At 44.2% G+C, this 69,694-nt stretch overlaps 8 protein-coding genes across 8 annotated transcripts; all 8 read right to left on the bottom strand.

Annotated features, from left to right (window-relative positions):
- Positions 1-1,514: 1,514 nt before the first annotated feature.
- On the bottom strand, positions 1,515-3,633 carry LOC140538800 (testis-specific serine/threonine-protein kinase 6-like). The gene is made up of 6 exons (XM_072661312.1): positions 2,825-3,633; positions 2,624-2,735; positions 2,338-2,423; positions 1,987-2,178; positions 1,691-1,832; positions 1,515-1,571 (listed from the first exon to the last, which is right to left on the bottom strand). The coding sequence occupies exons 1-6, from the start codon at positions 3,631-3,633 to the stop codon at positions 1,515-1,517; spliced, it is 1,398 nt and encodes a 465-aa protein (XP_072517413.1).
- An 8,174-nt stretch (positions 3,634-11,807) lies between these two features.
- LOC140538801 (testis-specific serine/threonine-protein kinase 6-like) lies at positions 11,808-13,934 on the bottom strand. Its single transcript, XM_072661313.1, has 6 exons — positions 13,126-13,934; positions 12,925-13,036; positions 12,633-12,718; positions 12,169-12,473; positions 11,984-12,075; positions 11,808-11,864 (listed from the first exon to the last, which is right to left on the bottom strand). Exons 1-6 carry the CDS (start codon positions 13,932-13,934, stop codon positions 11,808-11,810), a joined length of 1,461 nt encoding a protein of 486 aa, XP_072517414.1.
- Positions 13,935-22,370: 8,436 nt separating this feature from the next.
- On the bottom strand, positions 22,371-24,494 carry LOC140538803 (testis-specific serine/threonine-protein kinase 6-like). The gene is made up of 6 exons (XM_072661314.1): positions 23,686-24,494; positions 23,485-23,596; positions 23,193-23,278; positions 22,729-23,033; positions 22,544-22,635; positions 22,371-22,427 (listed from the first exon to the last, which is right to left on the bottom strand). Exons 1-6 carry the CDS (start codon positions 24,492-24,494, stop codon positions 22,371-22,373), a joined length of 1,461 nt encoding a protein of 486 aa, XP_072517415.1.
- Positions 24,495-29,139: 4,645 nt separating this feature from the next.
- On the bottom strand, positions 29,140-31,257 carry LOC140538804 (testis-specific serine/threonine-protein kinase 6-like). Its single transcript, XM_072661315.1, has 6 exons — positions 30,449-31,257; positions 30,248-30,359; positions 29,956-30,041; positions 29,492-29,796; positions 29,307-29,398; positions 29,140-29,187 (listed from the first exon to the last, which is right to left on the bottom strand). The coding sequence occupies exons 1-6, from the start codon at positions 31,255-31,257 to the stop codon at positions 29,140-29,142; spliced, it is 1,452 nt and encodes a 483-aa protein (XP_072517416.1).
- Positions 31,258-36,971: 5,714 nt separating this feature from the next.
- LOC140538805 (testis-specific serine/threonine-protein kinase 6-like) lies at positions 36,972-39,092 on the bottom strand. The gene is made up of 6 exons (XM_072661316.1): positions 38,284-39,092; positions 38,084-38,195; positions 37,792-37,877; positions 37,441-37,632; positions 37,145-37,286; positions 36,972-37,028 (listed from the first exon to the last, which is right to left on the bottom strand). Exons 1-6 carry the CDS (start codon positions 39,090-39,092, stop codon positions 36,972-36,974), a joined length of 1,398 nt encoding a protein of 465 aa, XP_072517417.1.
- Positions 39,093-44,790: 5,698 nt separating this feature from the next.
- LOC140538806 (testis-specific serine/threonine-protein kinase 6-like) lies at positions 44,791-46,904 on the bottom strand. Its single transcript, XM_072661317.1, has 6 exons — positions 46,096-46,904; positions 45,896-46,007; positions 45,604-45,689; positions 45,140-45,444; positions 44,955-45,046; positions 44,791-44,838 (listed from the first exon to the last, which is right to left on the bottom strand). The coding sequence occupies exons 1-6, from the start codon at positions 46,902-46,904 to the stop codon at positions 44,791-44,793; spliced, it is 1,452 nt and encodes a 483-aa protein (XP_072517418.1).
- Positions 46,905-55,859: 8,955 nt separating this feature from the next.
- LOC140538807 (testis-specific serine/threonine-protein kinase 6-like) lies at positions 55,860-57,981 on the bottom strand. The gene is made up of 6 exons (XM_072661318.1): positions 57,173-57,981; positions 56,972-57,083; positions 56,680-56,765; positions 56,329-56,520; positions 56,033-56,174; positions 55,860-55,916 (listed from the first exon to the last, which is right to left on the bottom strand). Exons 1-6 carry the CDS (start codon positions 57,979-57,981, stop codon positions 55,860-55,862), a joined length of 1,398 nt encoding a protein of 465 aa, XP_072517419.1.
- Positions 57,982-65,200: 7,219 nt separating this feature from the next.
- Positions 65,201-67,321, bottom strand: LOC140538808 (testis-specific serine/threonine-protein kinase 6-like). The gene is made up of 6 exons (XM_072661319.1): positions 66,513-67,321; positions 66,313-66,424; positions 66,021-66,106; positions 65,670-65,861; positions 65,374-65,515; positions 65,201-65,257 (listed from the first exon to the last, which is right to left on the bottom strand). The coding sequence occupies exons 1-6, from the start codon at positions 67,319-67,321 to the stop codon at positions 65,201-65,203; spliced, it is 1,398 nt and encodes a 465-aa protein (XP_072517420.1).
- Positions 67,322-69,694: the final 2,373 nt, after the last annotated feature.

Raw genomic sequence — 69,694 nt, forward strand, 5'->3', positions numbered from 1 at the left:
ACTACCATGGCCTCAGACTTGGAGGTGCTGATTCTCATACTGACCGCTTCACACAGCTGCAAACCCTTCAAGTGTGTGGTGGAGTCCCCCGACACGTAGAGGCCACAAGGGCGACGTCTGCAAACAGCAGAGCTGGTCCACCTTTTCACAGCCAGAACAGAATCCACACTGATCCTCCTGCATCTGAGGTTTAACTGTCGGACGGATTCTCCTTTCCGGTACCCTGACATGAACTTTCCCAGGGAGGCTGAGAAGTGTGAAGCCTTTAAAGTCTGCACACACTCTCTGGCCCCCTTTCTTGAAAATGGGGACCACCACCACCCTGAGGCATGTTCCTTGGGATTAGAAGATCCTCCAGATTTTCCTTCCAGTGCTCAACAACGTCCACAGCTGAGTTCAGAGGTTCACCGCCCTTACTGAGCACAGTTTCCACAGTGTCCCTCACTCCTCATCTGTGTTGTCGGAGCATTTTCCAGAAAATCCTTGACAGTCATTCTCCACGGCCTCTCCGAACTCCTCTCATACTCTGGATTTCGCTTCTGCCACTGCCAAAGCTGCTACCTATTTTGCCTGCTGGTACCCATTAGCAGAAGTGGGAGTACCCCGACCCAACCGCGCTCAGAAAGTCTCTTTCTTCCACCTGATGGCCTCCCTCACCGCAGGTGGACACCAAAAGCTTCTTTGGCGTCCACTGTAATGGGCACCAGCAAGCTTCTGGACACAGCTATGCACAGCAGCTTCCTCGATGGAGGTCTTAAACCAGGTCTACTCCCATTCTATGTTTCCAACCTCCTCCGGAACATGTGAGAAGCTCTTCTGGAGATGGGAGTGGAACGTATTGTGGATGAAGTCCTCTGCCAGCCTTTCCTAGCAGACCCTCACTACTTGTTTAGGCCTACCAGGTCTGTGTGGCTGTTTACCCCACCACCCGATCCAACTCACCACCGGATGGAGATCAGGTCACAGCTCTGCACTTCTCTTTACCCGAGTGTCCGAAACACATGACCTCAGATCAAATGACCCAAGCCCAAGCTGCTCTGGTACCAAGTACAGGTGAGCAACCTTGTGTCTGAACATGGTGTTTGTTACGGACAAACCATGACCAGCACAGAAGTCCAATAACAACTCACTGCTCGGGTTCAGATCAGACAGGCCGTTCCCCTGATCCCTCCTCTCCAGGTTTTCCAGTTATTGCCCATATTAGCGCTGAATTCTCCCAGCAGAACAACAGAGTCACTGCATTGCACTCTCTCTAGAATCTCACCCGCAGGAATCATCCCAAAGCATCTTTACAGAAATCCGGGTCTGAGCCTCTTTTGAGCAAGCCAATGGCGACAGTGGCAAGGAAAAACTCCCTCATGCTAAGAGGAAGAAACCTTGAGAGGAACCAAGACTCAAAAGAGGAACCCATCCTCCTCTGGTCAACACCGGATAGACTGATAGATAACGGGAAAGCAGTAGAATCAATGATCAGATAGAGAGAAAGTGGGATGTTGTCGTTACCAGGAGCCACATTAGACGACTTCGATGGATGAGCCCTTCTTGGTCGTCTTCTTCGTCTTCTTCAGGATCTGTTTGTGGGACAATAAGAGAAAGTCTGAGCAACTGAACCATTTCTCAATCATCTGAAGTGATTTTGCAGTTTATAGATCTGGGGCTGTCCCAGTCCCTCAACACTCCACTCCCATACCTTAAACTGGAGGAGCCTCTGTCTCTTGGGTCCCTTCTTCACTATTGGCTGCGGGAGCAGGACTTCTGGGGTCGCATTGTCACGCCTTTGCTCCGCACGAGCAAGCAGGAGCTTCAGCAGAGGCAGCAGGATGACGGACACCCTACTGGGAAGGAGAGGAGGAGCGACGCACCACAGACTTACCTCTGAAAAACCTCCTCATCCTCTCTCGAAGTGAGCGGGAGGCTTTTACAATTGGTGCCACTAGGCAAGCTTTAGCTGCAGCGCAAAACGAGCTACAGCCGAAGCAGCCGCACTCCTCCCCCACGACCTCCACGCTTCGGCAAGCTCCACTGCTGCCGTGTTCTGGCTCAGGCTGAACCTCTCGACACGTGACAAACTCCAGCCCATCTCCTGAGCTCAAACAGGAAGAAGTCTGAAACACTTCCTGTGTCTGCTGAAGTGAGTCCTGGTCTTCAACTGGTACCACAAGGAATCTGCCTATACGTCTGGAGATGATACAGAAGCAGGAATGAGGTTAATGGATTGATGGTGAACTTAAGCCTTAATCGGGCCGATTCCGGTCCGCAGGCCGTGTGTTTGACACCTCTGTATTGGACTGAACAGTACTACCAAACTTCAGGGTGAACTGTAATCCTGAATCTTACCTTGCTGCAGAGGGACGAGCTGTGGAAGTCTCTACACTGCTGGAGGAGTGTGTCGCTGCTCTGCTCGGACCGGCCTCTTCTGGATCCTGTGGTGGAGAGGAAAGGGTCGTTATAGAATTTACACACAAAGCTGACGCTTTCTGGAATGGTGGCCAACACAGATTTGGTATCTGCTTTGGTATATTTCCCACCAAACCTCACTCTAAATGACTCTGTTTCCACTGTTTGATTATGTGGGAATCTGAAGGAACTGTTGTAATGTTGTGAGGTGTGTTCTATGACTTACGGTGTTCCTCTTCTGTAGCTCAGAGACACAGGGAGAGCTTCTCACAGACAGAGACCTGCTCGAGGATTGAACCCCAGACTGCACCTCCAGACTGCTGGAGCTGTGCGGCAACCTGAAATGGAAAAATCAGAGGTAAATCTCCTGTAGGAACATATAAACCTGCAACTTGATGCTGGAGCTCCAGCACAGAGGTTTACTTACGGCTCCTGGCTGGTCTGCAGCCAGGGGTGCTGGGCCACCTTAGTCGCCGAAGGCCGGACGAGAGGATTGTAGCGCAGCATGTACGAGATGAAGGCGCGACAGGGCTCCTCCACATTACTGGGATACTCCAGGGGTCTGAGCTGGCGGAGTGGGAGTCTTTTCCTGTTGCCGGCTTTGAAGGGTAGTCTCCCGGTGACCATGTGGTAGAAGATCACGCCCAGACTCCAGACATCAGACCTCATGGGATCATGTGGTACACGCAGAAGCACCTCCGGTGCAGCATAAAGTGGAGTGCACACGTATGTCCGACACAGTTTGGGGAAGCCTTCGTAAAATCGCCCAATGCCAAAGTCGGTGAGCTTCACTTGGTTGTCAGCCGTCAGCAGAACATTCATACACTTCAGGTCTCGATGAGCGATGTTCTGCTGGTGCAGGTAGACCACGGCACAGACGAGCTGAGAGAACCACGTCCTGGCCTGGTCCATGGGGATGAAGGAGAGCTCCCGGACCTTTCGAAAGAGATTCGTCGTGGCAGCCTCCATCACGACGTAGGCATGTCCGCTGGGCATCTGAAAGATTTCGTGGACCTGAACTATGTGAGGGTGCCTCACTCTTCTCAGGATGGCGAGTTCCAGGGGCAGATATTCACGAGAGAATTTAGAATTTTTTCTTCGGGGCTTCATTATTTTAATGGCCACCTGTTCGGAGTGTCTTTCTGACGTGGCCAGTTTCACCATGCCGAAAGTCCCTTCACCGAGGCTGCCCACCAACTCGTAGCCCAAGCTTCTCAGAGGACCGTCGGTTTTCATGTTGTTTCCCTGTGTATGGAAGGTGGAGCAGAACGTTAGAGGGTTCAGTAGGTGAACGGTTCATTTTGAGGGTTTAAGAGTGTTTCTGACTCTCTTAAGCTTTATATTCTGCACACCTCACCAGAACCTCACCGGTAAACAGCACTTCAGATGCTGAAATGATCAGAACATCTGCTTTTGATCTTTTGCAGCTTCAGTTGGAAAAACCAAGGCTATGACTGACCAATTTCCCCCCAGTTTAACTAAGCCAACTAACCCACCCGCTCACCAGGACTCCCCCCATCACTTGCAGTGCTCCCGGGCAAGCACATGCCTCCTCTGATACATGTGAAGTCAGCCACCGCCTCTTTCTGAACTGTGGCCAATGCAGCATCACTAGGCAGCCAAAGTGCTCGGAGGAAAGCCCTGGATCCCCAGCTCTGATACATCAGCTAACAGACGCCTGTGCTGACCAGCATCACAATGTAGGTGATGAGGGGGAGAGCGCCATCTACCCACCCGGAGAGTGAAAGAGAGCATGGCCAATTGTGCTCACCCAGGCTCCGGCTGCTGATGGCGAAGCAGCCGTAGGCGTCACAGTGAGTGATCAGTATTAAGCCCATCAAATCTAAACTATCTAACAAACTAATCTATTAAAATATTAACATTATCTAGAACGTTCCAATTTGCTGGTTCTAGTGTTGTGGAGAACTTTGTTCTTTAATTCAGATTTGTTTGTGATCTGTAATCAATAATTGGTACTCACCTTATCCTGTTTGGGAGGGAAGCAGCTCTAGAACCCGTTTATCAGGTTCTAATGTAAGTGGCCCTAGAACCGAGCCAAATGACATCAGCGTCGATGTGACTGTAGCAATCAACTGTCTCGTGATCTGCTGAATCCTAACTGAGCCAGTGAGGGAGAACATGCCTTATATATAGAGGCCGCTGTGATGTCACAATTGCAGTGATGTCATAATGGAGGGGTGGAGTCAGGCCACAGGCCAGTGTTCCTTCATTGACTGTATAGGACTGTATGTACACACAGTGCTGTGAAAGGGGATTCACCCCTTTAGTAACTCAGCCAACACATGAACCACATTGCAGTGATGATAGGACTGAGTTGATTGAATACAGCCAGGCCTGTTGAGTGTGAACCTCATTCATACTGAGGTTCAGCATCAGATCCGTCTTAGCCAACACACTCACGTGGGGCTCACGTAGGTGGAATTGTGGGCTAGGTGGGTTCCAGGTGGGCATGGGCTCTGAGTGCATGACCCAGTTGCATGAAAATCCTCTATGCCTCCTTTCTTTTTCCTTTAGCAGTATTTTTGTTTCCTTTTTTAATTTTTATTATTTTTTTAATCCGCTTTTGATATTTTTTTAAATGTATTTATTCATTTAATTAGCTTTTTAAGGCTAACAGGTTAGCTACAGGAGCTAAGCCAGCAGCAGTACAGCTGTTCACTCACAGGAACGCATGGGGAACTGATACGGCTGATATTTGAGCACTGCTGAATCCTTTCAGGTTCTCCAGTTTTTATGGTACTTTTTTGTCGGGTGAGAGATATTTCTGTTAGAGATCAGAAGAGCAGACTGAAGCTTAAAAATACAGATCTGAACCTTCTGAGGTTGACGAGCTCTCTTCATACTGAAATAGTTGCAAAAGCATTTACATGCAGCCGGACGGACATAACCCCTGTAATAGCCCTTCTCTCTGAACGCCATCACAGTGTGCAGTACCAGCATGTGTCTGAGGGGGGCAGCAAAGGAAAGTGAGAAAGGCACAACAGGCCAGACTTTCACTACCCCTCAAAGGTTTGTTTGGTGTTCATGTTTGACGTTATTACTCATATAACTGCATATAGAGTCAGATTTGATCAATTGTAAAGGCTACTGAAATATTCATTATAGATACAGAATCATTTATAAAAGCTACTAAAATATGTTTTATAGATACTAAATCATTTATAGAAGTTAAAATATGTATTAAAGATACAGGATCATTTAAAACAGCTACTAAAATATTTATTATAGATACTGAATTATTTATAAAAGCTACTAAAATATTTATTATAGATACTGAATCATTTATAAAGGCTACTGAAATATTTATTATAGATACTGAATCATTTATAAAAGTTACTAAAACATTTATAGATACTGAATTATTTATAAAAGCTGGTAAAATATCTATAGATACTGAATTGTTTATAAAAGCTACTAAAATATTTATTTTAGATGCTGAATTACACTGCTCAAAAAATAAAGGGAACACTTAAACAACACAATATAACTCCAAGTAAATCAAACTTCTGTGAAATCAAACTGTGCACTTAGGAAGCAACACTGATTGACAATCAATTTCACATGCTGTTGTGCAAATGGAATAGACAACAGGTGGAAATTATTGGCAATTAGCAAGACACACTCAATAAAGGAGTGGTTCTGCAGGTGGGGACCACAGACCACTTCTCAGTACCTATGCCTCCTGGCTGATGTTTTGATCACTGTTGAATGTTGGTGGTGCTTTCACACTCGTGGTAGCATGAGACGGACTCTACAACCCACACAAGTGGCTCAGGTAGTGCAGCTCATCCAGGATGGCACATCAATGCGAGCTGTGGCAAGAAGGTTTGCTGTGTCTGTCAGCGTAGTGTCCAGAGGCTGGAGGCGCTACCAGGAGACAGGCCAGTACACCAGGAGACGTGGAGGAGGCCGTAGGAGGGCAGCAACCCAACAGCAGGACCGCTACCTCCGCCTATGTGCAAGGAGGAACAGGAGGAGCACTGCCAGAGCCCTGCAAAATGACCTCCAGCAGGCCACAAATGGGCATGTGTCTGCACAAACGGTTAGAAACCGACTCCATGAGGATAGTATGAGGGCCTGATGTCCACAGATGGGGGTTGTGCTCACAGCCTATCGCCGTGCAGGACGCTTGGCATTTGCCAGAGAACACCAGGATTGGCAAATTCGCCACTGGCGCCCTGTGCTCTTCACAGATGAAAGCAGGTTCACACTGAGCACATGTGACAGACGTGACAGAGTCTGGAGACGCAGTGGAGAGCGATCTGCTGCCTGCAACATCCTTCAGCATGACCAGTTTGGCAGTGGGTCAGTAATGGTGTGGGGTGGCATTTCTTTGTGTGCTCGCCAGAGGTAGCCTGACTGCCATTAGATACCGAGATAAGATCCTCAGACCCCTTGTGAGACCATATGCTGGTGCGGTTGGCCCTGGGTTCCTCCTAATGCAGGACAATGCTAGACCTCATGTGGCTGGGGTGTGTCAGCAGTTCCTGCAAGATGAAGGCTTTAAAGCTGTGGACTGACCCGCCCGTTCCCCAGAACTGAATACGATTGAGCACATCTGGGACATCATGTCTCGCTCCATCCACCAACGTCACGTTGCACCACAGACTGTCCAGGAGTTGGCGGATGCTTTAGTCCAGGTCTGGGAGGAGATCCTCATCAGGAGCATGCCCAGGCGTTGTAGGGAGATCATACAGGCACGTGGAGGCCACACACAATACTGAGCCTTATTCTGACTTGTTTTAAGGACATTACCTCAAAGTTGGATCAGCCTGTCGTGTGTTTTTCCACTTTAATCTTGTGACTCCAAATCCAGGCCTCCATTGGTTAATAAATTTGATTTCCTTTGATGATTTTTGTGTGATTTTGTTGTCAGCACATTCAACTTTGTACAGAACAAAGTATTCAATGAGAATATTTCATTCATTCAGATCTAGGATGTAATATTTAAGTGTTTGAGCAGTGTAAAAACTGTTTGGTCTCAAGTTCAAAATATTGTTATATAGGTCAAATATATAGAGTTAAATAGCTCACAAATCCTTCAAGTACACTGAAGTTTTATTATTTTTCTACCATTGAAACTGAGTTGACTTACTGATGTGCACTGGGTTTATTTGTTATTTCTGAACTTGTGCATTTTTCCCATAACTAAGTAACTTATTTTTTTAGAGAGCCTCATTAAACAAAAAAAATCTGTTTATAACTATAATTTATACCCTCTACTTAATCATTGTTTATGTTTTTATTTTCTTTTCTATTAGCCACCCACATCTATTCTCACACACACACACACACACACACACAAAGAAAGTCACATCATTTCTGTGAATAAATATATGATTGTATCTTTAACCCTGTACTCCCTGGTCTAATGCATCTCTGTCCAAGCTCTCCTTAGCGTACCTAGAGAGACATCGACACTGGTCCAAACCCCTGAAGAATCCCAACCTATGGTTGACCTTTCCCTCAATAGCGGTTCCTATTGTGGTGTAACAAATTTTGTGTAGACTGTGAGTTAGCTAACGGAGCTACCGTGTTACGTATACGTGTTCTACAATAGCAGGTACGGAATCATGTAGTAGTAGGTACTGACTCATTGATAGTGGTTCTGAATTATTTGTTGTAGATACTGAATTATTTATAGTAAACATTGAGTCATTTATTGTGGATAGTGAATGATTTATAGTAGATTCTCAATCAGTGTACATACTGAATCATTTATAATGGCCACTGAAATATTTGTTATACATGCTGAATTATGTATAAAGGCTACTAAAATATTTATAATAGATAATGAATAATTTATAAAAGTAATAATACTAAAAGTATTATTATAGATACTGAATCATTAATAAAAGCTACTAAAATGTTTATAGATACTGAATCAATAATAAAAACTACTAAAATATTTATTATAGAAACTGAATCATTAATAAAAGCTTCTAAAATGTTTATAGATACTGAATCATTAATAAAAGCTACTAAAATATTTATTATAGATACTGAATCACTCATAAAAACTGCTAAAATTTTAATTATAGATACTGAATTATTTATAAAAACTGCTAGAATATTTATTATAGATACTGAATTATTTATAATGGCTACTGAAACATTACAGTTCATTCTGAATTCTTTATATTAGATTCCTAATCATCTATTGGATAATGATTTATGAGCATAATTGGATAGTGAATGGATTATAGTAAATTCTTAATTATTTAGTGTAGATACTGAGTCATTTACAACAGATACAGAACACTCGTGTGTGTATATACTGAATCACAATAGCTACTGAAATATCTGTTGTTGATTATTTATACTAGATTCTGAATCATGTATACAAAAATACTGAATCACTTACAGTGGATATTGAATACTTTATCGTAGACACTGAATTATTCATAGTTAATTTAGTGTATATACTGAGTCATTTAGAATACCTACTAAAATATTTAATGTAGATACTGAATCATTCACAGTAGCCACTGAAACAATTGTAGTAGATTCTGAATCATCAGAAGTAGGTATTGAATTCTTTATGGTGTATAGTGAATCATTACTTGTAAATACTGAATCATTTATAGTCTGCTGAGTAATTGTTAGTGGATACTGAATCATTTACTATAGATACTGAATTCTTCATAGTAGATTTGGAGCCATTTATTGCTGAAGGTAAAGTGAATGATTTACAGTAGATTCTGAATCACTTAGTGTTTATTACAAATCATTTATGATGGCACCTGAAAGAGCTAGTGAACCTACTGAATCACTTACAATAGCTACTGAAACATTGAGTGAACATTCTGAAATATTCATAGTAGGTACTAAATCATTTGTAGTAGGTACTGACTCATTCATTGTAGATACCTAATCACTAATAGTAGGTTCTGTAGGCGCAATAATAATTGAATATATGACCTAATCCAGAAACCTGAGTAAATCAGATTAAATCTGACCTGCTCCAGATACCCGGCCCAGTAAAGATTAACATTGTGAATATAATAATTGATTAAATCTCACTCCATAAAGATTCGATCATATCATTAAATGATATGTGAATAACTTCAAATATGAATACCCAGAGAAAGTAGCATTGTAGCATTATGTTCACAAGAGTTAGCTTAGCATCATGCTCTCAACTACAGGTTAGGCTAATAAACACTGTAAACCAGTAGGCTAAGCTACATGCTAGTTTATTAATAGTACACAGTAACCATTAGTAAACATCATAGAGCTGGATAATAAATAAAGTAATGAGGCTGTAATACAGATAAAAGAGGTAAATACTATAATTGGAATAATACTACCTGTTGGTCTGTCTACTTTGAGGAGTAGAGTACATGACTCAGGAGTGCTCAAACCTCAGCTAATCGTCTTTTAGAAGTCGATCCCCACATTTAAAAGTTCTAGTGTTCGAGGTGGTGAATCTAAACTTAACACTATAAAACTCTCCTCATGAAAGTTTTCTTCTTAGAACCTTAATTTTCCAGAAATCCCAAAGAAATGCTGAATATTTTCTGTGGTAAAATGATGAAACGTCTCAGGCTGGTGAAGCTGCTCAGCAAAGCTTTATTTCTTAACAGTGTCATTTCAGAAATGTCTCTAAGGGCTAAACTGACATTCAGAACATAACTAAAAATCTATACCCCCTTCCTAAAGCTCCTCCCAGATAACACAGTTCCTCATTCTACCATGAAGAGCAATCCCAAACTTCCTGACCACAGGTGAGGGTGGGGACGTAGATCAACTGCAGCCGCCTAACCTACCACTGATCTCACAATCCCTTCTCCCATCACTCGCCAACAAGTCCCTGAGAGTCCTCCACCTGGGCTAGGTCCACGCTCTCTACCTGGAGGGAGCACGCCATCCTTTTGCAGGATACTACCATGGCCTCAGACTTGGAGGTGCTGATTCTCATACTGACCGCTTCACACTCAGCTGCAAACCCTTCAAGTGTGTGGTGGAGACCCCCGACACGTAGAGGCCACAAGGGCGACGTCTGCAAACAGCAGAGCTGGTCCACCTTTTCACAGCCAGAACAGAACCCACACTGATCCTCCTGCATCTGAGGTTTAACTGTCGGACGGATTCTCCTTTCCGGTACCCTGACATGAACTTTCCCAGGGAGGCTGAGAAGTGTGGAGCCTTTAAAGTCTGCACACACTCTCTGGTCCCCTTTCTTGAAAATGGGGACCACCACCACCCTGAGGCATGTTCCTATTGATTAGAAGATCCTCCAGACTTTCCTTCCAGTGCTCAACAACGTCCACAGCTGAGTTCAGAGGTTCACCACCCTTACTGAGCACAGTTTCCACAGTGTCCCTCACTCCTCATCTGTGTTGTCGGAGCATTTTCCAGAAAATCCTTGACAGTCATTCTCCACGGCCTCTCCGAACTCCTCTCATACTCTGGATTTCGCTTCTGCCACTGCCAAAGCTGCTACTTATTTTGCCTGCTGGTACCCATTAGCAGAAGTGGGAGCACCCCGACCCAACCGAGCTCAGAAAGTCTCTTTCTTCCACCTGATGGCCTCCCTCACCGCAGGTGGACACCAAAAGGTTCTTTGGCGTCCACTGTAATGGGCACCAGCAAGCTTCTGGACACAGCTATGCACAGCCGCTTCCTCGATGGAGGTCTTAAACCAGGTCTACTCCCATTCCATGTTTCCAACCTCCTCCAGAACATGTGAGAAGCTCTTCTGGAGATGGGAGTGGAACATATTGTGGATGAAGCCCTCTGGCAGCCTTTCCTAGCAGACCCTCACTACTTGTTTAGGCCTACCAGGTCTGTGTGGCTGTTTACCCCACCACCCGATCCAACTCACCACCGGATGGAGATCAGGTCACAGCTTGGCACTTCTCTTTACCCGAGTGTCCGAAACACATGAAATGACCCAAGCCCAAGCTGCTCTGGTACCAAGTACAGGTGAGCAACCTTGTGTCTGAACATGGTGTTTGTAACGGACAAACCATGACCAGCACAGAAGTCCAATAACAACTCACTGCTCGGATTCAGATCAGACAGGCCGTTCCCCTGATCCCTCCTCTCCAGGTTTTCCAGTTATTGCCCATATTAGCGCTGAATTCTCCCAGCAGAACAACAGAGTCACTGCATTGCACTCTCTCTAGAATCTCACCCGCAGGTATCGTCCCAAAGCAGCTTTACAGAAATCCGGGTCTGAGCCTCTTTTGAGCAAGCCAATGGCGACAGTGGCAAGGAAAAACTCCCTCATGCTAAGAGGAAGAAACCTTGAGAGGAACCAAGACTCAAAAGAGGAACCCATCCTCCTCTGGTCGACACCGGATAGACTGATAGATAACGGGAAAGCAGTAGAATCAGTGATCAGATAGAGAGAAAGTGGGATGTTGTCGTTACCAGGAGCCGTATTAGACAACTTCGATGGATGAGCCCTTCTTGGTCGTCTTCTTCGTCTTCTTCAGGATCTGTTTGTGGGACAATAAGAGAAAGTCTGAGCAACTGAACCATTTCTCAATCATCTGAAGTGACTTTGCAGTTTATAGATCTGGGGCTGTCCCAGTCCCTCAACACTCCACTCCCATACCTTAAACTGGAGGAGCCTCTGTCTCTTGGGTCCCTTCTTCACTATTGGCTGCGGGAGCAGGACTTCTGGAGTCGCATTGTCACGCCTTTGCTCTGAACACGAGCAAGCAGGAGCTTCAGCAGAGGCAGCAGGATGATGGACACCCTACTGGGAAGGAGAGGAGGAGCGACGCACCACAGACTTACCTCTGAAAAACCTCCTCATCCTCTCTCGAAGTGAGCGGGAGGCTTTTACAATTGGTGCCACTAGGCAAGCTTTAGCTGCAGCGCAAAACGAGCTACAGCCAAAGCAGCCGCACTCCTCCCCCACGACCTCCACGCTTCGGCAAGCTCCACTGCTGCCGTGTTCTGGCTCAGGCTGAACCTCTCGACATGTGACAAACTCCAGCCCATCTCCTGAGCTCAAACAGGAAGAAGTCTGAAACACTTCCTGTGTCTGCTGAAGTGAGTCCTGGTCTTCAACCGCTACCACAAGGAACCTGCCTATACGTCTGGAGATGATACAGAAGCAGGAATGAGGTTAATGGATTGATGGTGAACTTAAGCCTTAATCGGGCCGATTCCGGTCCGCGGGCCGTATGTTTGACACCTCTGTATTGGACTGAACAGTACTACCAAACTTCAGGGTGAACTGTAATCCTGAACCTTACCTTGCTGAAGAGGGACGAGCTGTGGAAGTCTCTACACTGCTGGAGGAGTGAGTCGCTGCTCTGCTCGGACCGGCCTCTTCTGGATCCTGTGGTGGAGAGGAAAGGGTCATTATAGAATTTACACACAAAGCTGACGCTTTCTGGAATGGTGGCCAACACAGATTTGGTATCTGCTTTGGTATATTTCCCACCAAACCTCACTCTAAATGACTCTGTTTCCATGGTAACTGTTTGATTATGTGGGAATCTGAAGGAACTGTTGTAATGTTGTGAGGTGTGTTCTATGACTTACGGTGTTCCTCTTCTGTAGCTCAGAGACACAGGGAGAGCTTCTCACAGACAGAGACCTGCTCGAGGATTGAACCCCAGACTGCACCTCCAGACTGCTGGAGCTGTGCGGCAACCTGAAATGGAAAAATCAGAGGTAAATCTCCTGTAGGAACATATAAATCTGCAACTTGATGCTGGAGCTCCAGCACAGAGGTTTACTTACGGCTCCTGGCTGGTCTGCAGCCAAGGGTGCTGGGCCACCTTAGTCGCCGAAGGCCGGACGAGAGGATTGTAGCGCAGCATGTACGAGATGAAGGCGCGACAGGGCTCCTCCACATTACTGGGATACTCCAGGGGTCTGAGCTGGCGGAGTGGGAGTCTTTTCCTGTTGCCGGCTTTGAAGGGTAGTCTCCCGGTGACCATGTGGTAGAAGATCACGCCCAGACTCCAGACATCAGACCTCATGGGATCATGTGGTACACGCAGAAGCACCTCCGGTGCAGCATAAAGAGGAGTGCACACGTATGTCCGACATAGTTTGGGGAAGCCTTCGTAAAATCGCCCAATGCCAAAGTCGGTGAGCTTTACTTGGTTGTCAGCCGTCAGCAGAACATTCATACACTTCAGGTCTCGATGAGCGATGTTCTGCTGGTGCAGGTAGACCACGGCACAGACGAGCTGAGAGAACCACGTCCTGGCCTGGTCCATGGGGATGAAGGAGAGCTCCCGGACCTTTCGAAAGAGATTCGTCGTGGCAGCCTCCATCACGACGTAGGCATGTCCGCTGGGCATCTGAAAGATTTCGTGGACCTGAACTATGTGAGGGTGCCTCACTCTTCTCAGGATGGCGAGTTCCAGGGGCAGATATTCACGAGAGAATTTGGAATTTTTTCTTCGGGGCTTCATTATTTTAATGGCCACCTGTTCGGAGTGTCTTTCTGACGTGGCCAGTTTCACCATGCCGAAAGTCCCTTCACCGAGGCTGCCCACCAACTCGTAGCCCAAGCTTCTCAGAGGACCGTCGGTTTTCATGTTGTTTCCCTGTGTATGGAAGGTGGAGCAGAACGTTAGAGGGTTCAGTAGGTGAACGGTTCATTTTGAGGGTTTAAGAGTGTTTCTGACTCTTATGCTTTATATTCTGCACACCTCACCAGAACCTCACCGGTAAACAGCACTTCAGATGCTGAAATGATCAGAACATCTGCTTTTGATCTTTTGCAGCTTCAGTTGGAAAACCCAAGGCTATGACTGACCAATTTCCCCCCAGTTTAACTAAGCCAACTAACCCACCCGCTCACCAGGACTCCCCCCATCACTTGCAGTGCTCCCGGGCAAGCACATGCCTCCTCTGATACATGTGAAGTCAGCCACCGCCTCTTTCTGAACTGTGGCCAATGCAGCATCACTAGGCAGCCAAAGTGCTCGGAGGAAAGCCCTGGATCCCCAGCTCTGATACATCAGCTAACAGACGCCTGTGCTGACCAGCATCACAATGTAGGCGATGAGGGGGAGAGCGCCATCTACCCACCCGGAGAGTGAAAGAGAGCATGGCCAATTGTGCTCACTTGGGCTCCGGCTGCTGATGGCGAAGCAGCCATAGGCGTCACAGTGAGTGATCAGTATTAAGCCCATCAAATCTAAACTATCTAACAAACTAATCTATTAAAATATTAACATTATCTAGAACGTTCCAATTTGCTGGTTCTAGTGTTGTGGAGAACTTTGTTCTTTAATTCAGATTTGTTTGTGATCTGTAATCAATAATTGGTACTTACCTTATCCTGTGTGGGAGGGAAGCAGCTCTAGAACCCGTTTATCAGGTTCTAATGTAAGTGGCTCTAGAACCGAGCCAAATGACATCAGCGTCGATGTGACTGTAGCAATCAACTGTCTCGTGACCTGCTGAATCCTAACTGAGCCAGTGAGGGAGAACACGCCTTATATATAGAGGCTGCTGTGATGTCACAATTGCAGTGATGTCACAACTGCTGTGATGTCATAATGGAGGGGTGGAGTCAGGCCACAGGCCAGTGTTCCTTCATTGACTGTATAGGACTGTATGTACACACAGTGCTGTGAAAGGGGATTCACCCCTTTTAGTAACTCAATCAGCACATGAACCACATTGCAGTGATGATAGGACTTGATTGAGTTGATTGAATACAGCCAGGCCTGTTGAGTGTGAACCTCATTCATACTGAGGTTCAGCATCAGATCCGTCCCAGCCAACACACTCACGTGGGGCTCACGTAGGTGGAATTGTGGGCTAAGTGGGTTCCAGGTGGGCACTGGCTCTGAGTGCATGACCCAGTTGCATGAAAATCCTCTATGCCTCCTTTCTTTTTCCTTTTGCAGTATTTTTGTTTCCTTTTTTAATTTTTATTATTTCTTTAATCCGCTTTTGATATTTTTTTAAATGTATTTATTCATTTAATTAGCTTTTTAAGGCTAACAGGTTAGCTACAGGAGCTAAGCCAGCAGCAGTACAGCTGTTTACTCAGGAACGCATGGGGAACTGATACGGCTGATATTTGAGCACTGCTGAATCCTTTCAGGTTCTCCAGTTTTTATGGTACTTTTTTGTCGTGTGAGAGATATTTCTGTTAGAGATCAGAAGAGCAGACTGAAGCTTAAAAATACAGATCTGAACCTTCTGAGGTTGACGAGCTCTCTTCATACTGAAATAGTTGCAAAAGCATTTACATGCAGCCGGACGGACAGAACCCCTGTAATAGCCCTTCTCTCTGAACGCCATCACAGTGTGCAGTACCAGCATGTGTCTGAGGGGGGCAGCAAAGGAAAGTGAGAAAGGCACAACAGGCCAGACTTTCACTACCCCTCAGAGGTTTGTTTGGTGTTCATGTTTGACGTTATTACTCATATAACTGCATATAGACTCAGATTTTATCAATTGTAAAGTCTACTAAAATATTTATTATAGACACTGAATCATTAATAAAGGCTACTAAAATATTTATTATAGACACTGAATCATTAATAAAAGCTACTAAAATATGTATTGTAGACACTGAATCATTTATAGAAGCTAAAATATGTATTAAAGATACAGAATCATTTATAAAAGCTACTGAAATATTTATTATAGATACTGAATCATTTATAAAGGCTACTGAAATATTTATTATAGATACTGAATCATTTATAAAAGTTACTAAAACATTTATAGATACTGAATTATTTATTAAAGCTGGTAAAATATTTATAGATACTGAATCGTTTATAAAAGCTACTAAAATATTTATTATAGATGCTGAATTACACTGCTCAAAACATAAAGGGAACACTTAAACAACACAATATAACTCCAAGTAAATCAAACTTCTGTGAAATCAAACTGTGCACTTAGGAAGCAACACTGATTGACAATCAATTTCACATGCTGTTGTGCAAATGGAATAGACAACAGGTGGAAATTATTGGCAATTAGCAAGACACACTCAATAAAGGAGTGGTTCTGCAGGTGGGGACCACAGACCACTTCTTAGTACCTATGCCTCCTGGCTGATGTTTTGATCACTGTTGAATGTTGGTGGTGCTTTCACACTCGTGGTAGCATGAGACGGACTCTACAACCCACACAAGTGGCTCAGGTAGTGCAGCTCATCCAGGATGGCACATCAATGCGAGCTGTGGCAAGAAGGTTTGCTGTGTCTGTCAGCGTAGTGTCCAGAGGCTGGAGGCGCTACCAGGAGACAGGCCAGTACACCAGGAGACGTGGAGGAGGCCGTAGGAGGGCAGCAACCCAACAGCAGGACCGCTACCTCCGCCTTTGTGCAAGGAGGAACAGGAGGAGCACTGCCAGAGCCCTGCAAAATGACCTCCAGCAGGCCACAAATGGGCATGTGTCAGCACAAACGGTTAGAAACCGACTCCATGAGGATGGTATGAGGGCCTGACGTCCACAGATGGGGGTTGTGCTCACAGCCTATCGCCGTGCAGGATGCTTGGCATTTGCCAGAGAACACCAGGATTGGCAAATTCGCCACTGGCGCCCTGTGCTCTTCACAGATGAAAGCAGGTTCACACTGAGCACATGTGACAGACGTGACAGAGTCTGGAGACGCCGTGGAGAGCGATCTGCTGCCTGCAACATCCTTCAGCATGACCAGTTTGGCAGTGGGTCAGTAATGGTGTGGTTTGGCATTTCTTTGGAGGGCCGCACAGCCCTCCATGTGCTCGCCAGAGGTAGCCTGACTGCCATTAGATACCGAGATAAGATCCTCAGACCCCTTGTGAGACCATATGCTGGTGCGGTTGGCCCTGGGTTCCTCCTAATGCAGGACAATGCTAGACCTCATGTGGCTGGGGTGTGTCAGCAGTTCCTGCAAGATGAAGGCTTTAAAGCTGTGGACTGACCCGCCCGTTCCCCAGAACTGAATACGATTGAGCACATCTGGGACATCATGTCTCGCTCCATCCACCAACGTCACGTTGCACCACAGACTGTCCAGGAGTTGGCGGATGCTTTAGTCCAGGTCTGGGAGGAGATCCTCATCAGGAGCATGCCCAGGCGTTGTAGGGAGATCATACAGGCACGTGGAGGCCACACACAGTGCTGAGCCTCATTCTGACTTGTTTTAAGGACATTACCTCAAAGTTGGATCAGCCTGTCGTGTGTTTTTCCACTTTAATCTTGTGTGTGACTCCAAATCCAGGCCTCCATTGGTTAATAAATTTGATTTCCTTTGATGATTTTTGTGTGATTTTGTTGTCAGCACATTCAACTTTGTACAGAACAAAGTATTCAATGAGAATATTTCATTCATTCAGATCTAGGATGTAATATTTAAGTGTTCCCTTTATTTTTTTGAGCAGTGTAAAAACTGTTTGGTCTCAAGTTCAAAATATTGTTATATAGGTCAAATATATAGAGTTAAATAGCTCACAAATCCTTCAAGTACACTGAAGTTTTATTATTTTTCTACCATTGAAACTGAGTTGACTTACTGATGTGCACTGGGTTTATTTGTTATTTCTGAACTTGTGCATTTTTCCCATAACTAAGTAACTTATTTTTTTAGAGAGCCTCATTAAACAAAAAAAATCTGTTTATAACTATAATTTATACCCTCTACTTAATCATTGTTTATGTTTTTTTTTATTTTCTATTAGCCACCCACATCTATTCACACACACACACACACACACACACACACACAAAGAAAGTCACATCATTTCTGTGAATAAATATATGATTGTATCTTTAACCCTGTACTCCCTGGTCCAATGCATCTCTGTCCAAGCTCTCCTTAGCGTACCTAGAGAGACATCGACACTGGTCTCAATAGCAGTTCCTATTGTGGTGTAACAAATTTTGTGTAGACTGTGAGTTAGCTAACGGAGCTACCGTGTTACGTATACGTGTTCTACAATAGCAGGTAACGAATCATGTAGTAGTAGGTACTGACTCATTGATAGTGGTTCTGAATTATTTGTTGTAGATACTAAATTATTCATAGTAAACATTGAGTCATTTATTGTGGATAGTGAATTATTTATAGTAGATTCTCAATCAGTGTACATACTGAATCATTTATAATGGCCACTGAAATATGTTATACATGCTGAATCATGTATAAAGACTACTAAAATATTTATAATAGATAATAATTTATAAAAGCTACTAAAAGTATTATTATAGATACTGAATCATTAATAAAAGCTACTAAAATGTTTATAGATACTGAATAAATAATAAAAGCTCCTAAAATGTTTATTATAGATACTGAATCATTAATAAAAACTACTAAAATATTTATTATAGATACTGAATCATTAATAAAAACTACTAAAATATTTATTATAGATACTAATTCATTAATAAAAGCTACTAAAATATTTATTGTAGATATTGAATCATTAATAAAAGCTACTAAAATATTTATAGATACTGAATTATTAATAAAAGCTACTAAAATATTTATTATAGCTACTGAATCATTAATTAAAGCTACTGAAATATTTATTATAGATACTGAGTCATTTATAAAAACTACTAAAATATTTATTATAGATACTGAATCAATAAAACCTACAAAAATATTTATTAAAGCTACTGAATCATTAATAAAAGCTACTAAAATATTTATTATAGATACTGAATCGTTTATAAAAACTGCTAAAATATTTATTATAGATACTGAATTACTTATAATGGCTACTGAAACATTTTGAATTCTTTATAGTAGATTCCTAATCATGTATAACAGATACTGAATCAGTCATAGTAGATTCCAACTAATTTATTGGATAATGATTTATAAACAGTTGCATAGTGAATGATTTATAGTAAATTCTTAATTATTTAGTGTAGATACTGAGTCATTTACAACAGATACAGAACACTCATGTGTGTATATACTGAATCACAATAGCTACTGAAATATCTGTTGTTGATTATTTATACTAGATTCTGAATCATGTATACAAAAATACTGAATCACTTACAGTGGATATTGAGTACTTTATCGTAGACACTGAATTATTCATAGTTAATTTAGTGTATATACTGAGTCATTTAGAATACCTACTAAAATATTTCATGTAGATACTGAATCATTCACAATAGCCACTGAAACAATTGTAGTAGATTCTGAATCATCAGAAGTAGGTATTGAATTCTTTATAGTGTATAGTGAATCATTACTTGTAAATACTGAATCATTTATAGTCTGCTGAGTAATTGTTAGTGGATACTGAATCATTTACTATAGATACTGAATTCTTCATAGTAGATTTGGAGCCATTTATTGCTGAAGGTAAAGTGAATGATTTACAGTAGATTCTGAATCACTTAGTGTTTATTACAAATCATTTATGATGGCACCTGAAAGAGCTAGTGAACCTACTGAATCACTTACAATAGCTACTGAAACATTGAGTGAACATTCTGAAATATTCATAGTAGGTACTGAATCATTTGTAGTAGGTACTGACTCATTCATTGTAGATACCTAATCACTAATAGTAGGTTCTGTAGGCTCAATAATAATTGAATATATGACCTAATCCAGAAACCTGAGTAAATCAGATTAAATCTGACCTGCTCCAGATACCCGGCCCAGTAAAGATTAACGGTGTGAATATAATAATTGATTAAATCTCACTCCATAAAGATTCGATCACATCATTAAATGATATGTGAATAACTTCAAATATGAATACCCAGAGAAAGTAGCATTGTAGCATTATGTTCACAAGAGTTAGCTTAGCATCATGCTCTCAACTACAGGTTAGACTAATAAACACTGTAAACCAGTAGGCTAAGCTACTTGCTAGTTTATTAATAGTACACAGTAACCATTAATAAGCATCATAGAGCTGGATAATAAATAAAGTAATGAGGCTCTAATACAGATAAAAGAGGTAAATACTATAATTTGAATAATACTACCTGTTGGTCTGTCTACTTTGAGGAGTAGAGTACATGACTCAGGAGTGCTCAAACCTCAGCTAATCGTCTTTTAGAAGTCGATCCCCACATTTAAAAGTTCTAGTGTTCGAGGTGGTGAATCTAAACTTAACACTATAAAACTCTCCTCATGAAAGTTTTCTTCTTAGAACCTTAATTTTCCAGAAATCCCAAAGAAATGCTGAATATTTTCTGTGGTAAAATGATGAAACGTCTCAGGCTGGTGAAGCTGCTCAGCAAAGCTTTATTTCTTAACAGTGTCATTTCAGAAATGTCTCTAAGGGCTAAACTGACATTCAGAACATAACTAAAAATCTATACCCCCTTCCTAAAGCTCCTCCCAGATAACATAGTTCCTCATTCTACCATGAAGAGCAATCCCAAACTTCCTGACCACAGGTGAGGGTGGGGACGTAGATCAACTGCAGCCGCCTAACCTACCACTGATCTCACAATCCCTTCTCCCATCACTCGCCAACAAGTCCCTGAGAGTCCTCCACCTGGGCTAGGTCCACGCTCTCTACCTGGAGGGAGCACGCCATCCTTTTCCGGGATACTACCATGGCCTCAGACTTGGAGGTGCTGATTCTCATACTGACCGCTTCACACGGTGGAGACCCCCGACACGTAGAGACCACAAGGGCGACGTCTGCAAACAGCAGAGCTGGTCCACCTTTTCACGACCAGAACAGAACCCACACTGATCCTCCTGCATCTGAGGTTTAACTGTCGGACGGATTCTTCTTTCCGGTACCCTGACATGAACTTTCCCAGGGAGGCTGAGAAGTGTGAAGCCTTTAAAGTCTGCACACACTTTCTGGCCCCCTTTCTTGAAAATGGGGACCACCACCACCCTGAGGCATGTTCCTTGGGATTAGAAGATCCTCCAGACTTTCCTTCCAGTGCTCAACAACGTCCACAGCTGAGTTCAGAGGTTCACCACCCTTACTGAGCACAGTTTCCACAGTGTCCCTCACTCCTCATCTGTGTTGTCGGAGCATTTTCCAGAAAATCCTTGACAGTCATTCTCCACGGCCTCTCCGAACTCCTCTCATACTCTGGATTTTGCTTCTGCCACTGCCAAAGCTGCTACCTATTTTGCCTGCTGGTACCCATTAGCAGAAGTGGGAGTACCCCGACCCAACCGAGCTCAGAAAGTCTCTTTCTTCCACCTGATGGCCTCCCTCACCGCAGGTGGACACCAAAAGGTTCTTTGGCGTCCACTGTAATGGGCACCAGCAAGCTTCTGGACACAGCTATGCACAGCCGCTTCCTCGATGGAGGTCTTAAACCAGGTCTACTCCCATTCCATGTTTCCAACCTCCTGCAGAACATGTGAGAAGCTCTTCTGGAGATGGGAGTGGAACGTATTGTGGATGAAGTCCTCTGCCAGCCTTTCCTAGCAGACCCTCACTACTTGTTTAGGCCTACCAGGTCTGTGTGGCTGTTTACCCCACCACCCGATCCAACTCACCACCGGATGGAGATCAGGTCACAGCTTGGCACTTCTCTTTACCCGAGTGTCCGAAACACATGAAATGACCCAAGCCCAAGCTGCTCTGGTACCAAGTACAGGTGAGCAACCTTGTGTCTGAACATGGTGTTTGTAACGGACAAACCATGACCAGCACAGAAGTCCAATAACAACTCACTGCTCGGGTTCAGATCAGACAGGCCGTTCCCCTGATCCCTCCTCTCCAGGTTTTCCAGTTATTGCCCATATTAGCGCTGAATTCTCCCAGCAGAACAACAGAGTCACTGCATTGCACTCTCTCTAGAATCTCACCCGCAGGTATCGTCCCAAAGCAGCTTTACAGAAATCCGGGTCCGAGCCTCTTTTGAGCAAGCCAATGGCGACAGTGGCAAGGAAAAACTCCCTCATGCTAAGAGGAAGAAACCTTGAGAGGAACCAAGACTCAAAAGAGGAACCCATCCTCCTCTGGTCAACACCGGATAGACTGATAGATAACGGGAAAGCAGTAGAGTCAATGATCAGATAGAGAGAAAGTGGGATGTTGTCGTTACCAGGAGCCGTATTAGACGACTTTGATGGATGAGCCCTTCTTGGTCATCTTCTTCGTCTTCTTCAGGATCTGTTTGTGGGACAATAAGAGAAAGTCTGAGCAACTGAACCATTTCTCAATCATCTGAAGTGATTTTGCAGTTTAAAGATCTGGGGCTGTCCCAGTCCCTCAACACTCACACATACCTTAAACTGGAGGAGCCTCTGTCTCTTGGGTCCCTTCTTCACTGTTGGCTGCGGTAGCAGGACTTCTGGAGTCGCACTGTCACGCCTTTGCTCTGAACACGAGCAAGCAGGAGCTTCAGCCGAGGCAGCAGGATGACGGGCACCCTACTGGGAAGGAGAGGAGGAGCGACGCACCACAGACTTACCTCTGAAAAACCTCCTCATCCTCTCTCGAAGTGAGCGGGAGGCTTTTACAATTGGTGCCACTAGGCAAGCTTTAGCTGCAGCGCAAAACGAGCTACAGCCGAAGCAGCCGCACTCCTCCCCCACGACCTCCACGCTTCGGCAAGCTCCACTGCTGCCGTGTTCTGGCTCAGGCTGAACCTCTCGACATGTGACAAACTCCAGCCCATCTCCTGAGCTCAAACAGGAAGAAGTCTGAAACACTTCCTGTGTCTGCTGAAGTGAGTCCTGGTCTTCAACCGCTACCACAAGGAATCTGCCTATACGTCTGGAGATGATACAGAAGCAGGAATGAGGTTAATGGATTGATGATGAACTTAAGCCTTAATCGGGCCGATTCCGGTCCGCGGGCCGTATGTTTGACACCTCTGTATTGGACTGAACAGTACTACCAAACTTCAGGGTGAACTGTAATCCTGAACCTTACCTTGCTGAAGAGGGACGAGCTGTGGAAGTCTCTACACTGCTGGAGGAGTGAGTCGCTGCTCTGCTCGGACCGGCCTCTTCTGGATCCTGTGGTGGAGAGGAAAGGGTCGTTATAGAATTTACACACAAAGCTGACGCTTTCTGGAATGGTGGCCAACACAGATTTTGTATCTGCTTTGGTATATTTCCCACCAAACCTCACTCTGAATGACTCTGTTTCCATGGTAACTGATTGATTATGTGGGAATCTGAAGGAATTGTTGTAATGTTGTGAGGTGTGTTCTATGACTTACGGTGTTCCTCTTCTGTAGCTCGGGGACACAGGGAGAGCTTCTCACAGACAGAGACCTGCTCGAGGATTGAACCCCAGACTGCACCTCCAGACTGCTGGAGCTGTGCGGCAACCTGAAATGGAAAAATCAGAGGTAAATCTCCTGTAGGAACATATAAATCTGCAACTTGATGCTGGAGCTCCAGCACAGAGGTTTACTTACGGCTCCTGGCTGGTCTGCAGCCAAGGGTGCTGGGCCACCTTAGTCGCCGAAGGCCGGACGAGAGCATTGTAGCGCAGCATGTACGAGATGAAGGCGCGACAGGGCTCCTCCACATTACTGGGATACTCCAGGGGTCTGAGCTGGCGGAGTGGGAGTCTTTTCCTGTTGCCGGCTTTGAAGGGTAGTCTCCCGGTGACCATGTGGTAGAAGATCACGCCCAGACTCCAGACATCAGACCTCATGGGATCATGTGGTACACGCAGAAGCACCTCCGGTGCAGCATAAAGAGGAGTGCACACGTATGTCCGACACAGTTTGGGGAAGCCTTCGTAAAATCGCCCAATGCCAAAGTCGGTGAGCTTCACTTGGTTGTCAGCCGTCAGCAGAACATTCATACACTTCAGGTCTCGATGAGCGATGTTCTGCTGGTGCAGGTAGACCACGGCACAGACGAGCTGAGAGAACCACGTCCTGGCCTGGTCCATGGGGATGAAGGAGAGCTCCCGGACCTTTCGAAAGAGATTCGTCGTGGCAGCCTCCATCACGACGTAGGCATGTCCGCTGGGCATCTGAAAGATTTCGTGGACCTGAACTATGTGAGGGTGCCTCACTCTTCTCAGGATGGCGAGTTCCAGGGGCAGATATTCACGAGAGAATTTGGAATTTTTTCTTCGGGGCTTCATTATTTTAATGGCCACCTGTTCGGAGTGTCTTTCTGACGTGGCCAGTTTCACCATGCCGAAAGTCCCTTCACCGAGGCTGCCCACCAACTCGTAGCCCAAGCTTCTCAGAGGACCGTCGGTTTTCATGTTGTTTCCCTGTGTATGGAAGGTGGAGCAGAACGTAAGAGGGTTCAGTAGGTGAACGGTTCATTTTGAGGGTTTAAGAGTGTTTCTGACTCTCTTATGCTTTATATTCTGCACACCTCACCAGAACCTCACCGGTAAACAGCACTTCAGATGCTGAAATGATCAGAACATCTGCTTTTGATCTTTTGCAGCTTCAGTTGGAAAAACCAAGGCTATGACTGACAAATTTCCCTCCAGTTTAACTAAGCCAACTAACCCACCCGCTCACCAGGACTCCCCCCATCACTTGCAGTGCTCCCGGGCAAGCACATGCCTCCTCTGATACATGTGAAGTCAGCCACCGCCTCTTTCTGAACTGTGGCCAATGCAGCATCACTAGGCAGCCAAAGTGCTCGGAGGAAAGCCCTGGATCCCCAGCTCTGATACATCAGCTAACAGACGCCTGTGCTGACCAGAATCACAATGTAGGTGATGAGGGGGAGAGCGCCATCTACCCACCCGGAGAGTGAAAGAGAGCATGGCCAATTGTGCTCACCCAGGCTCCGGCTGCTGATGGCGAAGCAGCCATAGGCGTCACAGTGAGTGATCAGTATTAAGCCCATCAAATCTAAACTATCTAACAAACTAATCTATTAAAATATTAACATTATCTAGAACGTTCCAATTCACTGGTTCTAGTGTTGTGGAGAACTTTGTGCTTTAATTCAGATTTGTTTGTGATTTGTAATCAATAATTGGTACTCACCTTATCCTGTGTGGGAGGGAAGCAGCTCTAGAACCCGTTTATCAGGTTCTAATGTAAGTGGCCCTAGAACCGAGCCAAATGACATCAGCGTCGATGTGACTGTAGCAATCAACTGTCTCGTGACCTGCTGAATCCTAACTGAACCAGTGAGGGAGAACACGCCTTATATATAGAGGCCGCTGTGATGTCACAATTGCAGTGATGTCACAACTGCTGTGATGTCATAATGGAGGGGTGGAGTCAGGCCACAGGCCAGTGTTCCTTCATTGACTGTATAGGACTGTATGTACACACAGTGCTGTGAAAGGGGATTCACCCCTTTTAGTAACTCAATCAGCACATGAACCACATTGCAGTGATGATAGGACTTGATTGAGTTGATTGAATACAGCCAGGCCTGTTGAGTGTGAACCTCATTCATACTGAGGTTCAGCATCAGATCCGTCCCAGCCAACACACTCACGTGGGGCTCACGTAGGTGGAATTGTGGGCTAAGTGGGTTCCAGGTGGGCATTGGCTCTGAGTGCATGACCCAGTTGCATGAAAATCCTCTATGCCTCCTTTCTTTTTCCTTTTGCAGTATTTTTGTTTCCTTTTTTAATTTTTATTATTTGTTTTAATCCGCTTTTGATACTTTTTAAAATGTATTTATTCATTTAATTAGCTTTTTAAGGCTAACAGGTAAGCTACAGGAGCTAAGCCAGCAGCAGTACAGCTGTTCACTCACAGGAACGCATGGGGAACTGATACGGCTGATATTTGAGCACTGCTGAATCCTTTCAGGTTCTCCAGTTTTTATGGTACTTTTTTGTCGTGTGAGAGATATTTCTGTTAGAGATCAGAAGAGCAGACTGAAGCTTAAAAATACAGATCTGAACCTTCTGAGGTTGACGAGCTCTCTTCATACTGAAATAGTTGCAAAAGCATTTACATGCAGCCGGACGGACAGAACCCCTGTAATAGCCCTTCTCTCTGAACGCCATCACAGTGTGCAGTACCAGCATGTGTCTGAGGGGGGCAGCAAAGGAAAGTGAGAAAGGCACAACAGGCCAGACTTTCACTACCCCTCAAAGGTTTGTTTGGTGTTCATGTTTGACGTTATTACTCATATAACTGCATATAGAGTCAGATTTTATCAATTGTAAAGGCTACTAAAATATTTATTATAGATACTGAATCATTAATAAAGGCTACTAAAATATTTATTATAGATACAGAATCATTTATAAAAGCTACTAAAATATGTATTATAGACACTGAATCATTTATAGAAGCTAAAATATGTATTAAAGATACAGAATCATTTATAAAAGCTACTGAAATATTTATTATAGATACAGAATCATTTATAAAAGCTACTAAAATATTTATTATAGATACTGAATCATTTATAAAGGCTACTGAAATATTTATTATAGATACTGAATCATTTATAAAAGTTACTAAAACATTTATAGATACTGAATTATTTATAAAAGCTGGTAAAATATTTATTATAGATACTGAATTATTTATAAAAAACTGCTAAAATATTTATTATAGATACTGAATTATTTATAAAAACTGCTAAAATATTTATTATAGATACTGAATTATTTATAAAAACTGCTAAAATATTTGTTATAGATACTGATTCATTTATAAAAACTGCTAGAATATTTATTATAGATACTGAATTATTTATAATGGCTACTGAAACATTACAGTACATTCTGAATTCTTTATAGTAGATTCCTAATCATTTATTGGATAATGATTTATCATAGAGCTGGATAATAAATAAAGTAATGAGGCTGTAATACAGATAAAAGAGGTAAATACTATAATTTGAATAATACTACCTGTTGGTCTGTCTACTTTGAGGAGTAGAGTACATGACTCAGGAGTGCTCAAACCTCAGCTAATCGTCTTGTAGAAGTCGATCCCCACATTTAAAAGTTCTAGTGTTCGAGGTGGTGAATCTAAACTTAACACTATAAAACTCTCCTCATGAAAGTTTTCTTCTTAGAACCTTAATTTTCCAGAAATCCTAAAGAAATGCTGAATATTTTCTGTGGTAAAATGATGAAACGTCTCAGGCTGGTGAAGCTGCTCAGCAAAGCTTTATTTCTTAACAGTGTCATTTCAGAAATGTCTCTAAGGGCTAAACTGACATTCAGAACATAACTAAAAATCTATACCCCCTTCCTAAAGCTCCTCCCAGATAACACAGTTCCTCATTCTACCATGAAGAGCAATCCCAAACTTCCTGACCACAGGTGAGGGTGGGGACGTAGATCAACTGCAGCCGCCTAACCTACCACTGATCTCACAATCCCTTCTCCCATCACTCGCCAACAAGTCCCTGAGAGTCCTCCACCTGGGCTAGGTCCACGCTCTCTACCTGGAGGGAGCACGCCATCCTTTTGCAGGATACTACCATGGCCTCAGACTTGGAGGTGCTGATTCTCATACTGACCGCTTCACACTCAGCTGCAAACCCTTCGAGTGTGTGGTGGAGACCCCCGACACGTAGAGGCCACAAGGGCAATGTCTGCAAACAGCAGAGCTGGTCCACCTTTTCACGACCAGAACAGAACCCACACTGATCCTCCTGCATCTGAGGTTTAACTGTCGGACAGATTCTCCTTTCCGGTACCCTGACATGAACTTTCCCAGGGAGGCTGAGAAGTGTGAAGCCTTTAAAGTCTGCACACACTCTCTGGCCCCCTTTCTTGAAAATGGGGACCACCACCACCCTGAGGCATCCTTCAGACTTTCCTTCCAGTGCTCAACAACGTCCACAGCTGAGTTCAGAGGTTCTCCACCCTTACTGAGCACAGTTTCCACAGTGTCCCTCACTCCTCATCTGTGTTGTCGGAGCATTTTCCAGAAAATCCTTGACAGTCATTCTCCACGGCCTCTCCGAACTCCTCTCATACTCTGGATTTCGCTTCTGCCACTGCCAAAGCTGCTACCTATTTTGCCTGCTGGTACCCATTAGCAGAAGTGGGAGTACCCCGACCCAACCGAGCTCAGAAAGTCTCTTTCTTCCACCTTATGGCCTCCCTCACCGCAGGTGGACACCAAAAGGTTCTTTGGCGTCCACTGTAATGGGCACCAGCAAGCTTCTGGACACAGCTATGCACAGCCGCTTCCTCGATGGAGGTCTTAAACCAGGTCTACTCCCATTCCATGTTTCCAACCTCCTCCGGAACATGTGAGAAGCTCTTCTGGAGATGGGAGTGGAACATATTGTGGATGAAGTCCTCTGCCAGTCTTTCCTAGCAGACCCTCACTACTTGTTTAGGCCTACCAGGTCTGTCTGGCTGTTTACCCCACCACCCGATCCAACTCACCACCGGATGGAGATCAGGTCACAGCTTGGCACTTCTCTTTACCCGAGTGTCCGAAACACATGAAATGACCCAAGCCCAAACTGCTCTGGTACCAAGTACAGGTGAGCAACCTTGTGTCTGAACATGGTGTTTGTTACGGACAAACCATGACCAGCACAGAAGTCCAATAACAACTCACTGCTCGGGTTCAGATCAGACAGGCCGTTCCCCTGATCCCTCCTCTCCAGGTTTTCCAGTTATTGCCCATATTAGCACTGAATTCTCCCAGCAGAACAACAGAGTCACTGCATTGCACTCTCTCTAGAATCTCACCCGCAGGAATCGTCCCAAAGCAGCTTTACAGAAATCCGGGTCTGAGCCTCTTTTGAGCAAGCCAGTGGCGACAGTGGCAAGGAAAAACTCCCTCATGCTAAGAGGAAGAAACCTTGAGAGGAACCAAGACTCAAAAGAGGAACCCATCCTCCTCTGGTCGACACCGGATAGATTGATAGATAACGGGAAAGCAGTAGAATCAGTGATCAGATAGAGAGAAAGTGGGATGTTGTCGTTACCAGGAGCCGCATTAGACGACTTCGATGGATGAGCCCTTCTTGGTCGTCTTCTTCAGGATCTGTTTGTGGGACAATAAGAGAAAGTCTGAGCAACTGAACCATTTCTCAATCATCTGAAGTGATTTTGCAGTTTAAAGATCTGGGGCTGTCCCAGTCCCTCAACACTCCACTCCCATACCTTAAACTGGAGGAGCCTCTGTCTCTTGGGTCTCTTCTTCACTATTGGCTGCGGGAGCAGGACTTCTGGAGTCGCATTGTCACGCCTTTGCTCTGAACACGAGCAAGCAGGAGCTTCAGCAGAGGCAGCAGGATGACGGACACCCTACTGGGAAGGAGAGGAGGAGCGACGCACCACAGACTTACCTCTGAAAAACCTCCTCATCCTCTCTCGAAGTGAGCGGGAGGCTTTTACAATTGGTGCCACTAGGCAAGCTTTAGCTGCAGCGCAAAACGAGCTACAGCCGAAGCAGCCGCACTCCTCCCCCACGACCTCCACGCTTCGGCAAGCTCCACTGCTGCCGTGTTCTGGCTCAGGCTGAACCTCTCGACATGTGACAAACTCCAGCCCATCTCCTGAGCTCAAACAGGAAGAAGTCTGAAACACTTCCTGTGTCTGCTGAAGCGAGTCCTGGTCTTCAACCGCTACCACAAGGAACCTGCCTATACGTCTGGAGATGATACAGAAGCAGGAATGAGGTTAATGGATTGATGATGAACTTAAGCCTTAATCGGGCCGATTCCGGTCCGCGGGCCGTATGTTTGACACCTCTGTATTGGACTGAACAGTACTACCAAACTTCAGGGTGAACTGTAATCCTGAACCTTACCTTGCTGCAGAGGGACGAGCTGTGGAAGTCTCTACACTGCTGGAGGAGTGTGTCGCTGCTCTGCTCGGACCGGCCTCTTCTGGATCCTGTGGTGGAGAGGAAAGGGTCGTTATAGAATTTACACACAAAGCTGACGCTTTCTGGAATGGTGGCCAACACAGATTTGGTATCTGCTTTGGTATATTTCCCACCAAACCTCACTCTGAATGACTCTGTTTCCATGGTAACTGTTTGATTATGTGGGAATCTGAAGGAACTGTTGTAATGTTGTGAGGTGTGTTCTATGACTTACGGTGTTCCTCTTCTGTAGCTCAGAGACACAGGGAGAACTTCTCACAGACAGAGACCTGCTCGAGGATTGAACCCCAGACTGCACCTCCAGACTGCTGGAGCTGTGCGGCAACCTGAAATGGAAAAATCAGAGGTAAATCTCCTGTAGGAACATATAAACCTGCAACTTGATGCTGGAGCTCCAGCACAGAGGTTTACTTACGGCTCCTGGCTGGTCTGCAGCCAAGGGTGCTGGGCCACCTTAGTCGCCGAAGGCCGGACGAGAGCATTGTAGCGCAGCATGTACGAGATGAAGGCGCGACAGGGCTCCTCCACATTACTGGGATACTCCAGGGGTCTGAGCTGGCGGAGTGGGAGTCTTTTCCTGTTGCCGGCTTTGAAGGGTAGTCTCCCGGTGACCATGTGGTAGAAGATCACGCCCAGACTCCAGACATCAGACCTCATGGGATCATGTGGTACACGCAGAAGCACCTCCGGTGCAGCATAAAGAGGAGTGCACACGTATGTCCGACACAGTTTGGGGAAGCCTTCGTAAAATCGCCCAATGCCAAAGTCGGTGAGCTTCACTTGGTTGTCAGCCGTCAGCAGAACATTCATACACTTCAGGTCTCGATGAGCGATGTTCTGCTGGTGCAGGTAGACCACGGCACAGACGAGCTGAGAGAACCACGTCCTGGCCTGGTCCATGGGGATGAAGGAGAGCTCCCGGACCTTTCGAAAGAGATTCGTCGTGGCAGCCTCCATCACGACGTAGGCATGTCCGCTGGGCATCTGAAAGATTTCGTGGACCTGAACTATGTGAGGGTGCCTCACTCTTCTCAGGATGGCGAGTTCCAGGGGCAGATATTCACGAGAGAATTTAGAATTTTTTCTTCGGGGCTTCATTATTTTAATGGCCACCTGTTCGGAGTGTCTTTCTGACGTGGCCAGTTTCACCATGCCGAAAGTCCCTTCACCGAGGCTGCCCACCAACTCGTAGCCCAAGCTTCTCAGAGGACCGTCGGTTTTCATGTTGTTTCCCTGTGTATGGAAGGTGGAGCAGAACGTTAGAGGGTTCAGTAGGTGAACGGTTCATTTTGAGGGTTTAAGAGTGTTTCTGACTCTCTTAAGCTTTATATTCTGCACACCTCACCAGAACCTCACCGGTAAACAGCACTTCAGATGCTGAAATGATCAGAACATCTGCTTTTGATCTTTTGCAGCTTCAGTTTGAAAAACCAAGGCTATGACTGACCAATTTCCCCCCAGTTTAACTAAGCCAACTAACCCACCCGCTCACCAGGACTCCCCCCATCACTTGCAGTGCTCCCGGGCAAGCACATGCCTCCTCTGATACATGTGAAGTCAGCCACCGCCTCTTTCTGAACTGTGGCCAATGCAGCATCACTAGGCAGCCAAAGTGCTCGGAGGAAAGCCCTGGATCCCCAGCTCTGATACATCAGCTAACAGACGCCTGTGCCGACCAGCATCACAATGTAGGTGATGAGGGGGAGAGCGCCATCTATCCGCCCGGAGAGTGAAAGAGAGCATGGCCAATTGTGCTCACCCAGGCTCCGGCTGCTGATGGCGAAGCAGCCGTAGGCGTCACAGTGAGTGATCAGTATTAAGCCCATCAAATCTAAACTATCTAACAAACTGATCTATTAAAATATTAACATTATCTAGAACGTTCCAATTTGCTGGTTCTAGTGTTGTGGAGAACTTTGTTCTTTAATTCAGATTTGTTTGTGATCTGTAATCAATAATTGGTACTTACCTTATCCTGTGTGGGAGGGAAGCAGCTCTAGAACCCGTTTATCAGGTTCTAATGTAAGTGGCTCTAGAACCGAGCCAAATGACATCAGCGTCGATGTGACTGTAGCAATCAACTGTCTCGTGACCTGCTGAATCCTAACTGAGCCAGTGAGGGAGAACACGCCTTATATATAGAGGCCGCTGTGATGTCACAATTGCAGTGATGTCACAACTGCTGTGATGTCATAATGGAGGGGTGGAGTCAGGCCACAGGCCAGTGTTCCTTCATTGACTGTATAGGACTGTATGTACACACAGTGCTGTGAAAGGGGATTCACCCCTTTTAGTAACTCAATCAGCACATGAACCACATTGCAGTGATGATGGGACTGAGTTGATTGAATACAGCCAGGCCTGTTGAGTGTGAACCTCATTCATACTGAGGTTCAGCATCAGATCCGTCCCAGCCAACACACTCACGTGGGGCTCACGTAGGTGGAATTGTGGGCTAAGTGGGTTCCAGGTGGGCATTGGCTCTGAGTGCATGACCCAGTTGCATGAAAATCCTCTATGCCTCCTTTCTTTTTCCTTTTGCAGTATTTTTGTTTCCTTTTTTAATTTTTATTATTTGTTTTAATCCGCTTTTGATACTTTTTAAAATGTATTTATTCATTTAATTAGCTTTTTAAGGCTAACAGGTAAGCTACAGGAGCTAAGCCAGCAGCAGTACAGCTGTTCACTCACAGGAACGCATGGGGAACTGATACGGCTGATATTTGAGCACTGCTGAATCCTTTCAGGTTCTCCAGTTTTTATGGTACTTTTTTGTCGTGTGAGAGATATTTCTGTTAGAGATCAGAAGAGCAGACTGAAGCTTAAAAATACAGATCTGAACCTTCTGAGGTTGACGAGCTCTCTTCATACTGAAATAGTTGCAAAAGCATTTACATGCAGCCGGACGGACAGAACCCCTGTAATAGCCCTTCTCTCTGAACGCCATCACAGTGTGCAGTACCAGCATGTGTCTGAGGGGGGCAGCAAAGGAAAGTGAGAAAGGCACAACAGGCCAGACTTTCACTACCCCTCAAAGGTTTGTTTGGTGTTCATGTTTGACGTTATTACTCATATAACTGCATATAGAGTCAGATTTTATCAATTGTAAAGGCTACTAAAATATTTATTATAGATACTGAATCATTAATAAAGGCTACTAAAATATTTATTATAGATACAGAATCATTTATAAAAGCTACTAAAATATGTATTATAGACACTGAATCATTTATAGAAGCTAAAATATGTATTAAAGATACAGAATCATTTATAAAAGCTACTGAAATATTTATTATAGATACAGAATCATTTATAAAAGCTACTAAAATATTTATTATAGATACTGAATCATTTATAAAGGCTACTGAAATATTTATTATAGATACTGAATCATTTATAAAAGTTACTAAAACATTTATAGATACTGAATTATTTATAAAAGCTGGTAAAATATTTATTATAGATACTGAATTATTTATAAAAAACTGCTAAAATATTTATTATAGATACTGAATTATTTATAAAAACTGCTAAAATATTTATTATAGATACTGAATTATTTATAAAAACTGCTAAAATATTTGTTATAGATACTGATTCATTTATAAAAACTGCTAGAATATTTATTATAGATACTGAATTATTTATAATGGCTACTGAAACATTACAGTACATTCTGAATTCTTTATAGTAGATTCCTAATCATTTATTGGATAATGATTTATGAGCATAATTGGATAGTGAATGGATTATAGTACATTCTTAATTATTTAGTGTAGATACTGAGTCATTTACAACAGATACAGAACACTCATGTGTGTATATACTGAATCACAATAGCTACTGAAATATCTGTTGTTGATTATTTATACCAGATTCTGAATCATGTATACAAAAATACTGAATCACTTACAGTGGACATTGAGTACTTTATCGTAGACACTGAATTATTCATAGTTAATTTAGTGTATATACTGAGTCATTTAGAATACCTACTAAAATATTTAATGTAGATACTGAATCATTCACAATAGCCACTGAAACATTTGTAGTAGATTCTGAATCATCAGAAGTAGGTATTGAATTCTTTATAGTGTATAGTGAATCATTACTTGTAAATACTGAATCATTTATAGTCTGCTGAGTAATTGTTAGTGAATACTGAATCATTTACTATAGATACTGAATTCTTCATAGTAGATTTGGAGCCATTTATTGCTGAAGGTAAAGTGAATGATTTACAGTAGATTCTGAATCACTTAGTGTTTATTACAAATCATTTATGATGGCACCTGAAAGAGCTAGTGAACCTACTGAATCACTTACAATAGCTACTGAAACATTGAGTGAACATTCTGAAATATTCATAGTAGGTACTGAATCATTTGTAGTAGGTACTGACTCATTCATTGTAGATACCTAATCACTAATAGTAGGTTCTGTAGGCGCAATAATAATTGAATATATGACCTAATCCAGAAACCTGAGTAAATCAGATTAAATCTGACCTGCTCCAGATACCCGGCCCAGTAAAGATTAACATTGTGAATATAATAATTGATTAAATCTCACTCCATAAAGATTCGATCATATCATTAAATGATATGTGAATAACTTCAAATATGAATACCCAGAGAAAGTAGCATTGTAGCATTATGTTCACAAGAGTTAGCTTAGCATCATGCTCTCAACTACAGGTTAGATTAATAAACACTGTAAACCAGTAGGCTAAGCTACTTGCTAGTTTATTAATAGTACACAGTAACCATTAATAAACATCATAGAGCTGGATAATAAATAAAGTAATGAGGCTGTAATACAGATAAAAGAGGTAAATACTATAATTTGAATAATACTACCTGTTGGTCTGTCTACTTTGAGGAGTAGAGTACATGACTCAGGAGTGCTCAAACCTCAGCTAATCGTCTTGTAGAAGGTGATCCCCACATTTAAAAGTTCTAGTGTTCGAGGTGGTGAATCTAAACTTAACACTATAAAACTCTCCTCATGAAAGTTTTCTTCTTAGAACCTTAATTTTCCAGAAATCCTAAAGAAGTGCTGAATATTTTCTATGGTAAAATGATGAAACGTCTCAGGCTGGTGAAGCTGCTCAGCAAAGCTTTATTTCTTAACAGTGTCATTTCAGAAATGTCTCTAAGGGCTAAACTGACATTCAGAACATAACTAAAAATCTATACCCCCTTCCTAAAGCTCCTCCCAGATAACACAGTTCCTCATTCTACCATGAAGAGCAATCCCAAACTTCCTGACCACAGGTGAGGGTGGGGACATAGATCAACTGCAGCCGCCTAACCTACCACTGATCTCACAATCCCTTCTCCCATCACTCGCCAACAAGTCCCTGAGAGTCCTCCACCTGGGCTAGGTCCACGCTCTCTACCTGGAGGGAGCACGCCATCCTTTTCCGGGATACTACCATGGCCTCAGACTTGGAGGTGCTGATTCTCATACTGAACGCTTCACACTCAGCTGCAAACCCTTCAAGTGTGTGGTGGAGACTCCCGACACGTAGAGGCCACAAGGGCGACGTCTGCAAACAGCAGAGCTGGTCCACCTTTTCACGACCAGAACAGAACCCACACTGATCCTCCTGCATCTGAGGTTTAACTGTCGGACGGATTCTCCTTTCCGGTACCCTGACATGAACTTTCCCAGGGAGGCTGAGAAGTGTGAAGCCTTTAAAGTCTGCACACACTCTCTGGCCCCCTTTCTTGAAAATGGGGACCACCACCACCCTGAGGCATGTTCCTTGGGATTAGAAGATCCTCCAGATTTTCCTTCCAGTGCTCAACAACGTCCACAGCTGAGTTCAGAGGTTCACCGCCCTTACTGAGCACAGTTTCCACAGTGTCCCTCACTCCTCATCTGTGTTGTCGGAGCATTTTCCAGAAAATCCTTGACAGTCATTCTCCACGGCCTCTCCGAACTCCTCCCATACTCTGGATTTCGCTTCTGCCACTGCCAAAGCTGCTACCTATTTTGCCTGCTGGTACCCATTAGCAGAAGTGGGAGTACCCCGACCCAACCGAGCTCAGAAAGTCTCTTTCTTCCACCTGATGGCCTCCCTCACCGCAGGTGGACACCAAAAGGTTCTTTGGCGTCCACTGTAATGGGCACCAGCAAGCTTCTGGACACCGCTATGCACAGCCGCTTCCTCGATGGAGGTCTTAAACCAGGTCTACTCCCATTCCATGTTTCCAACCTCCTCCAGAACATGTGAGAAGCTCTTCTGGAGATGGGAGTGGAACGTATTGTGGATGAAGTCCTCTGCCAGCCTTTCCTAGCAGACCCTCACTACTTGTTTAGGCCTACCAGGTCTGTGTGGCTGTTTACCCCACCACCCGATCCAACTCACCACCGGATGGAGATCAGGTCACAGCTTGGCACTTCTCTTTACCCGAGTGTCCGAAACACATGAAATGACCCAAGCCCAAGCTGCTCTGGTACCAAGTACAGGTGAGCAACCTTGTGTCTGAACATGGTGTTTGTAACGGACAAACCATGACCAGCACAGAAGTCCAATAACAACTCACTGCTCGGGTTCAGATCAGACAGGCCGTTCCCCTGATCCATCCTCTCCAGGTTTTCCAGTTATTGCCCATATTAGCGCTGAATTCTCCCAGCAGAACAACAGAGTCACTGCATTGCACTCTCTCTAGAATCTCACCCGCAGGTATCGTCCCAAAGCAGCTTTACAGAAATCCGGGTCCGAGCCTCTTTTGAGCAAGCCAATGGCGACAGTGGCAAGGAAAAACTCCCTCATGCTAAGAGGAAGAAACCTTGAGAGGAACCAAGACTCAAAAGAGGAACCCATCCTCCTCTGGTCGACACCGGATAGACTGATAGATAACGGGAAAGCAGTAGAATCAGTGATCAGATAGAGAGAAAGTGGGATGTTGTCGTTACCAGGAGCCACATTAGACGACTTCGATGGATGAGCCCTTCTTGGTCATCTTCTTCGTCTTCTTCAGGATCTGTTTGTGGGACAATAAGAGAAAGTCTGAGCAACTGAACCATTTCTCAATCATCTGAAGTGATTTTGCAGTTTAAAGATCTGGGGCTGTCCCAGTCCCTCAACACTCACACATACCTTAAACTGGGGGAGCCTCTGTCTCTTGGGTCCCTTCTTCACTGTTGGCTGCGGTAGCAGGACTTCTGGAGTCGCATTGTCACGCCTTTGCTCCGCACGAGCAAGCAGGAGCTTCAGCAGAGGCAGCAGGATGACGGACACCCTACTGGGAAGGAGAGGAGGAGCGACGCACCACAGACTTACCTCTGAAAAACCTCCTCATCCTCTCTCGAAGTGAGCGGGAGGCTTTTACAATTGGTGCCACTAGGCAAGCTTTAGCTGCAGCGCAAAACGAGCTACAGCCGAAGCAGCCGCACTCCTCCCCCACGACCTCCACGCTTCGGCAAGCTCCACTGCTGCCGTGTTCTGGCTCAGGCTGAACCTCTCGACACGTGACAAACTCCAGCCCATCTCCTGAGCTCAAACAGGAAGAAGTCTGAAACACTTCCTGTGTCTGCTGAAGTGAGTCCTGGTCTTCAACCGCTACCACAAGGAACCTGCCTATACGTCTGGAGATGATACAGAAGCAGGAATGAGGTTAATGGATTGATGAGGAACTTAAGCCTTAATCGGGCCGATTCCGGTCCGCGGGCCGTATGTTTGACACCTCTGTATTGGACTGAACAGTACTACCAAACTTCAGGGTGAACTGTAATCCTGAATCTTACCTTGCTGCAGAGGGACGAGCTGTGGAAGTCTCTACACTGCTGGAGGAGTGAGTCGCTGCTCTGCTCGGACCGGCCTCTTCTGGATCCTGTGGTGGAGAGGAAAGGGTCGTTATAGAATTTACACACAAAGCTGACGCTTTCTGGAATGGTGGCCAACACAGATTTGGTATCTGCTTTGGTATATTTCCCACCAAACCTCACTCTGAATGACTCTGTTTCCATGGTAACTGATTGATTATGTGGGAATCTGAAGGAACTGTTGTAATGTTGTGAGGTGTGTTCTATGACTTACGGTGTTCCTCTTCTGTAGCTCAGAGACACAGGGAGAGCTTCTCACAGACAGAGACCTGCTCGAGGATTGAACCCCAGACTGCACCTCCAGACTGCTGGAGCTGTGCGGCAACCTGAAATGGAAAATCAGAGGTAAATCTCCTGTAGGAACATATAAACCTGCAACTTGATGCTGGAGCTCCAGCACAGAGGTTTACTTACGGCTCCTGGCTGGTCTGCAGCCAAGGGTGCTGGGCCACCTTAGTCGCCGAAGGCCGGACGAGAGCATTGTAGCGCAGCATGTACGAGATGAAGGCGCGACAGGGCTCCTCCACATTACTGGGATACTCCAGGGGTCTGAGCTGGCGGAGTGGGAGTCTTTTCCTGTTGCCGGCTTTGAAGGGTAGTCTCCCGGTGACCATGTGGTAGAAGATCACGCCCAGACTCCAGACATCAGACCTCATGGGATCATGTGGTACACGCAGAAGCACCTCCGGTGCAGCATAAAGAGGAGTGCACACGTATGTCCGACACAGTTTGGGGAAGCCTTCGTAAAATCGCCCAATGCCAAAGTCGGTGAGCTTCACTTTGTTGTCAGCCGTCAGCAGAACATTCATACACTTCAGGTCTCGATGAGCGATGTTCTGCTGGTGCAGGTAGACCACGGCACAGACGAGCTGAGAGAACCACGTCCTGGCCTGGTCCATGGGGATGAAGGAGAGCTCCCGGACCTTTCGAAAGAGATTCGTCGTGGCAGCCTCCATCACGACGTAGGCATGTCCGCTGGGCATCTGAAAGATTTCGTGGACCTGAACTATGTGAGGGTGTCTCACTCTTCTCAGGATGGCGAGTTCCAGGGGCAGATATTCACGAGAGAATTTAGAATTTTTTCTTCGGGGCTTCATTATTTTAATGGCCACCTGTTCGGAGTGTCTTTCTGACGTGGCCAGTTTCACCATGCCGAAAGTCCCTTCACCGAGGCTGCCCACCAACTCGTAGCCCAAGCTTCTCAGAGGACCGTCGGTTTTCATGTTGTTTCCCTGTGTATGGAAGGTGGAGCAGAACGTTAGAGGGTTCAGTAGGTGAACGGTTCATTTTGAGGGTTTAAGAGTGTTTCTGACTCTCTTAAGCTTTATATTCTGCACACCTCACCAGAACCTCACCGGTAAACAGCACTTCAGATGCTAAAATGATCAGAACATCTGCTTTTGATCTTTTGCAGCTTCAGTTTGAAAAACCAAGGCTATGACTGACCAATTTCCCCCCAGTTTAACTAAGCCAACTAACCCACCCGCTCACCAGGACTCCCCCCATCACTTGCAGTGCTCCCGGGCAAGCACATGCCTCCTCTGATACATGTGAAGTCAGCCACCGCCTCTTTCTGAACTGTGGCCAATGCAGCATCACTAGGCAGCCAAAGTGCTCGGAGGAAAGCCCTGGATCCCCAGCTCTGATACATCAGCTAACAGACGCCTGTGCCGACCAGCATCACAATGTAGGTGATGAGGGGGAGAGCGCCATCTACCCACCCGGAGAGTGAAAGAGAGCATGGCCAATTGTGCTCACCCAGGCTCCGGCTGCTGATGGCGAAGCAGCCATAGGCGTCACAGCGAGTGATCAGTATTAAGCCCATCAAATCTAAACTATCTAACAAACTAATCTATTAAAATATTAACATTATCTAGAACGTTCCAATTTGCTGGTTCTAGTGTTGTTGAGAACTTTGTTCTTTAATTCAGATTTGTTTGTGATCTGTAATCAATAATTGGTACTTACCTTATCCTGTGTGGGAGGGAAGCAGCTCTAGAACCCGTTTATCAGGTTCTAATGTAAGTGGCTCTAGAACCGAGCCAAATGACATCAGCGTCGATGTGACTGTAGCAATCAACTGTCTCGTGACCTGCTGAATCCTAACTGAGCCAGTGAGGGAGAACACGCCTTATATATAGAGGCCGCTGTGATGTCACAATTGCAGTGATGTCACAACTGCTGTGATGTCATAATGGAGGGGTGGAGTCAGGCCACAGGCCAGTGTTCCTTCATTGACTGTATAGGACTGTATGTACACACAGTGCTGTGAAAGGGGATTCACCCCTTTAGTAACTCAGTCAGCACATGAACCACATTGCAGTGATGATGGGACTGAGTTGATTGAATACAGCCAGGCCTGTTGAGTGTGAACCTCATTCATACTGAGGTTCAGTGTCAGATCCGTCCCAGCCAACACACTCACGTGGGGCTCACGTAGGTGGAATTGTGGGCTAAGTGGGTTCCAGGTGGGCATTGGCTCTGAGTGCATGACCCAGTTGCATGAAAATCCTCTATGCCTCCTTTCTTTTTCCTTTTGCAGTATTTTTGTTTCCTTTTTTAATTTTTATTATTTTTTTAATCCGCTTTTGATATTTTTTAAAATGTATTTATTCATTTAATTAGCTTTTTAAGGCTAACAGGTTAGCTACAGGAGCTAAGCCAGCAGCAGTACAGCTGTTCACTCACAGGAACGCATGGGGAACTGATACGGCTGATATTTGAGCACTGCTGAATCCTTTCAGGTTCTCCAGTTTTTATGGTACTTTTTTGTCGTGTGAGAGATATTTCTGTTAGAGATCAGAAGAGTAGACTGAAGCTTAAAAATACAGATCTGAACCTTCTGAGGTTGACGAGCTCTCTTCATACTGAAATAGTTGCAAAAGCATTTACATGCAGCCGGACGGACAGAACCCCTGTAATAGCCCTTCTCTCTGAACGCCATCACAGTGTGCAGTACCAGCATGTGTCTGAGGGGGGCAGCAAAGGAAAGTGAGAAAGGCACAACAGGCCAGACTTTCACTACCCCTCAAAGGTTTGTTTGGTGTTCATGTTTGACGTTATTACTCATATAACTGCATATAGAGTCAGATTTTATCAATTGTAAAGGCTACTAAAATATTTATTATAGATACTGAATCATTAATAAAGGCTACTAAAATATTTATTATAGATACAGAATCATTTATAAAAGCTACTAAAATATGTATTATAGACACTGAATCATTTATAGAAGCTAAAATATGTATTAAAGATACAGAATCATTTATAAAAGCTACTGAAATATTTATTATAGATACTGAATCATTTATAAAGGCTACTGAAATATTTATTATAGATACTGAATCATTTATAAAGGCTACTGAAATATTTATTATAGATACTGAATCATTTATAAAAGTTACTAAAACATTTATAGATACTGAATTATTTATAAAAGCTGGTAAAATATTTATTATAGATACTGAATTATTTATAAAAAACTGCTAAAATATTTATTATAGATACTGAATTATTTATAAAAACTGCTAAAATATTTATTATAGATACTGAATTATTTATAAAAACTGCTAAAATATTTGTTATAGATACTGATTCATTTATAAAAACTGCTAGAATATTTATTATAGATACTGAATTATTTATAATGGCTACTGAAACATTACAGTACATTCTGAATTCTTTATAGTAGATTCCTAATCATTTATTGGATAATGATTTATGAGCATAATTGGATAGTGAATGGATTATAGTACATTCTTAATTATTTAGTGTAGATACTGAGTCATTTACAACAGATACAGAACACTCGTGTGTATATACTGAATCACAATAGCTACTGAAATATCTGTTGTTGATTATTTATACCAGATTCTGAATCATGTATACAAAAATACTGAATCACTTACAGTGGACATTGAGTACTTTATCGTAGACACTGAATTATTCATAGTTAATTTAGTGTATATACTGAATCATTTAGAATGCCTACTAAAATATTTAATGTAGATACTGAATCATTCACAATAGCCACTGAAACATTTGTAGTAGATTCTGAATCATCAGAAGTAGGTATTGAATTCTTTATAGTGTATAGTGAATCATTACTTGTAAATACTGAATCATTTATAGTCTGCTGAGTAATTGTTAGTGGATACTGAATCATTTACTATAGATACTGAATTCTTCATAGTAGATTTGGAGCCATTTATTGCTAAAGGTAAAGTAAATGATTTACAGTAGATTCTGAATCACTTAGTGTTTATTACAAATCATTTATGATGGCACCTGAAAGAGCTAGTGAACCTACTGAATCACTTACAATAGCTACTGAAACATTGAGTGAACATTCTGAAATATTCATAGTAGGTACTGAATCATTTGTAGTAGGTACTGACTCATTCATTGTAGATACCTAATCACTAATAGTAGGTTCTGTAGGCTCAATAATAATTGAATATATGACCTAATCCAGAAACCTGAGTAAATCAGATTAAATCTGACCTGCTCCAGATACCCGGCCCAGTAAAGATTAACGGTGTGAATATAATAATTGATTAAATCTCACTCCATAAAGATTCGATCACATCATTAAATGATATGTGAATAGCTTCAAATATGAATACCCAGAGAAAGTAGCATTGTAGCATTATGTTCACAAGAGTTAGCTTAGCATCATGCTCTCAACTACAGGTTAGACTAATAAACACTGTAAACCAGTAGGCTAAGCTACTTGCTAGTTTATTAATAGTACACAGTAACCATTAATAAACATCATAGAGCTGGATAATAAATAAAGTAATGAGGCTGTAATACAGATAAAAGAGGTAAATACTATAATTTGAATAATACTACCTGTTGGTCTGTCTACTTTGAGGAGTAGAGTACATGACTCAGGAGTGCTCAAACCTCAGCTAATCGTCTTGTAGAAGTCGATCCCCACATTTAAAAGTTCTAGTGTTCGAGGTGGTGAATCTAAACTTAACACTATAAAACTCTCCTCATGAAAGTTTTCTTCTTAGAACCTTAATTTTCCAGAAATCCCAAAGAAATGCTGAATATTTTCTGTGGTAAAATGATGAAACGTCTCAGGCTGGTGAAGCTGCTCAGCAAAGCTTTATTTCTTAACAGTGTCATTTCAGAAATGTCTCTAAGGGCTAAACTGACATTCAGAACATAACTAAAAATCTATACCCCCTTCCTAAAGCTCCTCCCAGATAACACAGTTCCTCATTCTACCATGAAGAGCAATCCCAAACTTCCTGACCACAGGTGAGGGTGGGGACGTAGATCAACTGCAGCCGCCTAACCTACCACTGATCTCACAATCCCTTCTCCCATCACTCGCCAACAAGTCCCTGAGAGTCCTCCACCTGGGCTAGGTCCACGCTCTCTACCTGGAGGGAGCACGCCATCCTTTTCCGGGATACTACCATGGCCTCAGACTTGGAGGTGCTGATTCTCATACTGACCGCTTCACACTCAGCTGCAAACCCTTCAAGTGTGTGGTGGAGACTCCCGACACGTAGAGGCCACAAGGGCGACGTCTGCAAACAGCAGAGCTGGTCCACCTTTTCACAGCCAGAACAGAACCCACACTGATCCTCCTGCATCTGAGGTTTAACTGTCGGACGGATTCTCCTTTCCGGTACCCTGACATGAACTTTCCCAGGGAGGCTGAGAAGTGTGAAGCCTTTAAAGTCTGCACACACTCTCTGGCCCCCTTTCTTGCAAATGGGGACCACCACCACCCTGAGGCATGTTCCTTGGGATTAGAAAATCCTCCAGATTTTCCTTCCAGTGCTCAACAACGTCCACAGCTGAGTTCAGAGGTTCACCGCCCTTACTGAGCACAGTTTCCACAGTGTCCCTCACTCCTCATCTGTGTTGTCGGAGCATTTTCCAGAAAATCCTTGACAGTCATTCTCCACGGCCTCTCCGAACTCCTCCCATACTCTGGATTTTGCTTCTGCCACTGCCAAAGCTGCTACCTATTTTGCCTGCTGGTACCCATTAGCAGAAGTGGGAGTACCCCGACCCAACCGAGCTCAGAAAGTCTCTTTCTTCCACCTGATGGCCTCCCTCACCGCAGGTGGACACCAAAAGGTTCTTTGGCGTCCACTGTAATGGGCACCAGCAAGCTTCTGGACACAGCTATGCACAGCCGCTTCCTCGATGGAGGTCTTAAACCAGGTCTACTCCCATTCCATGTTTCCAACCTCCTCCGGAACATGTGAGAAGCCCTTCTGGAGATGGGAGTGGAACGTATTGTGGATGGCAGCCTTTCCTAGCAGACCCTCACTACTTGTTTGGGCCTACCAGGTCTGTGTGGCTGTTTACCCCACCACCCGATCCAACTCACCACCGGATGGAGATCAGGTCACAGCTTGGCACTTCTCTTTACCCATGTGTCCGAAACACATGAAATGACCCAAGCCCAAGCTGCTCTGGTACCAAGTACAGGTGAGCAACCTTGTGTCTGAACATGGTGTTTGTAACGGACAAACCATGACCAGCACAGAAGTCCAATAACAACTCACTGCTCGGGTTCAGATCAGACAGGCCGTTCCCCTGATCCCTCCTCTCCAGGTTTTCCAGTTATTGCCCATATTAGCGCTGAATTCTCCCAGCAGAACAACAGAGTCACTGCATTGCACTCTCTCTAGAATCTCACCCGCAGGTATCGTCCCAAAGCAGCTTTACAGAAATCCGGGTCCGAGCCTCTTTTGAGCAAGCCAGTGGCGACAGTGGCAAGGACAAACCCTCATGCTAAGAGGAAGAAACCTTGAGAGGAACCAAGACTCAAAAGAGGAACCCATCCTCCTCTGGTCGACACCGGATAGACTGATAGATAACGGGAAAGCAGTAGAGTCAATGATCAGATAGAGAGAAAGTGGGATGTTGTCGTTACCAGGAGCCGTATTAGATGACTTCGATGGATGAGCCCTTCTTGGTCGTCTTCTTCAGGATCTGTTTGTGGGACAATAAGAGAAAGTCTGAGCAACTGAACCATTTCTCAATCATCTGAAGTGATTTTGCAGTTTAAAGATCTGGGGCTGTCCCAGTCCCTCAACACTCACACATACCTTAAACTGGAGGAGCCTCTGTCTCTTGGGTCCCTTCTTCACTGTTGGCTGCGGTAGCAGGACTTCTGGAGTCGCACTGTCACGCCTTTGCTCTGAACACGAGCAAGCAGGAGCTTCAGCAGAGGCAGCAGGATGACGGACACCCTACTGGGAAGGAGAGGAGGAGCGACGCACCACAGACTTACCTCTGAAAAACCTCCTCATCCTCTCTCGAAGTGAGCGGGAGGCTTTTACAATTGGTGCCACTAGGCAAGCTTTAGCTGCAGCGCAAAACGAGCTACAGCCGAAGCAGCCGCACTCCTCCCCCACGACCTCCACGCTTCGGCAAGCTCCACTGCTGCCGTGTTCTGGCTCAGGCTGAACCTCTCGACATGTGACAAACTCCAGCCCATCTCCTGAGCTCAAACAGGAAGAAGTCTGAAACACTTCCTGTGTCTGCTGAAGTGAGTCCTGGTCTTCAACCGCTACCACAAGGAACCTGCCTATACGTCTGGAGATGATACAGAAGCAGGAATGAGGTTAATGGATTGATGATGAACTTAAGCCTTAATCGGGCCGATTCCGGTCCGCGGGCCGTATGTTTGACACCTCTGTATTGGACTGAACAGTACTACCAAACTTCAGGGTGAACTGTAATCCTGAATCTTACCTTACTGCAGAGGGACGAGCTGTGGAAGTCTCTACACTGCTGGAGGAGTGAGTCGCTGCTCTGCTCGGACCGACCTCTTCTGGATCCTGTGGTGGAGAGGAAAGGGTCGTTATAGAATTTACACACAAAGCTGATGCTTTCTGGAATGGTGGCCAACACAGATTTGGTATCTGCTTTGGTATATTTCCCACCAAACCTCACTCTGAATGACTCTGTTTCCATGGTAACTGATTGATTATGTGGGAATCTGAAGGAACTGTTGTAATGTTGTGAGGTGTGTTCTATGACTTACGGTGTTCCTCTTCTGTAGCTCGGAGACACAGGGAGAGCTTCTCACAGACAGAGACCGGCTCGAGGATTGAACCCCAGACTGCACCTCCAGACTGCTGGAGCTGTGCGGCAACCTGAAATGGAAAATCAGAGGTAAATCTCCTGTAGGAACATATAAACCTGCAACTTGATGCTGGAGCTCCAGCACAGAGGTTTACTTACGGCTCCTGGCTGGTCTGCAACCAAGGGTGCTGGGCCACCTTAGTCGCCGAAGGCCGGACGAGAGGATTGTAGCGCAGCATGTACGAGATGAAGGCGCGACAGGGCTCCTCCACATTACTGGGATACTCCAGGGGTCTGAACTGGCGGAGTGGGAGTCTTTTCCTGTTGCCGGCTTTGAAGGGTAGTCTCCCGGTGACCATGTGGTAGAAGATCACGCCCAGACTCCAGACATCAGACCTCATGGGATCATGTGGTACACGCAGAAGCACCTCCGGTGCAGCATAAAGAGGAGTGCACACGTATGTCCGACACAGTTTGGGGAAGCCTTCGTAAAATCGCCCAATGCCAAAGTCCGTGAGCTTCACTTGGTTGTCAGCCGTCAGCAGAACATTCATACACTTCAGGTCTCGATGAGCGATGTTCTGCTGGTGCAGGTAGACCACGGCACAGACGAGCTGAGAGAACCACGTCCTGGCCTGGTCCATGGGGATGAAGGAGAGCTCCCGGACCTTTCGAAAGAGATTCGTCGTGGCAGCCTCCATCACGACGTAAGCCTGTCCACTGGGCATCTGAAAGATTTCGTGGACCTGAACTATGTGAGGGTGCCTCACTCTTCTCAGGATGGCGAGTTCCAGGGGCAGATATTCACGAGAGAATTTGGAATTTTTTCTTCGGGGCTTCATTATTTTAATGGCCACCTGTTCGGAGTGTCTTTCTGACCTGGCCAGTTTCACCATGCCGAAAGTCCCTTCACCGAGGCTGCCCACCAACTCGTAGCCCAAGCTTCTCAGAGGACCGTCGGTTTTCATGTTGTTTCCCTGTGTATGGAAGGTGGAGCAGAACGTTAGAGGGTTCAGTAGGTGAACGGTTCATTTTGAGGGTTTAAGAGTGTTTCTGACTCTCTTATGCTTTATATTCTGCACACCTCACCAGAACCTCACCGGTAAACAGCCCTTTAGATGCTGAAATGATCAGAACATCTGCTTTTGATCTTTTGCAGCTTCAGTTGGAAAAACCAAGGCTATGACTGACCAATTTCCCCCCAGTTTAACTAAGCCAACTAACCCACCCGCTCACCAGGACTCCCCCCATCACTTGCAGTGCTCCCGGGCAAGCACATGCCTCCTCTGATACATGTGAAGTCAGCCACCGCCTCTTTCTGAACTGTGGCCAATGCAGCATCACTAGGCAGCCAAAGTGCTTGGAGGAAAGCCCTGGATCCCCAGCTCTGATACATCAGCTAACAGACGCCTGTGCCGACCAGCATCACAATGTAGGTGATGAGGGGGAGAGCGCCATCTATCCGCCCGGAGAGTGAAAGAGAGCATGGCCAATTGTGCTCACCCACGCTCCGGCTGCTGATGGCGAAGCAGCCATAGGCGTCACAGTGAGTGATCAGTATTAAGCCCATCAAATCTAAACTATCTAACAAACTAATCTATTAAAATATTAACATTATCTAGAACGTTCCAATTCACTGGTTCTAGTGTTGTGGAGAACTTTGTTCTTTAATTCAGATTTGTTTGTGATTTGTAATCAATAATTGGTACTTACCTTATCCTGTGTGGGAGGGAAGCAGCTCTAGAACCCGTTTATCAGGTTCTAATGTAAGTGGCTCTAGAACCGAGCCAAATGACATCAGCGTTGATGTGACTGTAGCAATCAACTGTCTCGTGACCTGCTGAATCCTAACTGAGCCAGTGAGGGAGAACACGCCTTATATATAGCCGCTGTGATGTCACAACTGCTGTGATGTCACAATTGCAGTGATGTCATAATGGAGGGGTGGAGTCAGGCCACAGGCCAGTGTTCCTTCATTGACTGTATAGGACTGTATGTACACACAGTGCTGTGAAAGGGGATTCACCCCTTTAGTAACTCAGCCAACACATGAACCACATTGCAGTGATGATGGGACTGAGTTGATTGAATACAGCCAGGCCTGTTGAGTGTGAACCTCATTCATACTGAGGTTCAGCATCAGATCCGTCCCAGCCAACACACTCACGTGGCTCACGTAGGTGGAATTGTGGGCTAGGTGGGTTCCAGGTGGGCATGGGCTCTGAGTGCATGACCCAGTTGCATGAAAATCCTCTATGCCTCCTTTCTTTTTCCTTTTGCAGTATTTTTGTTTCCTTTTTTAATTTTTTTTATTTTTTTAATCCGCTTTTGATTTTTTTTTTATGTATTTATTCATTTAATTAGCTTTTTAAGGCTAACAGGTTAGCTACAGGAGCTAAGCCAGCAGCAGTACAGCTGTTCACTCACAGGAACGCATGGGGAACTGATACGGCTGATATTTGAGCACTGCTGAATCCTTTCAGGTTCTCCAGTTTTTATGGTACTTTTTTGTCGTGTGAGAGATATTTCTGTTAGAGATCAGAAGAGCAGACTGAAGCTTAAAAATACAGATCTGAACCTTCTGAGGTTGACGAGCTCTCTTCATACTGAAATAGTTGCAAAAGCATTTACATGCAGCCGGACGGACAGAACCCCTGTAATAGCCCTTCTCTCTGAACGCCATCACAGTGTGCAGTACCAGCATGTGTCTGAGGGGGGCAGCAAAGGAAAGTGAGAAAGGCACAACAGGCCAGACTTTCACCACCCCTCAGAGGTTTGTTTGGTGTTCATGTTTGAAGTTATTACTCATATAACTGCATATAGAGTCACATTTTTTTGTAAAGGCTACTAAAATATTCACTATAGAGACTGAATCATTAATAAAAGCTACTAAAATATGTATTATAGACACTGAATCATTTATAGATACTGAATTATTTATAAAAGCTGGTAAAATATTTATTATAGATACTGAATCATTAATAAAGGCTACTAAAATATTTATTATAGATACTGAATCATTTATAAAAGCTACTAAAATATGTATTATAGACACTGAATCATTTATAGAAGCTAAAATATGTATTAAAGATACAGAATCATTTATAAAAGCTACTAAAATATTTATTATAGATACTGAATCATTTATAAAGGCTACTGAAATATTTATTATAGATACTGAGTCATTTATAAAGGTTACTGAAATATTTATTATAGATACAGAATCATTTATAAAAGCTACTAAAATATGTATTATAGACACTGAATCATTTATAAAGGTTACTAAAATATTTATTATAGATACAGAATCATTTATAAAAGCTACTAAAATATTTATTATAGATACTGAATCATTTATAAAGGCTACTAAAATATGTATTATAGACACTGAATCATTTATAAAGGTTACTAAAATATTTATTATAGATACAGAATCATTTATAAAAGCTACTAAAATATGTATTATAGACACTGAATCATTTATAAAGGTTACTAAAATATTTATTATAGTTACTGAATCATTTATAAAAGCTTCTAAAATATTTATTATAGATTCTCAATCATTTATAAAAGCTTCTAAAATATTTATTATAGATACTGAATCATTTATAAAAGTTACTAAAACATTTATAGATACTGAATTGTTTATAAAAGCTACTAAAATATTTATTTTAGATGCTGAATTACACTGCTCAAAAAATAAAGGGAACACTTAAACAACACAATATAACTCCAAGTAAATCAAACTTCTGTGAAATCAAACTGTGCACTTAGGAAGCAACACTGATTGACAATCAATTTCACATGCTGTTGTGCAAATGGAATAGACAACAGGTGGAAATTATTGGCAATTAGCAAGACACACTCAATAAAGGAGTGGTTCTGCAGGTGGGGACCACAGACCACTTCTCAGTACCTATGCCTCCTGGCTGATGTTTTGATCACTGTTGAATGTTGGTGGTGCTTTCACACTCGTGGTAGCATGAGACGGACTCTACAACCCACACAAGTGGCTCAGGTAGTGCAGCTCATCCAGGATGGCACATCAATGCGAGCTGTGGCAAGAAGGTTTGCTGTGTCTGTCAGCGTAGTGTCCAGAGGCTGGAGGCGCTACCAGGAGACAGGCCAGTACACCAGGAGACGTGGAGGAGGCCGTAGGAGGGCAGCAACCCAACAGCAGGACCGCTACCTCCGCCTTTGTGCAAGGAGGAACAGGAGGAGCACTGCCAGAGCCCTGCAAAATGACCTCCAGCAGGCCACAAATGGGCATGTGTCAGCACAAACGGTTAGAAACCGACTCCATGAGGATGGTATGAGGGCCCGACGTCCACAGATGGGGGTTGTGCTCACAGCCTATCGCCGTGCAGGACGCTTGGCATTTGCCAGAGAACACCAGGATTGGCAAATTCGCCACTGGCGCCCTGTGCTCTTCACAGATGAAAGCAGGTTCACACTGAGCACATGTGACAGACGTGACAGAGTCTGGAGACGCCGTGGAGAGCGATCTGCTGCCTGCAACATCCTTCAGCATGACCAGTTTGGCAGTGGGTCAGTAATGGTGTGGTTTGGCATTTCTTTGGAGGGCCGGACAGCCCTCCATGTGCTCGCCAGAGGTAGCCTGACTGCCATTAGATACCAAGATAAGATCCTCAGACCCCTTGTGAGACCATATGCTGGTGCGGTTGGCCCTGGGTTCCTCCTAATGCAGGACAATGCTAGACCTCATGTGGCTGGGGTGTGTCAGCAGTTCCTGCAAGATGAAGGCTTTAAAGCTGTGGACTGACCCGCCCGTTCCCCAGAACTGAATACGATTGAGCACATCTGGGACATCATGTCTCGCTCCATCCACCAACGTCACGTTGCACCACAGACTGTCCAGGAGTTGGCGGATGCTTTAGTCCAGGTCTGGGAGGAGATCCTCATCAGGAGCATGCCCAGGCGTTGTAGGGAGATCATACAGGCACGTGGAGGCCACACACAATACTGAGCCTCATTCTGACTTGTTTTAAGGACATTACCTCAAAGTTGGATCAGCCTGTCGTGTGTTTTTCCACTTTAATCTTGTGTGTGACTCCAAATCCAGGCCTCCATTGGTTAATAAATTTGATTTCCTTTGATGATTTTTGTGTGATTTTGTTGTCAGCACATTCAACTTTGTACAGAACAAAGTATTCAATGAGAATATTTCATTCATTCAGATCTAGGATGTAATATTTAAGTGTTCCCTTTATTTTTTTGAGCAGTGTAAAAACTGTTTGGTCTCAAGTTCAAAATATTGTTATATAGGTCAAATATATAGAGTTAAATGGCTCACAAATCCTTCAAGTACACTGAAGTTTTATTATTTTTCTACCATTGAAACTGAGTTGACTTACTGATGTGCACTGGGTTTATTTGTTATTTCTGAACTTGTGCATTTTTCCCATAACTAAGTAACTTATTTTTTTAGAGAGCCTCATTAAACAAAAAAAATCTGTTTATAACTATAACTTATACCCTCTACTTAATCATTGTTTATGTTTTTTTTTATTTTCTATTAGCCACCCACATCTATTCACACACACACACACACACACACACACAAAGAAAGTCACATCATTTCTGTGAATAAATATATGATTGTATCTTTAACCCTGTACTCCCTGGTCCAATGCATCGCTGTCCAAGCTCTCCTTAGCGTACCTAGAGAGACATCGACACTGGTCCAAACCCCTGAAGAATCCCAACCTATGGTTGACCTTTCCCTCAATAGCAGTTCCTATTGTGGTGTAACAAATTTTGTGTAGACTGTGAGTTAGCTAACGGAGCTACCGTGTTACGTATACGTGTTCTACAATAGCAGGTAACGAATCATGTAGTAGTAGGTACTGACTCATTGATAGTGGTTCTGAATTATTTGTTGTAGATACTAAATTATTCATAGTAAACATTGAGTCATTTATTGTGGATAGTGAATTATTTATAGTAGATTCTCAATCAGTGTACATACTGAATCATTTATAATGGCCACTGAAATATTTGTTATACATACTGAATCATGTATAAAGACTACTAAAATATTTATAATAGATAATAATTTATAAAAGCTACTAAAAGTATTATTATAGATACTGAATAAATAATAAAAGCTCCTAAAATGTTTATTATAGATACTGAATCATTAATAAAAGCTACTAAAATATTTATTATAGATACTGAATCATTAATAAAAACTACTAAAATATTTATTATAGATACTGAATCATTAATAAAAACTACTAAAATATTTATTATAGATACTAATTCGTTAATAAAAGCTACTAAAATATTTATTGTAGATATTGAATCATTAATAAAAGCTACTAAAATATTTATAGATACTGAATTATTAATAAAAGCTACTAAAATATTTATTATAGCTACTGAATCATTAATTAAAGCTACTGAAATATTTATTATAGATACTGAGTCATTTATAAAAACTACTAAAATATTTATTATAGATACTGAATCAATAAAACCTACAAAAATATTTATTAAAGCTACTGAATCATTAATAAAAGCTACTAAAATATTTATTATAGATACTGAATTGTTTATAAAAACTGCTAAAATATTTATTATAGATACTGAATTACTTATAATGGCTACTGAAACATTTTGAATTCTTTATAGTAGATTCCTAATCATGTATAACAGATACTGAATCAGTCATAGTAGATTCCAACTAATTTATTGGATAATGATTTATAAACAGTTGCATAGTGAATGATTTATAGTAAATTCTTAATTATTTAGTGTAGATACTGAGTCATTTACAACAGATACAGAACACTCGTGTGTATATACTGAACAGCTACTGAAATATCTGTTGTTGATTATTTATATGAGATTCTGAATCATGTATACAAAAATACTGAATCACTTACAGTGGATATTGAGTACTTTATCTTTGACACTGAATTATTCATAGTTAATTTAGTGTATATACTGAGTCATTTAGAATGCCTACTAAAATATTTCATGTAGATACTGAATCATTCACAATAGCCACTGAAACAATTGTAGTAGATTCTGAATCATCAGAAGTAGGTATTGAATTCTTTATAGTGTATAGTGAATCATTACTTGTAAATACTGAATCATTTATAGTATGCTGAGTAATTGTTAGTGGATACTGAATCATTTACTATAGATACTGAATTTTTCATAGTAGATTTGGAGCCATTTATTGCTGAAGGTAAAGTGAATGATTTACAGTAGATTCTGAATCACTTAGTGTTTATTACAAATCATTTATGATGGCACCTGAAAGAGCTAGTGAACCTACTGAATCACTTACAATAGCTACTGAAACATTGAGTGAACATTCTGAAATATTCATAGTAGGTACTGAATCATTTGTAGTAGGTACTGACTCATTCATTGTAGATACCTAATCACTAATAGTAGGTTCTGTAGGCTCAATAATAATTGAATATATGACCTAATCCAGAAACCTGAGTAAATCAGATTAAATCTGACCTGCTCCAGATACCCGGCCCAGTAAAGATTAACGGTGTGAATATAATAATTGATTAAATCTGACTCCATAAAGATTCGATCACATCATTAAATGATATGTGAATAACTTTAAATATGAATACCCAGAGAAAGTAGCATTGTAGCATTATGTTCACAAGAGTTAGCTTAGCATCATGCTCTCAACTACAGGTTAGATTAATAAACACTGTAAACCAGTAGGCTAAGCTACTTGCTAGTTTATTAATAGTACACAGTAACCATTAATAAGCATCATAGAGCTGGATAATAAATAAAGTAATGAGGCTGTAATACAGATAAAAGAGGTAAATACTATAATTTGAATAATACTACCTGTTGGTCTGTCTACTTTGAGGAGTAGAGTACAGGACTCAGGAGTGCTCAAACCTCAGCTAATCGTCTTGTAGAAGTCGATCCCCACATTTAAAAGTTCTAGTGTTCGAGGTGGTGAATCTAAACTTAACACTATAAAACTCTCCTCATGAAAGTTTTCTTCTTAGAACCTTAATTTTCCAGAAATCCCAAAGAAATGCTGAATATTTTCTGTGGTAAAATGATGAAACGTCTCAGGCTGGTGAAGCTGCTCAGCAAAGCTTTATTTCTTAACAGTGTCATTTCAGAAATGTCTCTAAGGGCTAAACTGACATTCAGAACATAACTAAAAATCTATACCCCCTTCCTAAAGCTCCTCCCAGATAACACAGTTCCTCATTCTACCATGAAGAGCAATCCCAAACTTCCTGACCACAGGTGAGGGTGGGGACGTAGATCAACTGCAGCCGCCTAACCTACCACTGATCTCACAATCCCTTCTCCCATCACTCGCCAACAAGTCCCTGAGACTCCACCTGGGCTAGGTCCACGCTCTCTACCTGGAGGGAGCACGCCATCCTTTTCCGGGATACTACCATGGCCTCAGACTTGGAGGTGCTGATTCTCATACTGAACGCTTCACACTCAGCTGCAAACCCTTCAAGTGTGTGGTGGAGACCCCCGACACGTAGAGGCCACAAGGGCGACGTCTGCAAACAGCAGAGCTGGTCCACCTTTTCACGACCAGAACAGAACCCACACTGATCCTCCTGCATCTGAGGTTTAACTGTCGGACGGATTCTCCTTTCCGGTACCCTGACATGAACTTTCCCAGGGAGGCTGAGAAGTGTGAAGCCTTTAAAGTCTGCACACACTCTCTGGCCCCCTTTCTTGAAAATGGGGACCACCACCACCCTGAGGCATGTTCCTTGGGATTAGAAGATCCTCCAGATTTTCCTTCCAGTGCTCAACAACGTCCACAGCTGAGTTCAGAGGTTCACCGCCCTTACTGAGCACAGTTTCCACAGTGTCCCTCACTCCTCATCTGTGTTGTCGGAGCATTTTCCAGAAAATCCTTGACAGTCATTCTCCACGGCCTCTCCGAACTCCTCCCATACTCTGGATTTCGCTTCTGCCACTGCCAAAGCTGCTACCTATTTTGCCTGCTGGTACCCATTAGCAGAAGTGGGAGTACCCCGACCCAACCGAGCTCAGAAAGTCTCTTTCTTCCACCTGATGGCCTCCCTCACCGCAGGTGGACACCAAAAGGTTCTTTGGCGTCCACTGTAATGGGCACCAGCAAGCTTCTGGACACCGCTATGCACAGCAGCTTCCTCGATGGAGGTCTTAAACCAGGTCTACTCCCATTCCATGTTTCCAACCTCCTCCAGAACATGTGAGAAGCTCTTCTGGAGATGGGAGTGGAACGTATTGTGGATGAAGTCCTCTGCCAGCCTTTCCTAGCAGACCCTCACTACTTGTTTAGGCCTACCAGGTCTGTGTGGCTGTTTACCCCACCACCCGATCCAACTCACCACCGGATGGAGATCAGGTCACAGCTTGGCACTTCTCTTTACCCGAGTGTCCGAAACACATGAAATGACCCAAGCCCAAGCTGCTCTGGTACCAAGTACAGGTGAGCAACCTTGTGTCTGAACATGGTGTTTGTAACGGACAAACCATGACCAGCAGTCCAATAACAACTCACTGCTCGGGTTCAGATCAGACAGGCCGTTCCCCTGATCCTTCCTCTCCAGGTTTTCCAGTTATTGCCCATATTAGCGCTGAATTCTCCCAGCAGAACAACAGTCACTGCATTGCACTCTCTCTAGAATCTCACCCGCAGGAATCGTCCCAAAGCAGCTTTACAGAAATCCGGGTCCGAGCCTCTTTTGAGCAAGCCAGTGGCGACAGTGGCAAGGAAAAACTCCCTCATGCTAAGAGGAAGAAACCTTGAGAGGAACCAAGACTCAAAAGAGGAACCCATCCTCCTCTGGTCGACACCGGATAGACTGATAGATAACGGGAAAGCAGTAGAGTCAATGATCAGATAGAGAGAAAGTGGGATGTTGTCGTTACCAGGAGCCGTATTAGACGACTTTGATGGATGAGCCCTTCTTGGTCGTCTTCTTCGTCTTCTTCAGGATCTGTTTGTGGGACAATAAGAGAAAGTCTGAGCAACTGAACCATTTCTCAATCATCTGAAGTGATTTTGCAGTTTAAAGATCTGGGGCTGTCCCAGTCCCTCAACACTCACACATACCTTAAACTGGAGGAGCCTCTGTCTCTTGGGTCCCTTCTTCACTGTTGGCTGCGGTAGCAGGACTTCTGGAGTCGCACTGTCACGCCTTTGCTCTGCACCAGCAAGCAGGAGCTTCAGCAGAGGCAGCAGGATGACGGACACCCTACTGGGAAGGAGAGGAGGAGCGACGCACCACAGACTTACCTCTGAAAAACCTCCTCATCCTCTCTCGAAGTGAGCGGGAGGCTTTTACAATTGGTGCCACTAGGCAAGCTTTAGCTGCAGCGCAAAACGAGCTACAGCCGAAGCAGCCGCACTCCTCCCCCACGACCTCCACGCTTCGGCAAGCTCCACTGCTGCCGTGTTCTGGCTCAGGCTGAACCTCTCGACACGTGACAAACTCCAGCCCATCTCCTGAGCTCAAACAGGAAGAAGTCTGAAACACTTCCTGTGTCTGCTGAAGTGAGTCCTGGTCTTCAACTGCTACCACAAGGAATCTGCCTATACGTCTGGAGATGATACAGAAGCAGGAATGAGGTTAATGGATTGATGATGAACTTAAGCCTTAATCGGGCCGATTCCGGTCCGCGGGCCGTATGTTTGACACCTCTGTATTGGACTGAACAGTACTACCAAACTTCAGGGTGAACTGTAATCCTGAATCTTACCTTGCTGAAGAGGGACGAGCTGTGGAAGTCTCTACACTGCTGGAGGAGTGAGTCGCTGCTCTGCTCGGACCGGCCTCTTCTGGATCCTGTGGTGGAGAGGAAAGGGTCGTTATAGAATTTACACACAAATCTGACGCTTTCTGGAATGGTGGCCAACACAGATTTTGTATCTGCTTTGGTATATTTCCCACCAAACCTCACTCTGAATGACTCTGTTTCCATGGTAACTGTTTGATTATGTGGGAATCTGAAGGAACTGTTGTAATGTTGTGAGGTGTGTTCTATGACTTACGGTGTTCCTCTTCTGTAGCTCGGGGACACAGGGAGAGCTTCTCACAGATAGAGACCGGCTCGAGGATTGAACCCCAGACTGCACCTCCAGACTGCTGGAGCTGTGCGGCAACCTGAAATGGAAAAATCAGAGGTAAATCTCCTGTAGGAACATATAAACCTGCAACTTGATGCTGGAGCTCCAGCACAGAGGTTTACTTACGGCTCCTGGCTGGTCTGCAGCCAAGGGTGCTGGGCCACCTTAGTCGCCGAAGGCCGGACGAGAGGATTGTAGCGCAGCATGTACGAGATGAAGGCGCGACAGGGCTCCTCCACATTACTGGGATACTCCAGGGGTCTGAGCTGGCGGAGTGGGAGTCTTTTCCTGTTGCCGGCTTTGAAGGGTAGTCTCCCGGTGACCATGTGGTAGAAGATCACGCCCAGACTCCAGACATCAGACCTCATGGGATCATGTGGTACACGCAGAAGCACCTCCGGTGCAGCATAAAGTGGAGTGCACACGTATGTCCGACACAGTTTGGGGAAGCCTTCGTAAAATCGCCCAATGCCAAAGTCGGTGAGCTTCACTTGGTTGTCAGCCGTCAGCAGAACATTCATACACTTCAGGTCTCGATGAGCGATGTTCTGCTGGTGCAGGTAGACCACGGCACAGACGAGCTGAGAGAACCACGTCCTGGCCTGGTCCATGGGGATGAAGGAGAGCTCCCGGACCTTTCGAAAGAGATTCGTCGTGGCAGCCTCCATCACGACGTAGGCCTGTCCGCTGGGCATCTGAAAGATTTCGTGGACCTGAACTATGTGAGGGTGCCTCACTCTTCTCAGGATGGCGAGTTCCAGGGGCAGATATTCACGAGAGAATTTGGAATTTTTTCTTCGGGGCTTCATTATTTTAATGGCCACCTGTTCGGAGTGTCTTTCTGACGTGGCCAGTTTCACCATGCCGAAAGTCCCTTCACCGAGGCTGCCCACCAACTCGTAGCCCAAGCTTCTCAGAGGACCGTCGGTTTTCATGTTGTTTCCCTGTGTATGGAAGGTGGAGCAGAACGTAAGAGGGTTCAGTAGGTGAACGGTTCATTTTGAGGGTTTAAGAGTGTTTCTGACTCTCTTATGCTTTATATTCTGCACACCTCACCAGAACCTCACCGGTAAACAGCACTTCAGATGCTGAAATGATCAGAACATCTGCTTTTGATCTTTTGCAGCTTCAGTTTGAAAAACCAAGGCTATGACTGACCAATTTCCCCCCAGTTTAACTAAGCCAACTAACCCACCCGCTCACCAGGACTCCCCCCATCACTTGCAGTGCTCCCGGGCAAGCACATGCCTCCTCTGATACATGTGAAGTCAGCCACCGCCTCTTTCTGAACTGTGGCCAATGCAGCATCACTAGGCAGCCAAAGTGCTCGGAGGAAAGCCCTGGATCCCCAGCTCTGATACATCAGCTAACAGACGCCTGTGCCGACCAGCATCACAATGTAGGTGATGAGGGGGAGAGCGCCATCTACCCACCCGGAGAGTGAAAGAGAGCATGGCCAATTGTGCTCACCCAGGCTCCGGCTGCTGATGGCGAAGCAGCCATAGGCGTCACAGTGAGTGATCAGTATTAAGCCCATCAAATCTAAACTATCTAAAAAACTAATCTATTAAAATATTAACATTATCTAGAATGTTCCAATTCACTGGTTCTAGTGTTATGGAGAACTTTGTGCTTTAATTGTGATTTGTAATCAATAATTGGTACTCACCTTATCCTGTTTGGGAGGGAAGCAGCTCTAGAACCCGTTTATCAGGTTCTAATGTAAGTGGCCCTAGAACCGAGCCAAATGACATCAGCGTCGATGTGAATGTAGCAATCAACTGTCTCGTGACCTGCTGAATCCTAACTGAGCCAGTGAGGGAGAACACGCCTTATATATAGAGGCCGCTGTGATGTCACAATTGCAGTGATGTCATAATGGAGGGGTGGAGTCAGGCCACAGGCCAGTGTTCCTTCATTGACTGTATAGGACTGTATGTACACACAGTGCTGTGAAAGGGGATTCACCCCTTTAGTAACTCAGCCAGCACATGAACCACATTGCAGTGATGATGGGACTGAGTTGATTGAATACAGCCAGGCCTGTTGAGTGTGAACCTCATTCATACTGAGGTTCAGCATCAGATCCGTCTCAGCCAACACACTCATGTGGCTCACGTAGGTGGAATTGTGGGCTAAGTGGGTTCCAGGTGGGCACTGGCTCTGAGTGCATGACCCAGTTGCATGAAAATCCTCTATGCCTCCTTTCTTTTTCCTTTTGCAGTATTTTTGTTTCCTTTTTTAATTTTTATTATTTTTTTAATCCGCTTTTGATATTTTTTTAAATGTATTTATTCATTTAATTAGCTTTTTAAGGCTAACAGGTTAGCTACAGGAGCTAAGCCAGCAGCAGTACAGCTGTTGACTCACAGGAACGCATGGGGAACTGATACGGCTGATATTTGAGCACTGCTGAATCCTTTCAGGTTCTCCAGTTTTTATGGTACTTTTTTGTCGTGTGAGAGATATTTCTGTTAGAGATCAGAAGAGCAGACTGAAGCTTAAAAATACAGATCTGAACCTTCTGAGGTTGACGAGCTCTCTTCATACTGAAATAGTTGCAAAAGCATTTACATGCAGCCGGACGGACAGAACCCCTGTAATAGTGTCCAGAGGCTGGAGGCGCTACCAGGAGACAGGCCAGTACACCAGGAGACGTGGAGGAGGCCGTAGGAGGGCAGCAACCCAACAGCAGGACCGCTACCTCCGCCTTTGTGCAAGGAGGAACAGGAGGAGCACTGCCAGAGCCCTGCAAAATGACCTCCAGCAGGCCACAAATGGGCATGTGTCTGCACAAACGGTTAGAAACCGACTCCATGAGGATGGTATGAGGGCCCGACGTCCACAGATGGGGGTTGTGCTCACAGCCTATCGCCGTGCAGGACGCTTGGCATTTGCCAGAGAACACCAGAATTGGCAAATTCGCCACTGGCGCCCTGTGCTCTTCACAGATGAAAGCTGGTTCACACTGAGCACATGTGACAGACGTGACAGAGTCTGGAGACGCCGTGGAGAGCGATCTGCTGCCTGCAACATCCTTCAGCATGACCAGTTTGGCAGTGGGTCAGTAATGGTGTGGGGTGGCATTTCTTTGTGTGCCCGCCAGAGGTAGCCTGACTGCCATTAGATACCGAGATAAGATCCTCAGACCCCTTGTGAGACCATATGCTGGTGCGGTTGGCCCTGGGTTCCTCCTAATGCAGGACAATGCTAGACCTCATGTGGCTGGGGTGTGTCAGCAGTTCCTGCAAGATGAAGGCTTTAAAGCTGTGGACTGACCCGCCCGTTCCCCAGAACTGAATACGATTGAGCACATCTGGGACATCATGTCTCGCTCCATCCACCAACGTCACGTTGCACCACAGACTGTCCAGGAGTTGGCGGATGCTTTAGTCCAGGTCTGGGAGGAGATCCTCATCAGGAGCATGCCCAGGCGTTGTAGGGAGATCATACAGGCACGTGGAGGCCACACACAATACTGAGCCTCATTCTGACTTGTTTTAAGGACATTACCTCAAAGTTGGATCAGCCTGTCGTGTGTTTTTCCACTTTAATCTTGTGTGTGACTCCAAATCCAGGCCTCCATTGGTTAATAATTTTGATTTCCTTTGATGATTTTTGTGTGATTTTGTTGTCAGCACATTCAACTTTATACAGAAGTATTCAATGAGAATATTTCATTCATTCAGATCTAGGATGTAATATTTAAGTGTTCCCTTTATTTTTTTGAGCAGTGTAAAAACTGTTTGGTCTCAAGTTCAAAATATTGTTATATAGGTCAAATATATAGAGTTAAATAGCTCACAAATCCTTCAAGTACACTGAAGTTTTATTATTTTTCTACCATTGAAACGGAGTTGACTTACTGATGTGCACTGGGTTTATTTGTTATTTCTGAACTTGTGCATTTTTCCCATAACTAAGTAACTTATTTTTTAGAGAGCCTCATTAAACAAAAAAAATCTGTTTATAACTATAACTTATACCCTCTACTTAATCATTGTTTATGTTTTTTTTTATTTTCTATTAGCCACCCACATCTATTCACACACACACACACACACACACACACAAAGAAAGTCACATCATTTCTGTGAATAAATATATGATTGTATCTTTAACCCTGTACTCCCTGGTCCAATGCATCGCTGTCCAAGCTCTCCTTAGCGTACCTAGAGAGACATCGACACTGGTCCAAACCCCTGAAGAATCCCAACCTATGGTTGACCTTTCCCTCAATAGCAGTTCCTATTGTGGTGTAACAAATTTTGTGTAGACTGTGAGTTAGCTAACGGAGCTACCGTGTTACGTATACGTGTTCTACAATAGCAGGTACCGAATCATGTAGTAGTAGGTACTGACTCATTGATAGTGGTTCTGAATTATTTGTTGTAGATACTGAATTATTTATAGTAAACATTGAGTCATTTATTGTGGATAGTGAATGATTTATAGTAGATTCTCAATCAGTGTACATACTGAATCATTTATAATGGCCACTGAAATATTTGTTATACATGCTGAATTATGTATAAAGGCTACTAAAATATTTATAATAGATAATGAATAATTTATAAAAGTAATAATACTAAAAGTATTATTATAGATACTGAATCATTAATAAAAGCTACTAAAATGTTTATAGATACTGAATCAATAATAAAAACTACTAAAATATTTATTATAGAAACTGAATCATTAATAAAAGCTTCTAAAATGTTTATAGATACTGAATCATTAATAAAAGCTACTAAAATATTTATTATAGATACTGAATCACTCAAAAACTGCTAAAATTTTAATTATAGATACTGAATTATTTATAAAAACTGCTAGAATATTTATTATAGATACTGAATTATTTATAATGGCTACTGAAACATTACAGTTCATTCTGAATTCTTTATAGTAGATTCCTAATCATCTATTGGATAATGATTTATGAGCATAATTGGATAGTGAATGGATTATAGTAAATTCTTAATTATTTAGTGTAGATACTGAGTCATTTACAACAGATACAGAACACTCGTGTGTGTATATACTGAATCACAATAGCTACTGAAATATCTGTTGTTGATTATTTATACTAGATTCTGAATCATGTATACAAAAATACAGAATCACTTACAGTGGATATTGAGTACTTTATTGTAGACACTGAATTATTCATAGTTAATTTAGTGTATATACTGAGTCATTTAGAATACCTACTAAAATATTTAATGTAGATACTGAATCATTCACAGTAGCCACTGAAACAATTGTAATAGATTCTGAATCATCAGAAGTAGGTTCTGAATTCTTTATAGTGTATAGTGAATCATTACTTGTAAATACTGAATCATTTATAGTATGCTGAGTAATTGTTAGTGGATACTGAATCATTTACTATAGATACTGAATTCTTCATAGTAGATTTGGAGCCATTTATTGCTGAAGGTAAAGTGAATGATTTACAGTAGATTCTGAATCACTTAGTGTTTATTACAAATCATTTATGATGGCACCTGAAAGAGCTAGTGAACCTACTGAATCACTTACAATAGCTACTGAAACATTGAGTGAACATTCTGAAATATTCATAGTAGGTACTGAATCATTTGTAGTAGGTACTGACTCATTCATTGTAGATACCTAATCACTAATAGTAGGTTCTGTAGGCGCAATAATAATTGAATATATGACCTAATCCAGAAACCTGAGTAAATCAGATTAAATCTGACCTGCTCCAGATACCCGGCCCAGTAAAGATTAACGGTGTGAATATAATAATTGATTAAATCTCACTCCATAAAGATTCGATCACATCATTAAATGATATGTGAATAGCTTCAAATATGAATACCCAGAGAAAGTAGCATTGTAGCATTATGTTCACAAGAGTTAGCTTAGCATCATGCTCTCAACTACAGGTTAGACTAATAAACACTGTAAACCAGTAGGCTAAGCTACTTGCTAGTTTATTAATAGTACACAGTAACCATTAATAAGCATCATAGAGCTGGATAATAAATAAAGTAATGAGGCTGTAATACAGATAAAAGAGGTAAATACTATAATTTGAATAATACTACCTGTTGGTCTGTCTACTTTGAGGAGTAGAGTACATGACTCAGGAGTGCTCAAACCTCAGCTAATCGTCTTGTAGAAGGTGATCCCCACATTTAAAAGTTCTAGTGTTCGAGGTGGTGAATCTAAACTTAACACTATAAAACTCTCCTCATGAAAGTTTTCTTCTTAGAACCTTAATTTTCCAGAAATCCCAAAGAAATGCTGAATATTTTCTGTGGTAAAATGATGAAACGTCTCAGGCTGGTGAAGCTGCTCAGCAAAGCTTTATTTCTTAACAGTGTCATTTCAGAAATGTCTCTAAGGGCTAAACTGACATTCAGAACATAACTAAAAATCTATACCCCCTTCCTAAAGCTCCTCCCAGATAACATAGTTCCTCATTCTACCATGAAGAGCAATCCCAAACTTCCTGACCACAGGTGAGGGTGGGGACGTAGATCAACTGCAGCCGCCTAACCTACCACTGATCTCACAATCCCTTCTCCCATCACTCGCCAACAAGTCCCTGAGAGTCCTCCACCTGGGCTAGGTCCACGCTCTCTACCTGGAGGGAGCACGCCATCCTTTTGCAGGATACTACCATGGCCTCAGACTTGGAGGTGCTGATTCTCATACTGACCGCTTCACACTCAGCTGCAAACCCTTCAAGTGTGTGGTGGAGACTCCCGACACGTAGAGGCCACAAGGGCGACGTCTGCAAACAGCAGAGCTGGTCCACCTTTTCACGACCAGAACAGAACCCACACTGATCCTCCTGCATCTGAGGTTTAACTGTCGGACGGATTCTCCTTTCCGGTACCCTGACATGAACTTTCCCAGGGAGGCTGAGAAGTGTGAAGCCTTTAAAGTCTGCACACACTCTCTGGCCCCCTTTCTTGAAAATGGGGACCACCACCACCCTGAGGCATGTTCCTTGGGATTAGAAGATCCTCCAGATTTTCCTTCCAGTGCTCAACAACATCCACAGCTGAGTTCAGAGGTTCACCACCCTTACTGAGCACAGTTTCCACAGTGTCCCTCACTCCTCATCTGTGTTGTCGGAGCATTTTCCAGAAAATCCTTGACAGTCATTCTCCACGGCCTCTCCGAACTCCTCCCATACTCTGGATTTCGCTTCTGCCACTGCCAAAGCTGCTACCTATTTTGCCTGCTGGTACCCATTAGCAGAAGTGGGAGTACCCCGACCCAACCGAGCTCAGAAAGTCTCTTTCTTCCACCTGATGGCCTCCCTCACCGCAGGTGGACACCAAAAGGTTCTTTGGCGTCCACTGTAATGGGCACCAGCAAGCTTCTGGACACCGCTATGCACAGCCGCTTCCTCGATGGAGGTCTTAAACCAGGTCTACTCCCATTCCATGTTTCCAACCTCCTCCAGAACATGTGAGAAGCTCTTCTGGAGATGGGAGTGGAACGTATTGTGGATGAAGTCCTCTGCCAGCCTTTCCTAGCAGACCCTCACTACTTGTTTAGGCCTACCAGGTCTGTGTGGCTGTTTACCCCACCACCCGATCCAACTCACCACCGGATGGAGATCAGGTCACAGCTTGGCACTTCTCTTTACCCGAGTTTCCGAAACACATGAAATGACCCAAGCCCAAGCTGCTCTGGTACCAAGTACAGGTGAGCAACCTTGTGTCTGAACATGGTGTTTGTAACGGACAAACCATGACCAGCACAGAAGTCCAATAACAACTCACTGCTCGGGTTCAGATCAGACAGGCCGTTCCCCTGATCCCTCCTCTCCAGGTTTTCCAGTTATTGCCCATATTAGCGCTGAATTCTCCCAGCAGAACAACAGTCACTGCATTGCACTCTCTCTAGAATCTCACCCGCAGGAATCGTCCCAAAGCAGCTTTACAGAAATCCGGGTCCGAGCCTCTTTTGAGCAAGCCAGTGGCGACAGTGGCAAGGAAAAACTCCCTCATGCTAAGAGGAAGAAACCTTGAGAGGAACCAAGACTCAAAAGAGGAACCCATCCTCCTCTGGTCGACACCGGATAGACTGATAGATAACGGGAAAGCAGTAGAGTCAATGATCAGATAGAGAGAAAGTGGGATGTTGTCGTTACCAGGAGCCGTATTAGACGACTTCGATGGATGAGCCCTTCTTGGTCATCTTCTTCGTCTTCTTCAGGATCTGTTTGTGGGACAATAAGAGAAAGTCTGAGCAACTGAACCATTTCTCAATCATCTGAAGTGATTTTGCAGTTTAAAGATCTGGGGCTGTGCCAGTCCCTCAACACTCACACATACCTTAAACTGGAGGAGCCTCTGTCTCTTGGGTCCCTTCTTCACTGTTGGCTGCGGTAGCAGGACTTCTGGAGTCGCACTGTCACGCCTTTGCTCTGCACCAGCAAGCAGGAGCTTCAGCAGAGGCAGCAGGATGACGGACACCCTACTGGGAAGGAGAGGAGGAGCGACGCACCACAGACTTACCTCTGAAAAACCTCCTCATCCTCTCTCGAAGTGAGCGGGAGGCTTTTACAATTGGTGCCACTAGGCAAGCTTTAGCTGCAGCGCAAAACGAGCTACAGCCGAAGCAGCCGCACTCCTCCCCCACGACCTCCACGCTTCGGCAAGCTCCACTGCTGCCGTGTTCTGGCTCAGGCTGAACCTCTCGACACGTGACAAACTCCAGCCCATCTCCTGAGCTCAAACAGGAAGAAGTCTGAAACACTTCCTGTGTTTGCTGAAGTGAGTCCTGGTCTTCAACCGCTACCACAAGGAACCTGCCTATACGTCTGGAGATGATACAGAAGCAGGAATGAGGTTAATGGATTGATGATGAACTTAAGCCTTAATCGGGCCGATTCCGGTCCGCGGGCCGTATGTTTGACACCTCTGTATTGGACTGAACAGTACTACCAAACTTCAGGGTGAACTGTAATCCTGAATCTTACCTTGCTGCAGAGGGACGAGCTGTGGAAGTCTCTACACTGCTGGAGGAGTGTGTCGCTGCTCTGCTCGGACCGGCCTCTTCTGGATCCTGTGGTGAAGAGGAAAGGGTCGTTATAGAATTTACACACAAAGCTGACGCTTTCTGGAATGGTGGCCAACACAGATTTTGTATCTGCTTTGGTATATTTCCCACCAAACCTCACTCTGAATGACTCTGTTTCCATGGTAACTGTTTGATTATGTGGGAATCTGAAGGAACTGTTGTAATGTTGTGAGGTGTGCTCTATGACTTACGGTGTTCCTCTTCTGTAGCTCAGAGACACAGGGAGAGCTTCTCACAGACAGAGACCTGCTCGAGGATTGAACCCCAGACTGCACCTCCAGACTGCTGGAGCTGTGCGGCAACCTGAAATGGAAAATCAGAGGTAAATCTCCTGTAGGAACATATAAACCTGCAACTTGATGCTGGAGCTCCAGCACAGAGGTTTACTTACGGCTCCTGGCTGGTCTGCAGCCAAGGGTGCTGGGCCACCTTAGTCGCCGAAGGCCGGACGAGAGGATTGTAGCGCAGCATGTACGAGATGAAGGCGCGACAGGGCTCCTCCACATTACTGGGATACTCCAGGGGTCTGAGCTGGCGGAGTGGGAGTCTTTTCCTGTTGCCGGCTTTGAAGGGTAGTCTCCCGGTGACCATGTGGTAGAAGATCACGCCCAGACTCCAGACATCAGACCTCATGGGATCATGTGGTACACGCAGAAGCACCTCCGGTGCAGCATAAAGAGGAGTGCACACGTATGTCCGACACAGTTTGGGGAAGCCTTCGTAAAATCGCCCAATGCCAAAGTCGGTGAGCTTCACTTTGTTGTCAGCCGTCAGCAGAACATTCATACACTTCAGGTCTCGATGAGTGATGTTCTGCTGGTGCAGGTAGACCACGGCACAGACGAGCTGAGAGAACCACGTCCTGGCCTGGTCCATGGGGATGAAGGAGAGCTCCCGGACCTTTCGAAAGAGATTCGTCGTGGCAGCCTCCATCACGACGTAGGCATGTCCGCTGGGCATCTGAAAGATTTCGTGGACCTGAACTATGTGAGGGTGTCTCACTCTTCTCAGGATGGCGAGTTCCAGGGGCAGATATTCACGAGAGAATTTAGAATTTTTTCTTCGGGGCTTCATTATTTTAATGGCCACCTGTTCGGAGTGTCTTTCTGACGTGGCCAGTTTCACCATGCCGAAAGTCCCTTCACCGAGGCTGCCCACCAACTCGTAGCCCAAGCTTCTCAGAGGACCGTCGGTTTTCATGTTGTTTCCCTGTGTATGGAAGGTGGAGCAGAACGTTAGAGGGTTCAGTAGGTGAACGGTTCATTTTGAGGGTTTAAGAGTGTTTCTGACTCTCTTATGCTTTATATTCTGCACACCTCACCAGAACCTCACCGGTAAACAGCACTTCAGATGCTAAAATGATCAGAACATCTGCTTTTGATCTTTTGCAGCTTCAGTTTGAAAAACCAAGGCTATGACTGACCAATTTCCCCCCAGTTTAACTAAGCCAACTAACCCACCCGCTCACCAGGACTCCCCCCATCACTTGCAGTGCTCCCGGGCAAGCACATGCCTCCTCTGATACATGTGAAGTCAGCCACCGCCTCTTTCTGAACTGTGGCCAATGCAGCATCACTAGGCAGCCAAAGTGCTCGGAGGAAAGCCCTGGATCCCCAGCTCTGATACATCAGCTAACAGACGCCTGTGCCGACCAGCATCACAATGTAGGCGATGAGGGGGAGAGCGCCATCTACCCACCCGGAGAGTGAAAGAGAGCATGGCCAATTGTGCTCACCCAGGCTCCGGCTGCTGATGGCGAAGCAGCCGTAGGCGTCACAGTGAGTGATCAGTATTAAGCCCATCAAATCTAAACTATCTAACAAACTAATCTATTAAAATATTAACATTATCTAGAACGTTCCAATTTGCTGGTTCTAGTGTTGTGGAGAACTTTGTTCTTTAATTCAGATTTGTTTGTGATCTGTAATCAATAATTGGTACTCACCTTATCCTGTTTGGGAGGGAAGCAGCTCTAGAACCCGTTTATCAGGTTCTAATGTAAGTGGCCCTAGAACCGAGCCAAATGACATCAGCGTCGATGTGACTGTAGCAATCAACTGTCTCGTGACCTGCTGAATCCTAACTGAGCCAGTGAGGGAGAACACGCCTTATATATAGAGGCCGCTGTGATGTCACAATTGCAGTGATGTCACAATTGCAGTGATGTCATAATGGAGGGGTGGAGTCAGGCCACAGGCCAGTGTTCCTTCATTGACTGTATAGGACTGTATGTACACACAGTGCTGTGAAAGGGGATTCACCCCTTTAGTAACTCAGTCAGCACATGAACCACATTGCAGTGATGATGGGACTGAGTTGATTGAATACAGCCAGGCCTGTTGAGTGTGAACCTCATTCATACTGAGGTTCAGCATCAGATCCGTCCCAGCCAACACACTCACGTGGGGCTCACGTAGGTGGAATTGTGGGCTAGGTGGGTTCCAGGTGGGCATGGGCTCTGAGTGCATGACCCAGTTGCATGAAAATCCTCTATGCCTCCTTTCTTTTTCCTTTTGCAGTATTTTTGTTTCCTTTTTTAATTTTTATTATTTGTTTTAATCCGCTTTTGATACTTTTTAAAATGTATTTATTCATTTAATTAGCTTTTTAAGGCTAACAGGTTAGCTACAGGAGCTAAGCCAGCAGCAGTACAGCTGTTCACTCACAGGAACGCATGGGGAACTGATACGGCTGATATTTGAGCACTGCTGAATCCTTTCAGGTTCTCCAGTTTTTATGGTACTTTTTTGTCGTGTGAGAGATATTTCTGTTAGAGATCAGAAGAGCAGACTGAAGCTTAAAAATACAGATCTGAACCTTCTGAGGTTGACGAGCTCTCTTCATACTGAAATAGTTGCAAAAGCATTTACATGCAGCCGGACGGACAGAACCCCTGTAATAGCCCTTCTCTCTGAACGCCATCACAGTGTGCAGTACCAGCATGTGTCTGAGGGGGGCAGCAAAGGAAAGTGAGAAAGGCACAACAGGCCAGACTTTCACTACCCCTCAAAGGTTTGTTTGGTGTTCATGTTTGACGTTATTACTCATATAACTGCATATAGAGTCAGATTTTATCAATTATTATATTCACACGTTGAATCTTCACTGGTCCTGGTATTCCGCCGTTGGGCCGGGTTTAAGTATCTGCGATGAATGAGTTAGTACCTACTAGAAATGATTCAGTAGCTATTGTTAGTGATTCAATATGTACACTTACCTATCAGGTGCTACCATAAATGATTCACTATAAACACTAAATGCTTTCGAATCTACTAAAATCATTCACTTTATCTTAAACAATAAATTGCTTTAAATGTACTATGAACAATTCAATCTGATCCAGTATCAAATTACTTAGACTACAAATTATTCCGTTATTTATAAGTAATAATTTACTATACACTTATAAGGGATTCAGTACCTACTACTAATGATTCAGAATCTACTGCAAATGTTTCGGTAGCTATTGTGAATGGTTCAGTATCTACATAAAATGTTTCAGTAGCTATTCTAAGGGATCCAGTATATACACTAAATGATTCAGAATCTACAATAAATGACTCAAAAACTAAT

Source organism: Salminus brasiliensis, chromosome 18 (genome assembly GCF_030463535.1).
Source record: "Salminus brasiliensis chromosome 18, fSalBra1.hap2, whole genome shotgun sequence".
Lineage (NCBI taxonomy): Eukaryota > Metazoa > Chordata > Actinopteri > Characiformes > Bryconidae > Salminus > Salminus brasiliensis.

Coding starts and splice junctions, on each gene's coding strand:
- LOC140538801 (XM_072661313.1), bottom strand. CDS start 13,934: ATGAAAACCGACGGTCCTCTGAGAAGCTTGGGCTACGAGTTGGTGGGC. Junction 13,037..13,125: donor CTGCAGACCAGCCAGGAGCC/GTAAGTAAACCT, acceptor TTTCCATTTCAG/GTTGCCGCACAGCTCCAGCA. Junction 12,719..12,924: donor AGCTACAGAAGAGGAACACC/GTAAGTCATAGA, acceptor TCTCCACCACAG/GATCCAGAAGAGGCCGGTCC.
- LOC140538804 (XM_072661315.1), bottom strand. CDS start 31,257: ATGAAAACCGACGGTCCTCTGAGAAGCTTGGGCTACGAGTTGGTGGGC. Junction 30,042..30,247: donor AGCTACAGAAGAGGAACACC/GTAAGTCATAGA, acceptor TCTCCACCACAG/GATCCAGAAGAGGCCGGTCC. Junction 29,399..29,491: donor GATGAGGAGGTTTTTCAGAG/GTAAGTCTGTGG, acceptor GCTCGTGTTCAG/AGCAAAGGCGTGACAATGCG.
- LOC140538806 (XM_072661317.1), bottom strand. CDS start 46,904: ATGAAAACCGACGGTCCTCTGAGAAGCTTGGGCTACGAGTTGGTGGGC. Junction 45,690..45,895: donor AGCTACAGAAGAGGAACACC/GTAAGTCATAGA, acceptor TCTCCACCACAG/GATCCAGAAGAGGTCGGTCC. Junction 44,839..44,954: donor AGAGGCTCCTCCAGTTTAAG/GTATGTGTGAGT, acceptor TCCCACAAACAG/ATCCTGAAGAAGACGACCAA.
- LOC140538807 (XM_072661318.1), bottom strand. CDS start 57,981: ATGAAAACCGACGGTCCTCTGAGAAGCTTGGGCTACGAGTTGGTGGGC. Junction 56,521..56,679: donor GCTCGTCCCTCTTCAGCAAG/GTAAGATTCAGG, acceptor TATCATCTCCAG/ACGTATAGGCAGATTCCTTG. Junction 55,917..56,032: donor AGAGGCTCCTCCAGTTTAAG/GTATGTGTGAGT, acceptor TCCCACAAACAG/ATCCTGAAGAAGACGAAGAA.
- LOC140538808 (XM_072661319.1), bottom strand. CDS start 67,321: ATGAAAACCGACGGTCCTCTGAGAAGCTTGGGCTACGAGTTGGTGGGC. Junction 65,516..65,669: donor GTGGAGGTCGTGGGGGAGGA/GTGCGGCTGCTT, acceptor CCTTCCCAGTAG/GGTGTCCGTCATCCTGCTGC. Junction 65,258..65,373: donor AGAGGCTCCTCCAGTTTAAG/GTATGTGTGAGT, acceptor TCCCACAAACAG/ATCCTGAAGAAGACGAAGAA.
- LOC140538803 (XM_072661314.1), bottom strand. CDS start 24,494: ATGAAAACCGACGGTCCTCTGAGAAGCTTGGGCTACGAGTTGGTGGGC. Junction 23,597..23,685: donor CTGCAGACCAGCCAGGAGCC/GTAAGTAAACCT, acceptor TTTCCATTTCAG/GTTGCCGCACAGCTCCAGCA. Junction 22,636..22,728: donor GATGAGGAGGTTTTTCAGAG/GTAAGTCTGTGG, acceptor GCTCGTGTTCAG/AGCAAAGGCGTGACAGTGCG.
- LOC140538800 (XM_072661312.1), bottom strand. CDS start 3,633: ATGAAAACCGACGGTCCTCTGAGAAGCTTGGGCTACGAGTTGGTGGGC. Junction 2,736..2,824: donor CTGCAGACCAGCCAGGAGCC/GTAAGTAAACCT, acceptor TTTCCATTTCAG/GTTGCCGCACAGCTCCAGCA. Junction 1,572..1,690: donor AGAGGCTCCTCCAGTTTAAG/GTATGGGAGTGG, acceptor TCCCACAAACAG/ATCCTGAAGAAGACGAAGAA.
- LOC140538805 (XM_072661316.1), bottom strand. CDS start 39,092: ATGAAAACCGACGGTCCTCTGAGAAGCTTGGGCTACGAGTTGGTGGGC. Junction 37,878..38,083: donor AGCTACAGAAGAGGAACACC/GTAAGTCATAGA, acceptor TCTCCACCACAG/GATCCAGAAGAGGCCGGTCC. Junction 37,029..37,144: donor AGAGGCTCCCCCAGTTTAAG/GTATGTGTGAGT, acceptor TCCCACAAACAG/ATCCTGAAGAAGACGAAGAA.